This window comes from Physella acuta, unplaced genomic scaffold (genome assembly GCF_028476545.2).
Source record: "Physella acuta isolate Inbredline_101_S28 unplaced genomic scaffold, ASM2847654v3 ptg000240l, whole genome shotgun sequence".
Classification (NCBI taxonomy): Eukaryota; Metazoa; Mollusca; class Gastropoda; family Physidae; genus Physella; species Physella acuta.
Window position 1 is genome coordinate 5,129 of NW_026731759.1, and position 72,089 is coordinate 77,217.

A 72,089-nucleotide genomic window follows, 5' to 3' on the forward strand; every position below is an offset into this window, starting at 1 on the left:
CCTCCCCCTCCCCCCTCCCCGTTGTCCCTCCCCCCTCTTCCACCCGTTAACCCTCCCCCTCTCCCACCCCCGTCGACCCCCCCCCCCTCGACCCTCCCCCTCCCCCTCTCCCACCCGTTAACCCTCCCCCTCTCCCACCCCCGTCGACCCCCCCCCCCCTCGACCCTCCCCCTCCCCCTCTCCCACCCCCTCTCCCACCCCGTTGACCCTAGTCTTTAAAGAGTAAAATGGACAAATCCCGACATGGGTGAGGGGGGGGGGGAGGGTATGACACCATGACGTAAACCTGCTAATGATATAGAAAACATGCAACATCCAGCTTATTTTAGAACCGAATATAGATACAAATCGTTAGTATTATCTGAGTATAATTTAAAGCAATCACCGTGGGGATGACGGGAGGGGGGGGGGGGAGTTACATCAACTCAACGTTGCAATATATCTGCTTGTGGAAAACGTTTTGGTTGAGAATCGTAATATCCTATATGTTACCTATACATTTAAATATTTAAATACTTATACACATGCGTATGCACATACCAACAAGTATATATATATATATATATATATATATATATATACATACGGGGAGTGGGGGGGGGGGGAGTGACACTGTCTACAACACATTTGTAACTTGAAATCTACTCATTACTGTTTACAATATTGTAAAAAAAAGCAAAATACAAAACTAAAAATACAGACTTAAACTATATACTGCAAAGCTTTCATGATGGTTGATTTGAAAATATAAACATATTGTAAAATGAAGTCAAATATATTTTTTTCTTTTCTTTTCCGTTCTTTTTTTCAATTTATATTTTATATTTTATATTTTTTTTTCTTTTTTTTTCTTTTTTCTTTACTGTGCTTTTTTTTTTTTTTTTACTTTTCTCAGTTTTATGTTTTTCTTTCTTCTTTTTTTCTTAAATTTCTTTTTTTTTTCTTTCTGTTTCTTATTTTTTCTTTTTTTTTTACTCAAATAATAATATAATAATCAGCACTAATGGCATCCTATGATATGGCGTTGACTGGGGAAGATCCTCATTACTTCACTATCTGTGTACTACTTTTAGTCTGTAACAAAACAAAACAAAATTAGTTCAACATTTATATAGAGACTTCTTAAAAAAATAACAGATAGCCAGAACAGACAGAACAGACAGAACAGACAGCCAGACAGAGCAGACAACAAGATCAGACAACAAGATCAGACAACAAGATGAGACAGCAAGAACAGATAGCAAGAACAGACAGCAAGAACAGACAGCAAGAACAGACAGCAAGATCAGACAGCAAGAACAGACAGCAAGAACAGACAGCAAGAACAGACAGCAAGAACAGACAGCAAGAACAGATAGCAAGAACAGACAGCAAGAACAGACAGCAAGAACAGACAGCAAGATCAGACAGCAAGAACAGACAGCAAGAACAGACAGCAAGAACAGATAGCAAGATCAGACAGCAAGATCAGACAGCAAGAACAGATAGCAAGATCAGACAGCAAGAACAGATAGCAAGAACAGATAGCAAGAACAGATAGCAAGAACAGACAGCAAGAACAGATAGCAAGAACAGATAGCAAGAACAGATAGCAAGAACAGATAGCAAGAACAGATAGCAAGATCAGACAGCAAGAACAGACAGCAAGAACAGATAGCAAGAACAGATAGCAAGAACAGACAGCAAGAACAGATAGCAAGAACAGATAGCAAGAACAGATAGCAAGAACAGATAGCAAGAACAGATAGCAAGAACAGATAGCAAGAACAGATAGCAAGAACAGATAGCAAGAAGAGACAGAACAGACAGAGAGAACAGACAGCCAGAAAAGACAGACAGAAAAGACAGACAGAGCAGACGGACAGAACAGACAGACAGAACATGAAAAATATGAAAGTAACTTACATGTTATGAAATGATCAGATGTAATATCTACATCAGCCGTTGTAGCATTTCAGGCTAGATGGGATGTGCTGGTTGTTGATGAAAAACGAATGGGAAGGTGTCATCTCGTTGTCTTAAATGTAAGGTCCAGGTGACAGTTGTCATAAAAAAATGACATTGTTCAGAAGTTGTGATATTGTTGACATTGGTGACTATTACAGATGACTTTGGTGACTATTACAGGTGACTTTGGTGACTATTACAGGTGACTTTGGTGACTATTACAGGTGACTTTGGTGACTATTACAGGTGACTTTGGTGACTATTACAGGTGACTTTGGTGACTATTACAGGTGACTTTGGTGACTATTACAGGTGACTTTGGTGACTATTACAGGTGACTTTGGTGACTATTACAGGTGACTTTGGTGACTATTACAGGTGACTTTGGTGACTATTACAGGTGACTTTGGTGACTATTACAGGTGACTTTGGTGACTATTACAGGTGACTTTGGTGACTATTACAGGTGACTTTGGTGACTATTACAGGTGACTTTGGTGACTATTACAGGTGACTTTGGTGACTATTACAGGTGACTTTGGTGACTATTACAGGTGACTTTGGTGACTATTACAGGTGACTTTGGTGACTATTACAGGTGACTTTGGTGACTATTACAGGTGACTTTGGTGACTATTACAGGTGACTTTGGTGACTATTACAGGTGACTTGTGACTATTACAGGTGACTTTGGTGACTATTACAGGTGACTTTGGTGACTATTACAGGTGACTTTGGTGACTATTACAGGTGACTTTGTTGTTGTCGTACAGGTGACTTTGTTGTTGTCGTACAGGTGACTTTGTTGTCGTACAGGTGACTTTGTTGTTGTCGTACAAGGACTTTGTTGTTGTCGTACAGGTGACTTTGTTGTACAGGTGACTTTCTTGTCGTACAGGTGACTTTGTTGTCGTACAGGTGACTTTGTTGTCGTACAGGTGACTTGGTAGTCGTACAGGTGACTTGGTAGTCGTACAGGTGACTTGGTAGTCGTACAAGTGACTGTAGTCGTACAGGTGACTTTGTTGTCGAACAGGTGACTTTGTTGTCGTACAGGTGACTTTGTTGTCGTACAGGTGACTTTGTTGTCGTACAGGTGACTTTGTTGTCGTACAGGTGACTTTTTTGTCGTACAGGTGACTTAGGTGTCGTACAGGTGACTTTGGTGTCGTACAGGCTACGACATGTTGTTGTACAGGTGACTTTGTTTACAGGTGACTTTGTTGTCTTACAAGTGACGGTTGAAGACGTACCTGACAAGGAGAGAGTAAAAATAAATGTAAACTAGATTGTGATAAACAGTAGAAATAAACACTAAATAGAGTTTTAAAGCTTTAAGTATAGCAAACATCTGTGGTAAAACACCAAGAACATAGGAAGAGTTTAGAAGATTTAATCATAACAAACCAATCTGATTTTTAAAAACATCATATTTTAAAGCTTCCTTAACTGTGTACTATGGTTTCATGGAGTAGAAAAATAAAACAAAACTTTTCCACTTACATTCTGTCGTGTCACAGACTTAATTAAACAGTTATAAAAAAAACTTGATCAATTTTTGTTCAAGTGGAGAGACATCCAACATGGACGGTGTTTGTTTGTTGAGTGATGTGAGTGAATGGTCAGACTTCCTGTACAATGGGTGTGTACACAGTGTGTTGTACAATGGGTGTGTACACAGTGTGTTGTACAATGGGTGTGTACACAGTGTGTTGTACAATGGGTGTGTACACAGAGTGTTGTATACAACGGAGTATGTGTATAGATACTGGTGAGAAAATAAACCGTTGAGGCAAACTTATTTCTTGTATTAAATGTTGTACATGGAATTGGTTAAGGTACTGGATGGGTTAGGGCACTGGGTTGGTTAAGGCACTGGATGGGTTAGGGCACTGGGTTGGTTAGGTGGGTAAAGGCATTGGGTTGGTTAGGGCACTGGATGGGTTAGGTGGGTTAGGGCACTGGGTTGGTTAGGGCACTGGGTGGGTTAGGGCACTGGGTTAGTTAGGTGAGTTAGGGCACTGGGTGGGTTAGGGCACTGGGTTAGTTAGGTGAGTTAGGGCACTGGGTGTGTTAGTGCACTGGGTGGGTTAGGGCACTGGGTGGGTTAGGGCACTGGATGGGTTAGGGCACTGGGTGGGTTAGGGCACTGGATGCGTTAGGTGAGTTAGGTAGGTTAGGTGGCTTAGTTGGGTTAGGTGGGTTAGGTGAGTTAGGGCACTGGGTGGGTTAGGGCAAAGGGTGGGTTAGGTGGCTTAGGTGGGTTAGGTGGGTTAGGTGAGTTAGAGCAATGGGTTGGTTAGGTGGGTTAGGGCACAGGGTGGGTTAGGGCACTCTGTGGGTTAGGTGGGTTAAGGCACTGGGGGGTTAGTTGGGTTAGGGCAATGGGTGGGTTAGGCGGGTTAGGGCACTGGGTGGGTAGGTGGGTTAGGTGGGTTAGGTGGGTTAGGTGGGTTAGAGCAATGGGTTGGTTAGGTGGGTAAGTGGGTTAGGTTAGTTAGGTGGGTTAAGGTACTGTGTGGGTTAGGGCACTGGGTGGGTTGGGGCACAGGGTGGGTTAGGTGGGTTAAGGTACTGGGTGGGTTAGGTGGGTTAAGGTACTGGGTGGGTTAAGGTACTGGGTGGGTTAGGTGGGTTAAGGTACTGGGTGGGTTAAGGTACTGGGTGGGTTAGGTGGGTTAGGGTACTGGGTGGGTTAGGGCACTGAGTGGGTTAGGTGGGTTAGGGCACTTGGTGGGTTAGGTGGGTTAGGGTACTGGGTGGGTTAGGGTACTGGGTGGGTTAGGGTACTTGGTGGTTTAGGTGGGTTAGGGCACTGGGTGGGTTAGGTGGGTTAAGGCACTGGCCGGGTTTGGGCACTGGTTGGGTTAGGGCGCTTGTTTCGGCGCCAGCTACTTTAATACATGATGCTGACCGTAATTTGGGGAACTTGTGTGGTGAAGGTGTGTGGGGAAGTTGTGTGAGGAACTTGTGTGGTGAAGGTGTGTGGGGAACTTGTGTGGGGAACTTGTGTGGTGAAGGTGTGTGGGGAAGTTGTGTGGCGAACTTGTGTGGTGAAGGTGTGTGGGGAAGTTGTGTGGGGAACTTGTGTGGTGAAGGTGTGTGGGGAAGTTGTGTGGGGAACTTGTGTGGTGAAGGTGTGTGGGGAAGTTGTGTGGGGAACTTGTGTGGTGAAGGTGTGTGGGAAAGTTGTGTGGTGAAGGTGTGTGGGGAAGTTGTGTGGGGAACTTGTGTGGTGAAGGTGTGTGGGGAAGTTGTGTGGGGAACTTGTGTGGTGAAGGTGTGTGGGGAAGTTGTGTGGGGAACTTGTGTGGTGAAGGTGTGTGGGGAAGTTGTGTGGGGAACTTGTGTGGTGAAGGTGTGTGGGGAAGTTGTGTGGGGAACTTGTGTGGTGAAGGTGTGTGGGAAAGTTGTGTGGTGAAGGTGTGTTGGGAAGTTGTGTGGGGAAGTTGTGTGGGGAAGGTGTGTGGGAAAGTTGTGTGGTGAAGGTGTGGGGAAGTTGTGTGGGGAACTTGTGTGGTGAAGGTGTGTGGGGAAGTTGTGTGGCGAACTTGTGTGGTGAAGGTGTGTGGGGAAGTTGTGTGGGGAACTTGTGTGGTGAAGGTGTGTGGGGAAGTTGTGTGGGGAACTTGTGTGGTGAAGGTGTGTGGGGAAGTTGTGTGGGGAACTTGTGTGGTGAAGGTGTGTGGGGAAGTTGTGTGGGGAACTTGTGTGGTGAAGGTGTGTGGGGAAGTTGTGTGGGGAACTTGTGTGGTGAAGGTGTGTGGGGAAGTTGTGTGGGGAAGTTGTGTGGGGAACTTGTGTGGTGAAGGTGTGTGGGGAAGTTGTGTGGGGAACTTGTGTGGTGAAGGTGTGTGGGGAAGTTGTGTGGGGAACTTGTGTGGTGAAGGTGTGTGGGGAAGTTGTGTGGGGAACTTGTGTGGTGAAGGTGTGTGGGGAAGTTGTGTGGCGAACTTGTGTGGTGAAGGTGTGTGGGGAAGTTGTGTGGGGAACTTGTGTGGTGAAGGTGTGTGGGGAAGTTGTGTGGGGAACTTGTGTGGTGAAGGTGTGTGGGGAAGTTGTGTGGGGAACTTGTGTGGTGAAGGTGTGTGGGAAAGTTGTGTGGTGAAGGTGTGTGGGGAAGTTGTGTGGGGAACTTGTGTGGTGAAGGTGTGTGGGGAAGTTGTGTGGGGAACTTGTGTGGTGAAGGTGTGTGGGGAAGTTGTGTGGGGAACTTGTGTGGTGAAGGTGTGTGGGGAAGTTGTGTGGGGAACTTGTGTGGTGAATTTGTGTGGGGAAGTTGTGTGGGGAACTTGTGTGGTGAAGGTGTGTGGGAAAGTTGTGTGGTGAAGGTGTGTTGGGAAGTTGTGTGGGGAAGTTGTGTGGGGAAGGTGTGTGGGAAAGTTGTGTGGTGAAGGTGTGGGGAAGTTGTGTGGGGAACTTGTGTGGTGAAGGTGTGTGGGGAAGTTGTGTGGGGAACTTGTGTGGTGAAGGTGTGTGGGGAAGTTGTGTGGGGAACTTGTGTGGTGAAGGTGTGTGGGGAAGTTGTGTGGGGAACTTGTGTGGTGAAGGTGTGTGGGGAAGTTGTGTGGGGAACTTGTGTGGTGAAGGTGTGTGGGGAAGTTGTGTGGCGAACTTGTGTGGTGAAGGTGTGTGGGGAAGTTGTGTGGGGAACTTGTGTGGTGAAGGTGTGTGGGGAAGTTGTGTGGGGAACTTGTGTGGTAAAGGTGTGTGGAAAAGTTGTGTGGTGAAGGTGTGTGGGGAAGTTGTGTGGGGAACTTGTGTGGTGAAGGTGTGTGGGAAAGTTGTGTGGTGAAGGTGTGTGGGGAAGTTGTGTGGGGAACTTGTGTGGGGAAGGTGTGTGGGGAAGTTGTGTGGGGAACTTGTGTGGTGAAGGTGTGTGGGGAAGTTGTGTGGGGAACTTGTGTGGTGAAGGTGTGTGGGGAAGTTGTGTGGGGAACTTGTGTGGTGAAGGTGTGTGGGGAAGTTGTGTGGGGAACTTGTGTGGTGAAGGTGTGTGGGAAAGTTGTGTGGTGAAGGTGTGTTGGGAAGTTGTGTGGGGAAGTTGTGTGGGGAAGGTGTGTGGGAAAGTTGTGTGGTGAAGGTGTGTGGGGAAGTTGTGTGGGGAACTTGTGTGGTGAAGGTGTGTGGGGAAGTTGTGTGGGGAACTTGTGTGGTGAAGGTGTGTGGGGAAGTTGTGTGGGAAAGTTGTGTGGGGACTACAGCCGGACACCAGTAGTGTGGATATGGTGGAGCTGAGGTTAGGTGCCATGATCTATTTGAATAGTCTTTAAATATTCTCTACACAATATCTGTATCATATGATCAAATCTAAATGTTTCGTATTAAATTTATAAAACGATCGTACCTAAAAGATCCACAACGCCCCATCTCTCCTAAAATCGTCGTCTTTATGTCGACAATTCGATAGTTTTTCATATCTTTTGTTTGAAGTAATAACAAGTAAATTGTTGTAGCCTACATTCATATTTCGTTATAACATTATAACAAAATATAAAGCCCACAATTGTTTTTTAAACTGCAAAGGGAAATAATAGGAAATTTATTCTGATTACATTCACAAACAAGTAGCGCACCATTTCTGTTGTAGCCTTCATGTCCTGGGTTTGGTGTCTTGGTGTATATGAGAACAAAAAGACGTCTCCTTTACGCGGGGAATATTTTCAATAAAAACTGCGGTTTGACGATTTCATGTATTCAATGCTCATTAAACAAAGATATTTTACTAACTTATGGAAATAAAGCTTTTATTTTATTTGTAACCGTAAGAGAGGTAACTCTGTATTTTATTGTCAGATGTAAACAAAGAAGGACAACTCTGCACAAAGTGATTACAAACTCACTTCATTTTACTGTGGTCTAGCTAGATGGACACAGGCGGCTCCATTTTGTCTACTTCATATACACATTGAAATGGTGATAAAACAAACATATTCGACTTTTGGTAAGTAATGGTTTATTATTCTTTTGTAATTATAACGTCAGCAAACATCGACAAAATCGATCAGTAAATTGCAATTGTCGCAAGCATTATATAGATCTACATAATATTATTCAAAGTAGATTCTAGATCTATCAGCCTTAACACTGCAACTAACAGGTACAAAGACAATTAAACTCCTATGCTTCACACTCCACTCTTATAAGCTACATTTTACTTTTTTGAATTTCTCGCGAGTTCATTGTTTTCATTTTTTTTATAGAATTTATTTTGGAATGAACTTCAAATGGAAAATTATCTCAGCTTGTCTTAAGACAATTATCTCTTTAGCATTTTTTTTCGTAAAGAAGACTTATATTTCGTAGCGCTTGATAATCTGATCGCCACCTCGTCAGTAAAGACATAATCCACCCATTATTGTAAAGAAATCGCAACTGCCATCTACCCTTTGTTATTGGTATTGTTGTCTACCACCTACCCTTTGTAATCGGTATAAGTGTCTACCACCTACCTTTTGTTATCGGTATTAGTGTCTATCACCTAATTTTTGTTAATGATATTAGTGTCTACCACCTACTACCACTTACCCTTTGTTATTGATATTAGTGTCTATCACCTACCTTTTGTTAATGGTATGGGCGGGTATGCAAACGCCCGTGGAGATAAATATGAATATGCAATTCCCATTTTAATAACCACCATGATTAACATTAATATACCTTAAATTTTAAAGCATTTCCATTGACCAACACATTTAATAAGTGTTAATATTTAATGTCATCAACTTGTAGTGTGAGGGCACCACCAACCTACTGTGTGAGGGCACCAACAACCTACTGTGTGAGGGCACCGCCAACCTACTGGCACCACCAACCAACTGTGTGAGGGCACCACCAACCTACTTTGTGAGGGCACCACCAACCTACTGTATGAGGGCACCACCAACCTACTGTGTGAGGGCACCACCAACCTACTGGCACCACCAACCAACTGTGTGAGGGCACCACCAACCTACTTTGTGAGGGCACCACCAACCTACTGTATGAGGGCACCACCAACCTACTGTGTGAGGGCACCACCAACCTACTGTGTGAGGGCACCACCAACCTACTGTGTGAGGGCACCACCAACCTACTGTGATGGCACCACCAACCTACTGTGTGGAGGCACCATCAACCTACTGTGTGAGGGCACCACCAACCTACTGTGTAAAGGCACCACCAACCTACTGTGTGGAGGTACCACCAACCTACTGTGTGGAGGTACCACCAACCTACTGTGTGAGGGCACCACCAACCTACTGTGTGAGGGCACCACCAACCTACTGTGTGAGGGCACCACCAACCTACTGTGTGAGGGCACCACCAACCTACTGTGTGAGGGCACCACCAACCTACTGTGTGGAGGTACCACCAACCTACTGTGTAAAGGCACCACCAACCTACTGTGTGAGGGCACCACCAACCTACTGTGTGGAGGTACCACCAACCTACTGTGTGGAGGTACCACCAACCTACTGTGTGGAGGTACCACCAACCTACTGTGTAAAGGCACCACCAACCTACTGTGTGGAGGTACCACCAACCTACTGTGTAAAGGCACCACCAACCAACTGTGTGAGGGCACCACCAACCTACTGGCACCACCAACCAACTGTGTGAGGGCACCACCAACCTACTGTGTGAGGGCACCACCAACCTACTGTGAGGGCACCACCAACCTACTGTGTGAGGGCACCACCAACCTACTGTGTGAGGGCACCACCAACCTACAGTGTGAGGGCACCACCAACCTACTGTGTGAGGGCACAACCAACCTACTGTGTGTGGACACCACCAACCTACTGTGTGTGGACACCACCAACCTACTGTGTGAGGGCACCACTAACCTACTGTGTGGAGGCACCACCAACCTACTGTGTAAAGGCACCACCAACCTACTGTGTGGAGGTACCACCAACCAACTGTGTGTAAGCACCACCAAGCTACTGTGTGTAAGCACCACCAAGCTACTGTGTGAGGGCACCACCAACCTACTGTGTGGAGGTACCACCAACCAACTGTGTGTAAGCACCACCAACCTACTGTGTGTAAGCACCACCAACCTACTGTGTGAGGGCACCACTAACCTACTGTGTGGAGGCACCACCAACCTACTGTGTAAAGGCACCACCAACCTACTGTGTGGAGGTACCACCAACCAACTGTGTGTAAGCACCACCAAGCTACTGTGTGTAAGCACCACCAAGCTACTGTGTGAGGGCACCACCAACCTACTGTGTGGAGGTACCACCAACCAACTGTGTGTAAGCACCACCAACCTACTGTGTGTAAGCACCACCAAGCTACTGTGTGAGGGCACCACCAACCTACTGTGTGTAAGCACCACCAACCTACTGTGTGTAAGCACCACCAAGCTACTGTGTGAGGGCACCACCACCCGTGTGAAGGCACCACTTTGAGGGCACCACCTACCTACTGTATGGGAGACCACTAATGTGTTGTGTGATAGATATAAACTGTAATGACCTCAAATAAATTTACTGTAATGATGTAAGCTACATTTACTGTAATGACATCAAATAAATTTACTGTAATGATGTAAGCTACATTTACTGTAATAACATCAAATAAATTTACCGTAATGACATAAGCTACATTTACTGAAATGACATCATATAAATTGACTGTAATGTCATCAAATTAATTTACTGTAATGACATCAAATAAATTTACTGTAATGATGTAAGCTACATTTACTGTAATGACATCAAACAAATTTACTGTAATGACATAAAATAAATTGACTGTAATGACATAAGCTACATTTACTGAAATGACATCAAACAAATTTACTGTAATGACATAAAATAAATTGACTGTAATGACATAAGCTACATTTACTGAAATGACATCAAACAAATTTACTGTAATGACATCAAATAAATTTACTGTAATTATGTAAGCTGCATTTACTGAAATGACATCAAATAAATTTACTGTAATGTCATCAAATAAATTGACTGTAATGAAATAAGCTACATTCACTGAAATGACATCAAATAAATTTACTGTAATGACATAAGCTACATTTACTGAAATGACATCAAAAAAATTTACTGTAATGACATCAAATAAATTTACTGTAATTATGTAAGCTGCATTTACTGAAATGACATCAAATAAATTTACTGTAATGTCATCAAATAAACTTACTGTAATGACCTAAGCTACATTTACTGATATGACATCAAATCAATTTACTGTAATGACATCAAATCAATTTACTGTAATGATGTAAGCTACATTTAATGTAATGACATCAAATAAATTTACTGTAATGACATAAGCTACATTTACTGAAATGACATTATATAAATTGACTGTAATGTCATCAAATCAATTTACTGTAATGACATAAAACCAATTTACTGTAATGATGTAAGCTACATTTACTGTAATGACATCAAATAAATTTACTGTAATGATGTAAGCTACATTTACTGAAATGACATAAAATAAATTTACTGTAATGTCATCAAATAAATTTACTGTAATGTCATCAAATAAATTTACTGTAATGTCATCAAATAAATTTACTGTAATGACCTAAGCTACATTTACTGAAATGACATCAAATAAATTTACTGTAATGACATAAGCTACATTTACTGAAATGACATCAAACAAATTTACTGTAATTACATTCAATAAATTTTCTGTAATGACATAAGCTACATTTACTGAAATGACATGAAATCAATTTACTGTAATGACATCAAATCAATTTACTGTAATGACATAAGCTACATTTACTGAAGTGACATCAAATCAATTTACTGTAATTATATTCAATAAATTTTCTGTAATGACATAAGCTACATTTACATGAAATCAATTTACTGTAATGACATTTGCTGAAGCCTCATTAATTCAATTTAACGCAAGCATCTATGTCAATTAACGCAGTATCACATCCTTTGTTGTAAAAAAAATAAAGTGGTATAGGCGAAGAAAAAAATAGTTGCTTCGCCGATGTTTGTGTTTTTTACTCACGTAACGTGCAGTATAATATTATTAAATATAAAAGGGGAGGTTGGGGGTAAGAGAGGGGGAACAAGAGGGTAGGGATGCTAGCGGGAGTGGTGAATTTTGAGGGTGTGGGAACGGAAGGGGGAGGGGTGGATGTAAGGAGGGGTGGGAACGGGAGGGGTAGGACGGTGAGGGGTTCGAATGGTAGGGGAGGGTAGGGAAGGGAAGAGGGGAAGGGGAGGGAGCGGGAAGGGAGGGCTTGAAGGGGGGAGGGGAGGGAGCGGGAAGGGAACAGGGAGGGATCGGGAAGGGGGAGTGGACCGAGCAGGAAGGGAATGGGAGGGAGCGGGAAGGGAAGGAGAGTGAGCGGGGAGGGGCGAGAAAGGGGAGGGGGGGAGCGGGAAGGGGAGGGAGCGGGAAGGGAAGGGAGGGGGAGGGGAGGGAGCGGGAAGGGGAGGGAAGGGGAAGGAGCGGGAAGGGAAGGGGGGGGGGGGACGGGAAGGGGAGGGGAAGGGGATGGGGGAGGGAGCGGGAAGGGGAGGGGAAGGGGGCGGGAAGGGAAGGGGATGGGGGAGGGAGCGGGAAGGGAAGGGTACGGGATGGGGGAGGGAGCGGGAAGGGAAGGGGAGGGGATGGAGGAGGGAGGGGGAGGGGAGGGAGCGGGAAGGAAGGGAAGGGGAGGGAGCGGGAAGGGAAGGGGAGGGGAGGGAGCGGGAAGGGGAGGGAGCGGGAAGGGAAGGGGAGGAAGCGGGAAGGGGAGGGGAGGGAGTTGGAAGGGAAGGGGAGGGAGCGGGACCGGGGAGGGGAGGGACCGGGGAGGGGAGGGACCGGGAAGGGGAGGGGAGGGACCGGGGAGGGGAGGGACCGGGAAGGGGAGGGGAGGGACCGGGAAGGGGAGGGGAGGGACCGGGAAGGGGAGGGGAGGGACCGGGAAGGGGAGGGGAGGGACCGGGAAGGGGAGGGGAGGGACCGGGAAGGGGAGGGGAGGGACCGGGAAGGGGAGGGGAGGGACCGGGAAGGGGAGGGAGCGCGAAGGGTAAGGGGAGGGAGCGGGAGGGGAGGGAGGGGAGGGGAGGGAGGGGAAGGAGGGGGACGGGAGCGGGAGGGGAGGGAGCGGGAGCGGGAGGGGAGGGAGCGGGAGGGAAGGGAAGGGGAGGGAGCGGGAGGGAAGGGAAGGGGAGGGAGCGGGAGGGAAGGGAAGGGGAGGGAGCGGGAAGAGAAGGGGAGGGAGCGGGAGGGAAGGGAAGGGGAGGGAGCGGGAAGAGAAGGGGAGGGAGCGGGGAGGGGAGGGAGCGGGAAGGGAAGGGGAGGGAGCGGGAAGGGAAGGGAAGGGGAGGGAGCGGGAAGGGAAGGGGAGGGAGCGGGAAGGGAAGGGGAGGGAAGGGAAGGGGAGGGAGCGGGAAGGGAAGGGGAGGGAGCGGGAAGGGAAGGGGAGGGAGCGGGAAGGGAAGGGAAGGGGAGGGAGCGGGAAGGGAAGGGGAGGGAGCGGGAAGGGAAGGGGAGGGAGCGGGAAGGGAAGGGGAGGGAGCGGGAAGGGAAGGGGAGGGAGCGGGAAGGGAAGGGGAGGGAGCGGGAAGGGAAGGGGAGGGAGCGGGAAGGGAAGGGGAGGGAGCGGGAAGGGAAAGGGAGGGAGCGGGAAGGGAAAGGGAGGGAGCGGGAAGGGAAGGGGAGGGAGCGGGAAGGGAAGGGGAGGGAGCGGGAAGGGAAGGGGAGGGAGCGGGAAGGGAAGGGGAGGGGAGGGAGCGCGAAGGGAAGGGAAGGGGAGGGGAGGGAGCGCGAAGGGAAGGGGAGGGGAGGGAGCGGGAAGGGAAGGGGAGGGGAGGGAGCGGGAAGGGAAGGGGAGGGGAGGGAGCGGGAAGGGAAGGGGAGGGGAGGGAGCGGGAAGGGAAGGGGAGGGAAGGTAAGGGAAGGGAAGGGGAGGGAAGGTAAGGGAAGGGAAGGGGAGGGAAGGTAAGGGAAGGGAAGGGGAGGGAAGGTAAGGGAAGGGGACGGAGCGGGAGAGGAGGGGAAGGGGAGGGAGCGGGAGAGGAGGGGAAGGGGAGGGAGCGGGAGAGGAGGGGAAGGGGAGGGAGCGGGAGAGGAGGGGAAGGGGAGGGAGCGGGAGAGGAGGGGAAGGGGAGGGAGCGGGAGAGGAGGGGAAGGGGAGGGAGCGGGAGAGGAGGGGAAGGGGAGGGAGCGGGAGAGGAGGGGAAGGGGAGGGAGCGGGAGAGGAGGGGAAGGGGAGGGAGCGGGAAGGGGAGGGGAGGGGAGGGAGCGGGAAGGGAAATGAAGGGGAAGGGAGGGAGCGGGAGGGGAGGGGATGGGGGAGGGAGCGGGAAGGGAAGGGGATGGGGGAGGGAGCGGGAAGGGAAGGGGAGGGGATGGGGGAGGGAGCGGGAAGGGAAGGGGAGGGGAGGGAGCGGGAAGGGGAGGGGAGGGGAGGGGAGGGAGCGGGAAGGGGAGGGGAGGGGAGGGAGCGGGAAGGGAAGGGGAGGGGAGGGAGCGGGAAGGGAAGGGGAGGGGAGGGAGCGGGAAGGGAAGGGGAGGGGAGGGAGCGGGAAGGGAAGGGGAGGGGAGGGAGCGGGAAGGGAAGGGGAGGGAAGGTAAGGGAAGGGAAGGGGAGGGAAGGTAAGGGAAGGGAAGGGGAGGGAAGGTAAGGGAAGGGGACGGAGCGGGAGAGGAGGGGAAGGGGAGGGAGCGGGAGAGGAGGGGAAGGGGAGGGAGCGGGAGAGGAGGGGAAGGGGAGGGAGCGGGAGAGGAGGGGAAGGGGAGGGAGCGGGAGAGGAGGGGAAGGGGAGGGAGCGGGAGAGGAGGGGAAGGGGAGGGAGCGGGAGAGGAGGGGAAGGGGAGGGAGCGGGAGAGGAGGGGAAGGGGAGGGAGCGGGAGAGGAGGGGAAGGGGAGGGAGCGGGAAGGGGAGGGGAGGGGAGGGAGCGGGAAGGGAAATGAAGGGGAAGGGAGGGAGCGGGAGGGGAGGGGATGGGGGAGGGAGCGGGAAGGGAAGGGGATGGGGGAGGGAGCGGGAAGGGAAGGGGAGGGGATGGGGGAGGGAGCGGGAAGGGAAGGGGAGGGGAGGGAGCGGGAAGGGGAGGGGAGGGGAGGGGAGGGAGCGGGAAGGGGAGGGGAGGAGAGGGAGCGGGAAGGGAAGGGGAGGGGAGGGACCGGGAAGGGGAGGGGAGCGACCGGGAAGGGAAGGGGAGGGGAGCGACCGGGAAGGGAAGGGGAGGGGAGGGACCGGGAAGGGGTGGGGAGGGAGGGAAGGGGAGGGGAGGGACCGGGAAGGGAAGGGGAGGGGAGGGACCGGGAAGGGGAGGGACAGGGAAGGGGAGGGACAGGGAAGGGAAGGGGAGGGAGCGGGAAGGGTTAGGAAGAGGGAGGGGTAAATATTTTGGGATACTAAGAGAAAATTTTTTTTTCTCGACTAAACCCTACGTTTATAATGTTTTTTAATTCCCGAACACAGTCCACTACACTCCTGCCCATTCTTAGCGAAAAAAACAAACACATATATATCACACACATACAGAAACACACAGACACACACACAAACACCACATACAACGAAAACACAAATGCACACATACAACACACACAACGAAATCAAACACGCATACACCACACACAACATACACACAAAACCAAAACACGCATACACACCCCACACCCTCACGTATACACAACCTCTAACCAGCAATGAAGGAAGTTAAAACACGAGCGACTAGCCCAGGTACACAAGATTTCGTTTCTCATCCACTCGAGTCACTGCCCCTGCTGTCGGTCAAATTGTTCTCTAGATCTCACAAGGCTTTATCAAAGAATTTGAGTTTTCTAAAAATCTCGCGACCGATTCGAAGAAATGCTTTGAGTGTAAATATTTAATCACAACACGAGTCAGTGTTGGCGGATCATAGAGTAGTTTCCATTTAGTAGCGACCTTAGCTAACAGAAGATGATTATATATATATATATATATATATATATATATATATATATATATATATATATATATATATATATATATATATATATATATATTAATATACACACACACACACATATATATATATATTATATATATATATATATATATATATATATATATATATATATATATATATATATATATATATATATATATATCCATCAATCAATCAACATTCTAATGGCCAGCTTTCTAAAGTCTGCTAAACGCTAATTTGCTATTTAAAGTAAACAAAACAACAAAAGAATGGGTAAAGTGAACTACACATTTCTTGGTCGGACTTTGTGACGGCAAAAACATGGATAATCTCAAACATGGATAATCTCAAACATGGATAATCTCAAAATGTAAAACACGAAATAAAAATAAGACGACTACATCCTTCTTCCCCCTCTCACCCACCCACCCACCCACCCACCACCTGCATTGTCTCTATATAGTGGCAGGTTGAAGGATGTGTGCATTAGATTGTTGGGTACTGGGGGGGGGGGGTTGTTTATAAAATGAGCGTCGCGGCCTAAAGCAGGAACAAGGAAGTTACTGTTCTTGTGCTGATGTTTTTATACCGCTGGCTTGTGGTAAAGGTTTTATACCGCTGGCTAAGGATCAAATACTGCGGGATATATAGCCATACTCGAGTCAATAAAAGCTTCTTTCAGTATCTATCTGTAAGGAGATCGGTAGCAGATCTTCAATAGCTTGCTATGCTCAATGGAGTTACTGAAGCGAAGAAATCATCAAAACTGTGAAATCAAATTACACAAGGTAACCGTAAAACGCAAAAAAAAAAAAAAAAAAAAAAAAAAAAAAAAAAATTAAAAAAAAAATAAAACAAATTATTGACTCGAACGCCGTATCCGGTTGAACTTTTAAACCAACCCATTGCAGTACATAAAGTTGATCATTTGATAACGCAATTCGCACGCGCATGACTGCATCTGAAGAAAAAACTTCGTGTTTTCTTTTCCGTTTGCGCAACAATCCGATAAAAGTGACGTTGCAGTTAACGCCCTTTCAAACAATGCGAGCAACGGCGTAGTTGGGTTCCTGGAGTTGGTGAATAGTTCTTCTTACAAACCCGATAGAAGCATATTTGATGTCACAAGCCCATGTAGCGCCCATTTTGTCTCACATGAGAAGTTAACGCCCATATGATGTCACATGCCCGGGTAACGCCCATATGATGTCACATGCCCGGGTAACGCCCATATGATGTCACATGCCCGGGTAACGCCCATATGATGTCACATGCCCGGGTAACGCCCATATGATGTCACATGCCCGGGTAACGCCCATATGATGTCACATGCCCGGGTAACGCCCATATGATGTCCCATGCCTGGGTAACGCCCATTTGATAACCACCTTGTATACCTTAGCAGTCCTGATGCTGAGTTTGAGAACCTACTTTAGACAGCTTGAGAACCTACTTTAGACAGTTTGAGAACCTACTTTAGACAGTTTGAGAACCTACTTTAGACAGTTTGAGAACCTACTTTAGACAGTTTGAGAACCTACTTTGAGAACCAACTTTAGACAGTTTGAGAACCTACTTTGAGAACCGACTTTGAGAACCTACTTTAGACAGTTTGAGAACCTACTTTAGATAGTTTGAGAATCTACTTTAGACAGTTTGAGAACCTACTTTAGACAGTTTGAGAACCTACTTTAGACAGTTTGAGAACCTACTTTAGACAGTTTGAGAACCTAATTGAGACAGTTTAAGAACCTACTTCAGACAGTTTTGAGAATATGGATATATCATTCAAATACTGTATACAGCTGTTTCACTTCCTGATCGGAGTGGGCTGATAGGTGAGATATCAAAACTTCCTTCTCTGGAGTCTTAACACAGAGCGTGATAGATATAACAGTCAGCACAGAGCGTGGTAGATATAACAGTCAACACAGAGCGTGATAGATATAACAGTCAACACAGTGACAGATATAAAAGTCAACACAGAGCGTGATAGATATAACAGTCAACACAGTGACAGATATAAAAGTCAACACAGAGCGTGATAAATATAACAGTCAACACAGTGACAGATATAAAAGTCAACACAGAGCGTGATAGATATAACAGTCAACACAGTGACAGATATAAAAGTCAACACAGAGCGTGGTAGATATAACAGTCAACACAGTGACAGATACAAAAGTCAACACAGAGCGTGGTAGATATAACAGTCAACACAGTGACAGATATAAAAGTCAACACAGAGCGTGATAAATATAACAGTCAACACAGTGACAGATATAAAAGTCAACACAGAGCGTGATAGATATAACAGTCAACACAGTGACAGATATAAAAGTCAACACAGAGCGTGGTAGATATATTAGTCAACAGTGATAGATATATCAGGCAACACAGAGAGTGATAAATATAACAGTAAACACAGAGAGTGATAGATATATCAGGCAACAAAGAGAGTGATAAATATAACAGTAAACACAGAGCGTGATAGATATATCAGTCAACACAGAGAGTGGTAGATATATCAGTCTATACAAAGAAGGATAGTTTATAATATTACTTTATAGCTAGACAACGCGTATAACTCAGATTATCGCCTATAAAACAAAAGAACAAGATCAAATAAAAATTTATTATTTTTATTTTGAACACAAAGAAATGGATTTAAAAAATTAAATGTAACGATACATAGAAGCTTCGTTAAAAAAACTCATGAACCAACTAGTACTTTGACAGAAAAAATCATGATGATAGGTGTCCATACAACGTTGGCGTCACACTACCTTGTGACCCTATAATGTAGGCGTCACTAAAGTGTTCTTACAATGTTGGCGTCACTATTTCGGTGTCCCTTCAATTTTAGCGTCACTCATGATGTTTTTATTCAAAGTGCCGGCGTTTTCAATAACAAACTTGATCCACCCTTTGTTGCATTTCCTCAGGCTTAAGTTTCCCCACAAGTTTGCTATGTTTTAATGTCTACTTGACACGGCCTGTCCTTGTCTATAGCCCACCCCCCCCCCCCCCAAGTTATCAACAGGACTGCTCTATGTTTTAATGTCTACTGGACACGGCCTGTCCTTGTCTATAGCCCCCCCCCCCCCCCAAGTTATCAACAGGACTGCTCTATGTTTTAATGTCTACTGGACACGGCCTGTCCTTGTCTATAGCCCACCCCGCAAGTTATCAACAGGACTGCTCTATGTTTTAATGTCTACTGGACACGGCCTGTCCTTGTCTATAGCCCCCCCCCCCCAAGTTATCAACAGGACTGCTCTATGTTTTAATGTCTACTGGACACGGCCTGTCCTTGTCTATAGCCCACCCCCCAAGTTATCAACAGGACTGCTCTATGTTTTAATGTCTACTGGACACGGCCTGTCCTTGTCTATAGCCCACCCCGCAAGTTATCAACAGGACTGCTCTATGTTTTAATGTCTACACGGCCTGTCCTTGTCTATAGCCTACCCCCAAGTTATCAACAGGACTGCTCTATGTTTTAATGTCTACACGGCCTGTCCTTGTCTATAGCCTACCCCCAAGTTATCAACAGGACTGCTCTATGTTTTAATGTCTACACGGCCTGTCCTTGTCTATAGCCTACCCCCAAGTTATCAACAGGACTGCTCTATGTTTTAATGTCTACTGGACACGGCCTGTCCTTGTCTATAGCCCACCCCCCAAGTTATCAACAGGACTGCTCTATGTTTTAATGTCCACTGTACTGGTCTACAGCTCCCCCCCCCCCAATTTAATGTCCGTTTGACATTTATCTTATATCGTGTTTGGTAATGCGCTTGTTGGGCGACACACTGGGCTACCTGTAAGGACGTGTCCGTGTGTGTGTTAACAAATGTCCACTACGTGTTGACAAAATGTCCACTACGTGTGTTGACAACAAATGTCCACTGGACACGGACTGGACTGTCCTTCATCTAAGGTCTCCCCACCCACATCGGATCTAAAATGTAATGTTTTTGGTTAAAACGTTTATGGTTTTATTTACCAAATACATTCTAAATCCCACTAAATCTTAAAGCCCAATTTGTCTTGCATTTTTCCTGTAGGGTTTTATAAGAAACCCAATCATGTTAATTATCTTTTGGGAAAGGGATCAAATGTATAATAGTTGGGTTTTTCCCCCACCCAAAAACCTAGTTTGGTTCTGTCGTCAGTCGACTATTGGGTACTTGCTTGATTAATTAGCCGCCATTGATTAAAAAAAGTCTTCAGTTTATCTCATCAAGCAATCCATGTCTCACTGAGCCTGCTTTATATGGCATGGCCTGCCTTATATCGCTAAGCCTGCCGTATATCGCTAAGCCTGTCGTATATCGCTAAGCGTGTCGTATATAGCTAAGCCTGTCGTATATCGCTAAGCGTGTCGTATATCGCTAAGCCTGTCGTATATCGCTAAGCGTGCCGTATATAACTCAGCCTGCTGTATATCATGTATATCACCAGCCCATCCATCTCCATAAGTTACACATCATTCCCCGAATCATCAATAGTGTAAGTACTACATTGAAGTGAACACTGCTCATCCAACATCAGCGGTTGTTTACAACTCAGACCAACACGGTGCCCACCGCCAGCCGCTTCAACCGTTCGTGTGCTACTCCTACTGCAGCTTAGAAACACACCAGAGTTATCGGAACTTGGACGATATTTTCCAGATTTTTGTGAACTTGGCCGAAATATGCCAGATTTGACTGAGCTGGGGCGAAATATGTCAGAGTTATCGGAGCTGAGACGAAAAATTTCAGAGTTATCTGAACTTGAACGAACTTTTTTCTCGCAGAGAAGATTTGATGATGACGCCGAATGGGAGGTAGATGGTAAAGTGCGCGCTGTGGATAAATTTAAAACATTTGAAAATCCCCGTGAATCTGTTTTAAAGTTAACTTGATTACATTTTGATATAGCTTACAAGATGTGCACTACTTCTTTTTAATCTAAACGTTGTTTTTTTTTTAAATTACTGCGAGTAGGGAACTTACGGTTTCTCCTTATCCACCACACTATACCAGCTACGAGAAGAATGAAGACAAGAGTTACAACAAGGGCCGCCACTGTGATGATCAGAAAGAGGCCATCTTGTTGTCTCCCTAGCAACGGCACAGACACACTTGAGTTCTCTGCCCCTGTGGGGGTCGAGGGAAAACACATTTTAATGAGAGGATGCGTATGGGTAGGGGGGGGGGATGAGATTACACATCGTGAATGCAAGAACGAGGACAACACAAAAACAACAACTTAACATTATGACTTAAACATACGGTGGGTAGACGACAGACTGATAGATAGGGCTGATTGTTTTTGCTACTCAGTATAATTGAATGCACTCAACAAGGTGAGGTACTGGCTTGCTGTCTCTGGTAGTGGTTCAGTTAACACACTCTTGTTCATTCTCTCTAGTTAAACCTATGGTGCTAAACCACTTCTATGTTAAACCTCTCTCACTAACCCGTCTTAGTCCATCTCTAACCTTCAACTAAACACTAAACCTACCAGTTATAACCTTCAAATAAACCTACCAGTTTTAACCTTCAATTAAACCTACCAGTTTTAACCTTGAACTAAACAACTAAACCTACCAGTTTTAACCTTCAACTACACTAAACCTACCAGTTTTAACCTTCAGCTAAACACTAAACCTACCAGTTATAATCTTCAACTAAACAACTAAACCTACCAGTTATAACCTTCAACTACACTAAACCTACCAGTTTTAACCTTCAACTAAACACTAAACCTACCAGTTATAATCTTCAACTAAACAACTAAACCTACCAGTTATAACCTTCAACTAAACACTAAACCTACCTCTAACTAAACCTACCAATTTTAACAAGTATGTTGTATCAGAACCTTTAACTAAACCTACCAATGACGATGACGAACTAAACCTACCTGTGATGACGAACTAAACCTACCTGTGATGACGAACTAAACCTACCAGTGATGACGAACTAAACCTACCTGTGATGACAAACTAAACCTACCAGCGATTACGAACTAAACCTACCAGTGATGACGAACTAAACCTACCTGTGATGACGAACTAAACCTACCAGCGATGACGAACTAAACCTACCAGTGATGACGAACTAAACCTACCAGTGATGACGAACTAAACCTACCTGTGATGACGAACTAAACCTACCAGTGATGACGAACTAAACCTACCTGTGATGACGAACTAAACCTACCTGTGATGACGAACAGCTCTGACCGCTGCTGTGATGACGAACATTCAAAGATCGTGCCCTCGATGGACATCAGATGCCCAGGGCAGAGTGCCCAGATCTGTCAGATAGTTAGACACGTGGGTCAGAGATGGTCGTTTGCTGTAGTCAAAATTTTATTTTAGCTGCAGCAGCGGCGTAGCCAGGAATTGGTCATGTGAGGGGTTCAAATATTTTTCCATATGTATAAAATCATATATATATATATATATATATATATATATATATATATATATATATATATATATATATATATATATATATATATATATATATATATATATATTTATTTATATATATATATTATATATATATATATAGGGCCTATATATATATATATATATATATATATAGGGGTGTGAGTCCATGGGAGGGGTTTTAATCCCCCTAACCCCCCCCCCCCCCCCGCCCTTCCGCTTGCCTACGCCACTGAGCTGCAGTCAATCCATTTATTACCTACATCGAACAGTGCTATAAATCTGAGCTACTACAACCACTCTAACCTCAAGCTTTGGTCTCTACCACCTACACCAGCGGTATCTTGCTATTGATCATTTAATGGCTGCTCGTATAAAATATTCTCTCACCTGTATTTTATATTCACCTGGTGTCGTATTTGTAAATGTGGCTTCACATTCAGGCTGAAAAAAAAGGTATTTTTAGATCATATTAATAGTCAGGACACGTTTAAACCCCCCACTCCCACCCTATGTCCTTAACATTTGAACCCTTCGAGTCAATATTTATTTAAACTAGATCACTCTTCATCTAACCAGGATAAGATTCTACACCTTTAGGAAGTTAGTCTAACTTTTTAAATTACAATTAAGTTGTAAATTTAATCAAATTGTAAATTTAATTAAATATAATTAAATTTAAATTAAATTTTGCTTTGGCCGCACTGTCTGTTTGTTAGTTTGTGGTCCATTCTTGTAACTTAATTTGACCCACTCCTAATCAATCAAGTGATTTTCTTTCCACTTTACCCCACACGACACGTTAATAAGTGGCAGACGTTGATCGGGTTTAAAGCAAACAAATGTTGTACTGATTGCTTTTAAAACTTAAATTTCGACATATTATTTTATCTTACAATATCTAAATACCAAATAGTAGAATACAAAACATGTATAATATATTAAAAAATTAAATTATAAAAATAAAAACTTTGATCGAAAACTTCATTGTAAAAGCTTTTAGGCCACAAGCGCTTTTATTTTTCCTTTTAAAAAAGTTAATTTTCTTACTATTAGTGCATCAAAAATATATTTTTTTAATTATAAAAGTTTTACAAATTGTTTTAGCAAACTAATATTCTCAAAGCAAACTAAAAAAGAGATTTTTACTCTTAACATACAGATGAACTGATTTATGAAAACGTAAAAAAATATAATCCAGCTTCATTGCACTACTTTAATATAGGGCCAACTTATCCTTGCACTACTTTAATATAGGGCCAACTTATCATTGCACTACTTTAATATAGGCCCAACTTATCATTGCACTACTTTAATTTAGGGCCAACTTATCATTGCACTACTTCAATATAGGGCTAACTTATCATTGCACTACTTTAATATAGGGCTAACTTATCATTGCACTACTTTAATATAGGGCCAACTTATCATTGCACTACTTTAATATAGGGCCAACTTATTATTGCACCTCTTTAATATAGGGCCAACTTATCATTGCACTTTTTTAATATAGGGCCAAGTTAAAGTGATCTCATCCGTTGCTTTAATTTATACCTATAAAATAAATGATCTAAAAATATTATGATTTAGTTAGAGTGAGGGAAAAATCTACTGAAGTTAGAATAAACAAAATAAAATGGAGTGACGTCAGAACGAGCGATACACCAGCAGACGTGAGAGATAAGACCAATCAAGTGTAATGCCGCACTAACCAGCACTAGGTGGCGCCACACGTGTTTGCCGTTAGCTTCTGCCAAAACAACTTTCAGTTCCCTGATCTCTCGGATACTGACGTCACACACATTCACGTGCACGGTGTTCTCAGCGTCGACCCGGGGGTGGGGGGTTGTTTTCCAACTCTGGCACGGGCAGCCTGGAACAACAGACTTTTACTGGAACAACAGACTTTTACTGGAACATCAGACTTTTAGGGGAGCAACAAACTTTTACTGGAACAACAGACTTTTAGGGGAGCAACAGACTTACTAAAACAACAGACTTTTACCGGAACAACAGACTTTTACTGGAACAACAGACTTTTAGGGGAGCAACAGACTTTTACTGGAACAACAGACTTTTACTGGAACAACAGACTTTTACTGGAACAACAGACTTTTAGGGGAGCAACAGTTACTGGAACAACAGACTTTTAGGGGAGCAACAGACTTTTACTGGAACAACAGACTTTTAGGGGAGCAACAGACTTTTACTGGAACAACAGACTTTTAGGGGAGCAACAGACTTTTACTGGAACAACAGACTTTTAGGGGAGCAACAGACTTTTACTGGAACAACAGACTTTTACTGGAACAACAGACTTTTACTGGAACAACAGACTTTTACTGGAACAACAGACTTTTACTGGAACAACAGACTTTTACTGGAACAACAGACTTTTACTGGAACAACAGACTTTTACTGGAACAACAGACTTTTACTGGCTATCGTTTCTTCTTTCAAATTCTCGTAAAGACAAACACATACTGGCTTTAAACAAAGACGAACGTAGCATAGAGGAATATGGATATACATACATATATATACATACATACATACATACATATATATATATATATATATATATATATATATATATATATATATATATATATATATATATATATATATATATATATATATATATAAAATACGTTATATATATTATATTATATATATTATACATTAGAATATTTAAGATAAATTTAAGTTTGGGGGTCCATAAGGCGGTTCTTCAGACTCTGTGCATAAGTTTCTGTAAACACTAATTAAGACATACTTGACCTAATTGTACTCGAGCCATTGTAAACACTAATTAAGACAGAGGTATTGACGACCTGATCGCACTCTCAGTACATAAAAGATGAACCATTTATTCATTGCTACACAGCCTTGTTTCTTAGACACTTCCTGGTTTGTTGTTTACATTTGAAGTCATTGACCCAGGTAACCAATCAATCAATTCAAACGGACCGGACTCTCAGAGGAGAGTTTTTAGTACCTTAATTTTTTGTGCCATTGTTATTTGATCATAGGAAATATAATGATAAAAAATTGTCAACGTGTTTGAATCACTTTTATACAAATTCGCTTGTATTTGAGAATTATTTTTTTTTTACGGTCTGCATGGTTAGTTGTGCACACAGAAAAGTGATCAAATTACTTCTTCTACTGATGTTTTCTTCACGCACTATGTCAATGAGGATTTGACTAAAACATTAGTTAAAGGATTCGTCAAAGAAATTTTTAAAACTTTATTTTAAAACATTTAGAATCTATCCTATGTACAGAAAGTGTGTAGTGCAAACCAGTGCTGGTCGCCTTCAAACAGCGCGTTAAAATATGGGTTTCTAAACCGAATGTTTATATATTAAACATTGTTTCGAAATAAAATCTACGAAAAGAAAATGTCAGAAGTTACACTATCAGACTTCCAACCAACTCTGTAAGAAGCAGACTATGAACAGACGCCTGGCAGAAGTCTAAAAAAAACTTACTTTCAGTTCTCTTCCTCGTTGGAGTTATGACGTCATCTACCCAGACACCATTTGGAAACAGATCCTCGGAACTTGAACCCATTTCATACCAGTCGTAGTAGTCCTCGGTCTCTGTGCTGTTGTCTTGTGGTAAGTGGTTTGGTGAGCTGAGTTTGATGAAGGCCGCAGTCAGCAACACTAAGACAGGAACACACTGCATTTTGGTGAGTCTATAAGTGATGCAGGGAAAACAACTGATATTTTAACTCGCAGAATAGGGTAAAGTTAGAAGCAATACTTTTGTTAAACCTCGCATTATATGGTTAAGTTAGAAGCAATAAACTTTTATTAAACCTCGCATTAGATGGTTAAGTTAGAAGCAATACACTTTTGTTAAACCTCGCGTTAGATGGTAAAGTTAGAAGCAATAAACTTTTGTTAAAGCTCGCATTAGATGGTTAAGTTAGAAGCTACACATCGTAGAAACGTTTGCTAGCGATACATAGTGCTCTATATCTACGCATCGTTTTGTTTGTTTGTTTGTTTGTTTGCTCTTTACGTGGAGAAAAAGTGAACCCCGCTGTTGCATGAAGTCTGTTACCTGACCTTCAGGTGATACAGCAAGCTAAGCTCCCGTGCAACAAGCTAAGCTCTCGTGCTGTGGTTCAAGTCACATCAAGTGGAATAGTAAGCGTGAACCAATGAAAGCTTTAATACTTGGGGAAAATACGAAACTTCTAAAGATCAAACACTTTCAAGTTTGAAATCAGTCGTCGCGATGACGTGACTCCATTGATCCACGAGAGAGCAACACTTGGTACACAATTTCTTTTCATATTTTGTGGTTATAGATCTAGTTGACTTTCATCGCGAAGTATCGGATTAGCTTTGAACTTTCTTAAATTAAAAAAAAAAACGATTTTAAATCTTTATCAGGTGACGTCAGAGATTTTATAACTCAGAGCGGACGGGGGTGTAAGGTAATTCAGCTCAGCTCAACTAGGTGGAAATATGTATACATGCATGTATGTATATATATATATATATATATATATATATATATATATATATATATATATATATATATATATATATATATATATATATGATTACGAGTAAAATTTTATTTTTTTGGCCAAACTATTCTATTTTAGTTGCACCAGTTTCATCACAACAACTTGTTTATATCACAGTTACATAATAACTCGGTTCAGTTTTGGCCTTGACCTTGTCCTTGTTATCAATTGTGGCGTTGGTACCTTCCACATACATATATATATATATATATATATATATATTTATATAGATACACACACACACACACACATATATATATATATATATATATATATATATATATATATATATATATATATATATATATATATATATATATATATATATATATATATATATATATATATATAAGGATTGAAATAATACCAAATCGTCTCTCGAAATTTTACAGCGGACGCATAATTGGAGAGGGTCTAAGACTGACCGAGAGCTAAGGATTGTTAGCATTGTAAAAGTTTATACAATAAAAAAATATATCTGTACTTCGTAGTTTAATGTTTAAAGTGTTGAGTTTTGGTTTTATACATTGTATTTGAATTTGGTAGTGCAGTAGTTTTAAAAAAATCATTATTGAGTAAATAAATATATTTATTAAGTATTTTTACAAATTTAGGTTATGTAATTACATATTTCGATAAAGTAGATAAAATTAATTATTCATCCTTAAGAGCTACAAAAAGAGAACATCGCATTGAACTCAGACCATCTATTAACTCATCTAATTTTTTATTTTATTTATATATTTATTTATAAATAATTTAGCACTCAATTAAAAAAAAAACCACCAATACATAATTTTAATTATTCTAATTAACCAAATCAACATCGATTGTGTAAGACAACTTACCGTGAACGTGATTAGAGTTGATTACCTCCCCTGTATTACCTCCCCTGTATGTAAAAACAACCAGCCGATGACTCGGTGGGTGAAACACTACTAGAGTGGCGGGAGAGATCTGGGCCCGCTTTATAACACTCGCTGCCAGGATCAGGAAGTCGGGGAGGGGGGGAGGGTATAACAGGATGTGTGGGGGCTAGGGTGTGGTAGGGTAGGATTGGAGTGTGATTGTATGATTGAGTGCTGGATTGGGTAAGGTTTTGACAGTTGAAGTTGGTGATTGTTTTTCTTTTCTTAGAATTGAAATGCGCCACAGGAGCACGAAATGACGCAAACAAGTCTGCAACTGAAAACAAAATAACAAAAAAAGTCTGTAAGAGAAAACAAAATGACACAAAAAATCTGTAACTGAAAACAAAATGACACAAAAAGTGTATAAGTTTAAGCCAGAAAACATAACGATACAAACCTACAACGTGAATATCTATAGAAATGAACGGACAAGTGAAAGTTTTAATTGGACCATGCGATGGCCACGGGACAAATGTGGACACATTTACTCAACGTTTTGATCAACGTGATTTTTTCTTTTTTAACTCAGTTTGTTCCCCTTCTTATCTCGCGCGAGTTACTGATCCTGAAATCTGCGCGCCTAATAAAAATTTTACATGCTTGTTGCCACGCCCCGTATTAAGACCATTGAGACGGCTGCTTGCTTGTACTAATCTCACAACTTAACCCCTGCTGAAATGAACGCTATGCTACCCCCCCCCCCCCCCCCACCCCCCTATTGCCACGGATTGCAGGCTGCAAGGTTTATATTTCTGATTCAAGATAATCTCAACAAAACAAGATTTACTTTAGATATGTGGGTCCTGGTTTACTGAAGCTAGGCTCAAGAGAGGATTATACATTTTCTACGGACTGCGCTTAGTGTTATGTTCTTGTTGTTCTATTCCAACTGTTATATTCTTATTGTTGTGTTCTAGTTGTTATGATCTAATTGTTATATTCCAGAATTTATGTTCTAGTTTTGATGTTGTAGAGGTTATCTACTTTTAAACCTTCTCTTCTGACATCAACACAGGAGGGGGATCTGTATCTTACAAGTAAACAAAGGGCGGCCATCTTGATTTCACAAGTAAACAAAGCAGGTGTGGAGGGGTGGGGCTGAAAGTTAATTGGATAGATGGGGTAGGTGATAGTAGTAGGGTGGGGGGGGGGTGAGATTCTCTGGGGTAGGGGCTAGTAGTTTGTGGACGAGATTCTCTGGGGTGGGTGCAGGGGCGTAGCGACCCTTCCCGGCGCCCGTGGACAAACTTTTCGATTTGCAACCCCCCCCCCCCTCGAGATTTCCATTTGCACCCCCCCCCCTCAAACTTTCGATTTGCACCCCACCCCCCTCGAGATTTCGATTTGCACCCCCCCCCCATACTTTCGATTTGCACCCCTTTCAATTTATTTTTCCTACCCATTTTGGCGCCCCCTAAGTTTGGCGCCCGGGGACATATGTCGCCCCCCCCCCCTCGCTACGCTACTGGGTGGGTGCTAGTAATTTGTGGACGAGATTCTCTGGGGTAGGGGCTAGTAGGGTGGGGGTGAGATTCTCTGGGGTGTATGCTAGTAGTTTGTGGACGAGATTCTCATGTTTTTAGAACCTCTTGTCATCAACACCAAGTTACACGACCCTTACCGGGGCTGAAGCTGCACATTGGGTGGCCATACAAAAACACATATATCTGATGTACACAGATCTAACTTACACATTCATAGATGACTTACATATCACTGATATACACAAACACATGTGTCATCTGTAAATGTGTATATACATATGACTTACACATGTACCTGACTCACGTTAGGGAAAGTAAAGGTAAATGGGCATAATGCTGATCACACGAGTCCTTCATAGGCCGAGGTCACAGAAAGAAGTGAACTCTACTTCACTTGCACCATGGACCATCAGGTTTAGAAGGGTAATCCCTACCACACACAAACATTTGACAGCTTTCTTATTTAAAGATCAATGAAAACAAAACAAGTAGAACATTGATATGTTTTTATTATTAATAAATAGATTACAATTAACATTTTAGCAAATTGAAAACGCGTCATTCCCAATAACATAATTAGTATTAAGCTAATTATGCACAGGAAGAACACGTGCTGACACGGTCTAAAAAAACTGATAATGAGATGAGTAATTAAAGCGTGTGTCATACAATTAAAGGGCATACGTAAGTACATAAAGCATATTTAAAATGTGATGTTGATAGTTGAAACATGACTGATACATTCACCTACCCGCACATATGGCCTTACCACTCAACACTTTCAAGCATATGACCATAAAATACATACTTTCAAGCACATATGGACATAACTTACACACGTTTAAACCATAACATACAACCTTCAAGTACATATGACCATAATAAACACACCTCCCATCATACATGACCATAATAAACACACTTCCCAGCATACATGACCATAATAAACACACCTCCCAACATAAATGACCATAATAAACACACCTCCCAACATAAATGACCATAATAAAACAAAAAAGACCGTACTTTGCACCTTATCCTTGACATAACAATTAAGCCACAATTTACTATGATCCCTGCTAGATTACTAAGGGAAGTAACCCATTACAAGGGAGATAACCAAGTTATTTAAAAAAATGTAAAAATTACTAATACAGGCCTTATACTTTGTAAAGGTCAGACAACGAGCTACGTTGTCTAGGGAAATAACTAGTTTCTAGCTGAGTTATAAATAACATTTTATGAAGCACGCAAGGGTTGTCTAAGCTTACATTTCTAAACAACAACAACAACAAACTTAAGAGCAAAGTTTACATTGATCAAGTCAACACAATCATTGTATTCATGGTAAGTTTATATACACTGGGTAAAACATTCTCTGTTGTTTGCATTTAGCATACGTAGATCCACGCATTCAATGAAAGATTGAATCACCACATTCGTGAACACAAAGGAAAGTTTTCAATTACAACCAGCACATACATGTTATGAGGAATATTTCAAAGATGTCACATATCATGCTAGACAATAGCGACATAAACTCACACATTTAAAAAAAAAAAAACTTTTTTTCACGCGGGTAAATCGTATTTTACATTAGCTAAGTGATCTTAATGTAATTGTAGATATTAACCAATTGGGTATTTGAACCAGCAAATCCCAGAATATACACATTATACAAACGGAGCAGACAGATTCTGAAAGTGGGTAGTAAAGAAATGTTGGTGTAAGATAAATTTGGGCAAAAAAATTTATTACAATTCATGTCTATCTTCATTCTCAGAAACTGGATCATGTGACGTCACAAATTAGTCTCTTCTTCTTCTTCGTTCTTAATTATTAGTGTTGAAGGGGATCGAGATTTATCTGCCAGTGGGTTTGAACTCGAGACTTTGTTCGAATTTATCAACCATGAGCTTTTTGCCGACTCGACCACGCCTCCAACACAATTAAGCGTTACGTGTCAACTGGTTATGCGCCATTGAGGCCATTGACTCCGATTTCAGCCTGCTTTTCTTTTTGGATTTGCTTCCATAGCCTTTGTCCAACCAAGAACAAACTACAAGGCAGCAGTTGTTTAATTTTGGAGTTGTCTCTCCTAGAAGAGTGGCTGTCCCCAGCTAGCGAGCCTCATCTGCCCGAGGGTTCGAACTCGAGACTTTTCGGTTTAGCAACCATGAGCTTTACCGACTCGACCACGTCAAGTTTCAACAACTGTACGCCAAGACATTCTTTAAATGACAACTAATAACAACTCAAACGTATAGAACCACTACATAATAATATACAGCCAACTGACCACTACTTATTCGGCCAACTGACCACTACTTACTCGGCCAACTGACCACTACTTACTCAGCCAACTGACCACTACTTACTCAGCCAACTGACCACTACTTACTCAGCCAACTGACCACTACTTACTCAGCCAACTGACCACTACTTACTCAGCCAACTGACCACTACTTACTCAGCCAACTGACCACTACTTACTCAGCCAACTGACCACTACTTACTCAGCCAACTGACCACTACTTACTCAGCCAACTGACCACTACTTACTCAGCCAACTGACCACTACTTACTCAGCCAACTGACCACTACTTACTCAGCCAACTGACCACTACTTATTCGACCAACTGACCACTACTTACTCAGCCAACTGACCACTACTTACTCAGCCAACTGACCACTACTTACTCAGCCAACTGACCACTACTTATTCGACCAACTGACCACTACTTACTCAGCCAACTGACCACTACTTACTCAGCCAACTGACCACTACTTACTCAGCCAACTGACCACTACTTACTCAGCCAACTGACCACTACTTACTCAGCCAACTGACCACTACTTATTCGACCAACTGACCACTACTTACTCAACCAACTGACCACTACTTACTCAGCCAACTGACCACTACTTATTCGACCAACTGACCACTACTTATTCGGCCAACTGACCACTACTTATTCGGCCAACTGACCACTACTTATTCGGCCAATCGACCAAACGCGTTTTAGATAAGTCAGGGCATCCAGTCTAATTACACTTCCAATATTTATCGAACTGGTTTAATCCAAACAGTTTGTATCGAACTGACTTCATCCCAGCAGAATGAATCAAACGGATTTAATCCAAAGAGTTTCCATCGAACTGGTTTAACCCTAACAGTTTGTATCGAACTGGTTTAATCCCAACAGTCTGTATGGTAACGATACAGAAAATGTGTTTTTCACTTGGGCATTCGGCTGTCTCAATATCCCGAACTTGGGTTGGTTCATGTCATTCGGCTGTCTCAATATCCCGAACTTGGGTTGGTTCATGTCATTCGGCTGTCTCAATATCCCGAACTTGGGTTGGTTCATGTCACGTATGATATAGTCCTCAAACCGCTCACCTAACATACTGTCATTTTCACCGTAGCTGCTGCTGCGTGGTGCATCATTCGTGCACCTTCCTGGTGCATTGTACTTGCTACTTTCATGTGCATCGTACATGCGTCTGCCTGGTGCATTGTACGTGCTACTGCCTGGTGCGTAGTACGTGCTACTGCCTGGTGCATCGTACATGCGGCTGCCTGGTGCATAGTACGTGCTACTGCCGGGTGCATCGTACATGCGGCTTCCTGGTGCATTGTACGTACTACTGCTCTGTGTGAGACTTTGGTTTTTATCTGAGGTACCATCAGGGCTACAGCCAGATGTGGAGTTACCACACAGATCCGCCACATTCAGTGTAATACAACTGCCGTTCAACGAAGGGTCAGTGCAGCGAAAAACCTTTAGTTCCTGTTCAACCGGAACTTTGCCATCCAAACTTTGATCGTGTGTCGTTGTCCTTGGTAACTGCATCAGGTTGTGTACAGCTAAACCTGAAAAATAAATTAAAAACATTTTTTTATAATCGTAAATAAAAAATAAATAAATAAATAAATAAACAAAGATGTTTATGTTCTTGAGTTATTGTTGAAGAGATATTTTTTAAAACGAAAGATAACTCGTTTAAAACTCAGATGCTATTAAATTTCATGCATTCCCTCCCTTAGCTTTTCTTTCACGTTCGTCAGCGATTTCAATATAGGAAACTTGATGAGAGAGTAGAGCGAACATTTTGACCGCTACATAAAATGTGAGAGAGAACACCGTGGTTAGATGGTAGAGCCCTCGACAGCTGACCCGAAAGTTTCGCGTTCGGATCCCTGGGTCCACCCAGCTCTGATGGGTACCTGACTGACGTTAGAGAAACTAAATCGGCGGGGCTTAGTGCTGTCCGCACTATCCCCTTGTATTGAAACAGATTAACTCTGATTTATCTGCCCCTTGTATCTTACGGGAAAAGATAATGATTAATCTAGGCCTCTAACTTAGGAAGTATACCGGTATAAATAAGTCAGTCCTTAGATCATGATAAGTACATGCCGTTTCCGTAAACACAGTAAAAATGTATTTTGTGCTAGATCGCCACGTCAATCCCAGTTCATTGCTGGAAACACAACATGTTTGGAAACCTCTGGTCGCTGCCGTACTTTATTTAAAACCACAGACATCAAGAGACTTCTGTGTGAGTTAGAGACCTTATAACGTGACGTGTTGGAGACTGCCTTACCTGTGTCGGTTAGAGACCTTTGACCTGTCTCAATGCCATGTGCGACATGGCGGCTACTGACAGGTGTGACAGTGTGGTCTGCTTGTCGGCTGTCCGCATGGTCACGTTCACACATGATGTCACAGCTGTCACACTGAGCCAGGCTGTCAGCACTGTCATTCTGCACGTTCAGTCCACGACTGTCATCCGGCACATTCGGTGTACAACAGTCAGAAACCTCCGCATGTCCCATCAGTGACTCGGTGAAACTCTGCTCATCTGGTGACCTTGTACCTGAAGAACTGGTTGATTCCTTCCTCTTACATAATTTATAAGCCAAAACTGCAAAAAGAAAGTTATAACATTAGTTGTTGTCGTAAATGGTTTGTTTTGGAGAGATCTTTCTTAAATAGGAGAGGAGTGTAACGTATAATAACTACTCATTAAGACGTTAATCTTTATTGAATTATCTCCCCTCTACAATACTACTATTACTACTATCAATAAAAATATTAATAATATAAATCCAAAAGTAAAGAGGACTAAGTGAAGAAAAAAAAACACGACTCACGTCAACAAAACGGGAACAAAACGGGAACAAAACGGGAACAAAACGGGAACAAAACGTGAACAAAAACGTGAACAAAACGGGAACAAAACGTGAACAAAACGGGAACAAAACGGGAACAAAACGGGAACAAAACGTGAACAAAAACGTGAACAAAACGGGAACAAAACGGGAACAAAACGTGAACAAAACGTGAACAAAACGTGAACAAAACGGGAACAAAACGTGAACAAAACGGGAACAAAACGGGAACAAAACGTGAACAAAACGGGAACAAAACGGGAACAAAACGGGAACAAAACGGGAACAAAACGTGAACAAAACGGGAACAAAACGGGAACAAAACGGGAACAAAACGGGAACAAAACGTGAACAACACGGGAACAAAACGGGAACAAAACGGGAACAAAACGGGAACAAAACGGGAACAAAACGGGAACAAAACGTGAACAAAACGGGAACAAAACGGGAACAAAACGGGAACAAAACGTCAACAAAACGTCAACAAAACGTCAACAAAACTCCATTAAAACGTCAATAAAACGTCGACAAAACGTCAACAAAACGTCAACAAAACGTCAACAAAACGTCAACAAAACTTCATTAAAACGTCAACAAAACTTCATTAAAACGTCAACGAAACGTCAACAAAACTTCATTAAAACGTCAACAAAACGTCAACAAAACGTCAACAAAACGTGAACAAAACGTCAACAAAACGTCAACAAAACGTCAACGAAACGTCAACAAAACGTCAACAAAACTTCATTAAAACGTCAACAAAACCTCAACAAAACTTCATTAAAACGTCAACAAAACGTCAACAAAACGTCAACAAAACTTCATTAAAACGTCAACAAAACGTCAACAAAACGTCAACAAAACTTCAACAAAACGTCAACAAAACGTCAACAAAACTTCATTAAAACGTCAACAAAACGTCAACAAAACGTCAATAAAACGTCAACAAAACGTTAACAAAACGTTAACAAACCGTCCACAAAACGTTAACAAAACGTTAACAAACCGTCCACAAAACTTCACTAAAACGTTAACAAAACGTCAACAAAACGTCAACAAAACGTCAATAAAACGTCAACAAAACGTTAACAAAACGTTAACAAACCGTCCACAAAACGTTAACAAAACGTTAACAAACCGTCCACAAAACTTCACTAAAACGTTAACAAAACGTCAACAAAACGTCAACAAAACGTCAGGCTACCAACCTGTGATAACAATGACAACAACAGCGAGGACAGCACCCAAAACGCCGACCAAGATGGTGGAACTTATGCCATCTTTTTCTTCCAACACAGGCAGTGGACGTAAAATTGTTTGATCCTCTGTTTCTGAAATATTACACACAAGCTGCGGTTAGTTAAATAACAACAACAAAACAGAACATAAATAAAGCACCTAGTTGTAAATTTGAAGCTAAACTAGACGGACATACACTAAATTCCAATGAATTTTATTTCAACAAGACCTTGAGTTAAATAATATATAAGAGGCAAATTGTAATTGTCCATGTTCATCTATAGTCGGTTTTAAATGCACTGGATGTAGTATTGTTTTGTTTTCTATATCCTTAGCCACCCCCCCCCCCCCTCCCGATGGGATTTGTCAATTTGCTCTCAAAAGTCTAGTTAACTGTAATAAATCATGTATTTAACTGAAATGATCATTTTATTCTGCATATATTTTGCTATTTTTTGTCTAGGCGTCACCCCTCTCAATGGTGTTATCCCAATGCGGTCCGCCCCCCCCCCCCCACCCCCGCCACGCCTCTGGTTGTGATAATTGTTAATTATTACTCTAATTTTCTCACCTAAACTTTACATCCAGTGTATACTGTCAAGATGGGAACTTACCGTTGACTGTGAATTTACCAAACTGCATCAAAGGAGTGGCGTGTTGGTAACCGTTTACTAACTCGCAGCCAAGACATTCACCTCTCAGCTGTTGGGAGAAAAAAAAACAGCTGTGGTGATACACCGGATTTAAATCACGTTAATTCAGGCAAGGTAATACCAGAATAGCATGTAAGAACTTGCAACGGTAGAGCGACTTACCTCTATAACGTAGTCACCTTTCTGTAAACCAGTGAAATTGATCTGGCATGATGGAGTCTCCTAGAAAATACACACATTTAGACATCACTAAAGCGTTCAGTATAAATTGTATATAAATAGGAAATGGAAAAACATTTTACACGCCCCCGCCCTGTAAATACGTATACATACACACGCACATATCACTCTAGCTTAACCACACGCACATAGTATCCTAACTTAACCACACGCACATAGTATCCTACCTTAACCACACGCACATAGTATCCTAACTTAACCACACGCACATAGTATCCTACCTTAACCACACGCACATAGTAACCTAACTTAAAAACACGCACATAGTATCCTAACATAACCACACGCACATAGTAAACTAACTAAAACACACGCACATAGTATCCTAACTTAACCACACGCACATAGTATCCTACCTTAAACACACGCACATAGTATCCAAACCAAACCACACGCACATAGTATCCTACCTTAACCACACGCACATAATATCCTAACCAAACCACTCGCACATAATATCCTAACCTAACCACACGCACAAAGTATCCTAACCAAACCACACGCACATCCGTTCCCACCTTCCCTCACTCCAGTACCGGCATATCCGTACTAAACATGTAGGTGTACCTACCAGTATAGTAACATTTAACATAGATCGCGTATTCTCATTCCGTCGATAGAGCCTGACTATCACGCCATCGATTGCTTTCCTCTTTTCGTCACAGAAATCCACGCTGACCATTTGACCTGAGGTGTCAAGGGTCCAATTGATGTGAGGCTTCCAGTCGTCGCATGGACATTCTACAGAGAACACATTAAATAAAAGGACAATTTTACAGAACACATTTGATAAAAGAACAATTTTACAGAACACATTTAATAAAAGAACAATTTTATAGAACACATTTGATAAAAGAACAATTTTACAGAACACATTTGATAAAAGAACAATTTTACAGAACACATTTGATAAAAGAACAATTTTACAGAACACATTTGATAAAAGAACAATTTTACAGAACACATTTGATAAAAGAACAATTTTACAGAACACATTTGATAAAAGAACATATTTGCAGAACACATTTGATAATAAACCGGGAGTGATCTCCCCTAAACTTTCTCGAATATTCTAATATAACAGTACTTGGGATGGCAACTCGGAATATAGACATGATTTTTGTTTACTTAAACATTCAATTTCTTTAACAAGTTAAAAAATAATTTAGGAGACCAACGTTTAACAACATTAAGACACCTCCCTTTTTGTTTTCTGTGACGACAAGGCACAATACACTTTTGTATTTTATGTCTCAAGTAGAGGGGTGGGATATTTTTTCTTTGTAAGCGTGTTGTAAACAAAGGGTAGACGAGGCGATTACTAAGTAAGAGGAGAGAGAACCTGGTTTGCATCGCGATATTTGAAATTATGGCGATGTTTAACTTTGCTTACAGACCTCAGCCAAAAAAAGGCAATGAAACTAGAAGGAAGAGGAATGTATATCTTAGTCTTGCAGCAGATTACCTTCCCATGTTCGTTACCACTCATTGTATTTTGTTTTTCTATATCCCTCATTGTCATCTTAATTTTTGATCACCTTAGTAAAACATTTCTTTATTATAAACTTCAAGTTTTAAAAAAAATTCATAAAAAAACGTTTTAATAACAAGCTTTTATGTACTAATGCACTAAAAAGTAGAAAATAAATTATACACTACTATTTAAATTACTATTAAGAAAAGCGTGGGTCACTTTAGTATCTATTGGATACCTTTACTAATGTTAAGGAAGACACCCACGCTTTTCTTTATAGTTATTTAAATAGTAGTGTATAATTTATTTTCTACTTTTTAGTGCATTAGTACATAAAAGCTTGTTATTAAAACGTTTTTTTATGACTTTTTTTCAGTACTTTACATGTTTTATTTACAATAGTGTTACATGACTAAAAACCACTGCGCGTCTATTGAACGTGTTGGCGCAGCTATTGAACCCGATGGCGTAGCTATTGAACGTGATGACGCGTGTGGTGTGGTTGGATAGACATGGGCTGTGTGAGTTATTTTTTATCACTATTCGCCATATCCCCTGGAAAATTTTGTCCGCAACCCTCGCCCCCATCCCTAAACACAGTAATAACCGCTAGATAAACAGCCCGTACCTCTACCCACACTATTCCCTTGGACAGACAAAGGACGTATGACAAAGTAACAGACAAACATTTATCTGTATTCATTTACTGTCACAAGTGACAACGTTCCCATCCAACTTTTAAATCTTTCCATATACAAATAAAAACATCCACACCCAACTTTGAAACCCGTCTTGTTGAAAACAAAGACCGTCCCACTCTAGTATAAATTCTACACCCAACCAACTCCAAACCATGCATGGACCAAAACATGGATGGACCGAGTTTGAAACCTGCCTAGGAGAAAACAAAAACCGTCCCACGGTAGTATAAACTCTCCCCTCACCAATTCCAAAACATCCATGTACCAACTTCGAAACCTGCCTCGGTGAAAACTCCTCCGACTCTAGTATAAACTCTACCCCAACCAACTCCAAAACATGGATGGACCGAGTTTGAAACCTGTCTAGGTTAAAACAAAAAACGTCCAACGGTAGTATAAAATCTACCCTCAACAATTCCCAGAACATGCATGTACCAATTTTGAAACATGCATCGATGAAACCAAAACACCTCCGACTCTAGTATAAACTCTACGCCATCCAATTCCTAAACATGCATGTACCAACTTTGAAACATGCATCGGTGAAAACTTCACCGACCCTAGTATAAACTCTACCCCAACCAATTCCAAAACATGCATGTACCAACTTTGAAACCTGCCTCGGTGAAAACTTCACCGACCCTAGTATAAACTCTCCCCCTATAAATTCCAAAACATGCATGTACCAACTTCGAAACCAGCCTCGGTGAAAACTTCTCCGACCCTAGTATAAACTCTCCCCCTATAAATTCCAAAACATGCATGTACCAACTTCGAAACCAGCCTCGGTGAAACCAAAACTCCTCCGACTCTAGTATACATTCTGTCCCAACCAAATCCTAAACCTTCCCTGGGCACCCGAATAAAAATAACTCACCCAGCCCCTTAATCAATCAAAATTATTGATTTGTACTTTAGAGTCATATCATACTTAGTTTTTACGTCATTATTTTGGTGAAATTTAAATGTAGACATTTTAAACGGTGTGTCATTTGACACGACGTACTATAACGTTGTTGTTTTTTAAAACTTGAAGTTTATAATCTAAAGCAATTTTTTACTAAGGTGATCAAAAATTAAGATGACAATGAGGGATATAGAAAAACAAAATACAATGAGTGGATAACGAACATGGGAAGGTAATCTGCTGCAAGACTAAGATATACATTCCTCTTCCTTCTAGTTTCATTGCCTTTTTTTGGTTGAGGTCTGTAAGCATAGTTAAACATCGCCATAATTTCAAATATCGCGATGCAAACCAGGTTATCTCCCCTCTTACTTAGTAATCGCCTCGTCTACCCTTTGTTTACAACCAGCTTACAAAGAAAAAATATCCCACCCCTCTACTTGAGACATAAAATACAAAAGTGTATTGTGCCTTGTCGTCACAGAAAACAATAAACCGGGAGTGATCTCCCCTAAACTTTCTCGAATATTCTAATATAACACTACGGGGGATGGCAACTCGGGATATAGACTTCTAGACATGATTTTTAATCCATTTTAAATACTCAATTTTTTTAAAAATAAAATATAATCTCGTAGAAAAAAGAAATGCACAGCAAGTGAACGCTAAATAAAGGTACATAATAGTGCGCAATATTATTAGTACTTTATAAATTTACATGCGTTTTTTGAGAAATCGGAAATAGCGTAAATAAGTACTTCCGGTCAACGGAAATTACTCAAAATTTGATAGAACGTAGAGAATTAGATTTTTTACTTACATGTGAAATTTCATTTATCTATCTGAAATAGTACTCAAGTTACAGGCTTTTGAAAAATTCAAAGTAGAAAAAGTACCACTTCCGGTTATCAGAAATCGCTCAAAAGTTGATACGGATCTACGATTTTGATAAAATACTTATATATGAAATTTCATCAACCTAGCTGTAACGGTACTCAAGTTATCGTGTTTACACACGGACACACACACACACACACAGACACACAGACAGACACACAGACATACGGACAAGATTGCAAAATTATGTTTTTCCGTATCAGTGAGATGTAAAACGTCGAGATTTGCAAAAATCTCGATTTTTTTTTTTGCACGATTACAAGACTTTCTCTATACTTCGTATATACGAGAAAGTAAAAAGGGAGGTGTCTTAATGTTGTTAACCGTTGGTCTCCAAAATTATTTTTTAACTTGTTAAAGAAATTTAATGTTTAGTTAAGCATTCTGACGAGAATTTTTTTCAACAAGGGACGTTACTCGTGGCTGTAAACAAGACTGTTCTAATTTTAGAACAGTTGTCTTTCCTCTCGTGTCTTTATTAGGGAAGACACGTGAACACGATACGCGACACGCATTTTTAAATGTAAACAAGAGCGCACGGGGTGCAGTTAAAATAAACCCAGCTGCGAAAATGACAACGGAATGGTGACACTTTTTGGAAAACACTGTTTCATGTAAATCAAATAAGGGTCGCTTTTGTTGTCATCATGATAATGTATACCTATGAGTTCTCTCCGCCTTTACCGACCTAGTATGAATTTCGTGTGTGTGTGTGAATGTGTGTGTGTGTGTGTGTATGTGTGTGTGTGTGTGTGTGTGTCCGTGTACCTCAAAAAAAATGTCAACGTCTGGACAAGTCATAGTCAAAAAGGCCTAATTCATTACAGATCTATAGAAAAAACCCCTTTACATGTACTTACGTTAGGGAAAGTAAACTCGGTTGAATAAAAAAATGTATTTAAATATATAGAGTTATAGAACCTTAAAGTTAACAGATGATGAAAAATTTAAAAAATTAAAATTAAAATTAACATCCACCTCCTCACCCACCTCACACAGTTGGTGGAGTCTTTTACTATATATCCTTTACTCCTACTCCTGCTCAACCTTTACCTGCCTGCTCCCCCTTTACACACCTGCTCTCCCTTCACCCACCTGCTCACCCTTCACCCACCTCCTCACCCACCTCACTCAGGTGGTGGAGTCTTTTACTATATATCCTTTACTCTTACTCGTGTTCCCCCTTCACCCACCTTCCCCACCTTCACCCACCTTTCACCCTTCACCCACCTGCTCACCCTTCAACCACCTGTTCACCCTTCACCCGCCTACTCACCGCTCTCACCCATATTACTATAATCGAATATGTATTGAACACTTGTTAAGTTTACACCGTGATATTTTAAAAGCCTATGATGACTTGGAAAAACGTTAATAAACAAATAAAATATAAGAAGACTTTTGTTCTAATTTAGTGTGTGTGTGTGTGTGAATGTGTATACGTTTAACATACTCGTACCAGGAAACTTAAAAACCCATGAGACTGTACGTTAGTGGAAAGTGTGGTACCAGCTGTTGCACAACTCATGCACAGCTGTCGCCTGATGGTTAATGGCTACACGGTGTCGAGGCGAGTCGATCAATACATTACCATTAGAAAACGGGCAGCGCCGAGTAAACCGCTGTAAATCGCTGATGCGTGACCAACTTTAATTAGGTGGACCATCATACTGATGGTCAGTGGGTGCGATCAATACATTCCCATTAAAAAACGCGCAGCGCCGGGGAGGTTCACGGGCGGATCGATAAGTAACAGGTGTGGCTGATCGTTATCTTTAATGAATGTTCTATTTTCGGTACACGTTCGTTGTGTTGGAGAATGGTCCCTATACAAAGTACACGCTAGTGTTAGTCTTTTATTTTAAACACCATACAACAAAGAAATAAAAGGAATTTCAAACAAATAATCAAATTACGTAACTAGTTAATAAAAATTAGAAATAATAATTTAAAAATGTAATAATTTAAAAAAATTAAACTCCAATTACGTAACTCGTTAATAATAATTAAACTAATTAAAAATAAACAAACAAAATACAAACAAAGTAATTAAAATCAATTAAAATTTAAAATTAAAATTTAAAATTTAAAAATTTAAAAAATTAAAATCCAATCACGTAACTACTCAATAAAAATTTAAAATTTAAAAAATTTAAAAATTTAAAAATTTAAAAATTAAAAAAAATTAAAAAAATTAAAATAAAATTACGTAACTAGTTAATAAAAAATTATACAATATAAACAAAGTAATTAAATTAAACAACAAGTAAACAAACAAATTAAACAATTAAAAAAGTAAACAAACAATCAAATTACGTAACTCGTTAATTAAAAAAAAAATTAATTACAATTTTAAAAACTCATTAAAACTAATTAAAAACACATTCAAATTACGTAACTAGGTCAAAAATTAATTAAAATTTTAAAAAGTCATTAAAACTAATTAAAAACTTATTAAAATTACGTAACTAGGTCACAGATTACGTCACAAGGTCACCGGTGGTGACCTACTGACCTACTGACCTAATCCCCATCCGCATCACTGCGCATCCTCCCCATCCCCATCCGCATCCCCATCCCCTTCCCCATCTGCATCCCCATCCCGAGTATTTTACTATATCTCATTGCGCCAGGCTGCGGCAGGCTGCGCCTGCGCATCCGAGTATATTGCTATATATCCTTTGCGCATCCGCCTGCGCCTGCGGATACTAACCAAAAGTGACCTAATATACTACTTACAAACAAGTGCCAAACAGTACGTTAATCACAATGAAACCGCACCCACATTAATAAAAACGCTATCACTACTTAGTCGAGATAGGACATTGGCCAGGACATCCCGGCCAGTGTGCGCATGGGCCGGCCAATGTACAAAATACGCTGTCATGTTTAAGCGCTTCGGACTTTGGCCAGTACGTCCCGGCCAGTGCGGGCTTTGGCTGCACTTCGGGCTTTGACCGTAACATATATATATATATATATATATATATATATATATATATATATATATATATATATATATATATATATATATATATATATATATATGTAGTAAATTTTTAAATTTTGCATAACTGCCCTCACCCCTGACCCCTCCCCCACCCCCGGATTGTTAATTATACTTCTAATTTTCTCACCTAAACTTTACATCCAGTGTATACTGTCAAGATGGGAACTTACCGTTGACTGTGAATTTACCAAACTCCATCAAAGGAGTGGGGTGTTGGTAACCGTTTACTAACTCGCAGCCAAGACATTCACCTCTTAACTGTTGGGAGAAAACAAACAGCTGTGGTGATACACCGGATTTAAATCACGTTAATTCAGGCAAGGTAATGCCAGGATTGCATGTAAGAACTTGCAACGGTAGAGCGACTTACCTCTATAACGTAGTCACCTTTTTCCAAACCAGTGAAATTGATCTGGCATGATGGAGTCTCCTAGAAAATACACACGTTTAGACATCACTAAAGCGTTCAGTGTGAATTGTATATAAATAGGAAATGGAAAAACATTTTACACGCCCCCGCCCTGTAAATAGGTATACATACACACGCACATATCACCCTACCTTAACCACACGCACATATCACCCTAGCTTAACCACACGCACATAGTATCCTAACTTAACCACATGCACATAATATCCTACCTTAACCACACGCACATAGTAACCTAACTTAAAAACACGCACATAGTAACCTAACTTAAAAACACGCACATAGTATCCTAACCTAACCACACGCACAAAGTATCCTAACTTAACCACTAGTACATAGTATCCAAACCTAACCACTCGCACATAGTATCCAAACCTAACCACTCGCACATAATATACTAACCTAACCACACGCACATAGTATCCTAACTTAAACACACGCACATAGTATCCTACCTTAACCACACGCACATCCGTTCCCACCTTCCCTCCCCCCAGTACCGACATATCCGTACTAAACATGTAGGTGTACCTACCAGTAAAGTATCATTTAATATAGATCGCGTATTCTCATTCTGTCGATAGAGCCTGACTTTCACGTCATCGATTGCTTTTCTCTTTTCGTCACAGAAATCCACGCTGACCATTTGACGTGAGGGGTCAGAGGTCCATTTGATGCGAGGATCCCAGTCGTCGCATGGACATTCTACTGAGAACACATTTGATAAAAGAACAATTTTACAGAACACATTTGATAAAAGAACAATTTTACAGAAAGAACACAGTTGATAAAAGAACAATTTTACAGAACACATTTGATAAAAGAACAATTTTACAGAACACATTTGATAAAAGAACAATTTTACAGAACACATTCGAAAAAAGAACAGTTTTATAGAACACATTTGATAAAAGAACAATTTTAAAGAACACATTTGATAAAAGGACAATTTTACTGAACCCATTTGATAAAAGAACAATTTCAAATATTCAGATTAATAATCTTTTTAACCAAATTATTTTATATTTATTTTGAGCCCGCACTGAACTTAATTAATTTATATTTTATATATTTTTTTTAATTATATTATTAATATATATATATATATATATATATATATATATATATATATATATATATATATATATATATATATATATATATATATATATATATATATATATATATATATATATATATGGCGACAGGAAGAATGATCAAAATATCCCATACAAAATATATCATGAACAAATTATCTCAGGACAAATGATCTCAAGGACAAATAATCTCAGGACAAATGATCTCAGATATTTTGTCTGATATTTTGTGTCTGATATCATTTGTCCTGAGATCATTTGTCATGGAACAAGGTAAACTATTACAATTATTTATTTGTATTACATACTTTTTTTTGGTTTAGTATACAACGATCTTAGTCTCCTTGTGATCTGAAACGAAAAAGAACAAACTTAAAATCGATATTACGGTTGATGAGGTGTACTTATATCTTTAATTGAACTAGTCAGACCAATAACACAATCAGAATCACCCCAAAAACAAGTAAGTCTGTCTTTCTGTCTTTCTGTCTTTCTGTTTTTCTGTCTTTCTGTCTTTCTGTCTTTCTGTCTTTCTGTCTTTCTGTCTTTCTGTCTTTCTGTCTTTCTGTCTTTCTGTCTTTCTTTCTGTCTGTCTGTCTGTCTGTCTGTCTGTCTGTCTGTTTGTCTGTCTGTCTGTCTGTCTGTCTGTCTGTCTGTCTGTCTGTCTGTCTGTCTGTCTGTCTGTCTGACTGTCTGTCTGCCTGTCTGCCTGTCTGTATGTCTGTCTGTCTGACTGTCTGTCTGTCTGTCTGTCTGTAAACGATTACTTCGGTTCTGTTTTAATTAGGTTGGCTTTTTTTCATGCATAAGTGTCATATCAAACTTTTAGTTGTTTTTTTTTTAACTTTTTATACTAACCCCACTCCTGGTTTCTGAAAACCCGCTAACGAGTGCCTTAAGGTACCTTAAACTCTGGTTTCTGTCATCTAATTTACAGTAGGGATACTTTACTCTATTATTGATTTCTCAAAAAACCTCTTGAATTTTACATCATATTCTCAGAAACTATGTTCAAATAACTTTTCTCATTTATGAGTTTTTTTTAATTAAAACAAGCGATTTTGTCACAAACTTCTGTCTTTCGATATTTCTATAGTTCGGTAGCACTGGAAGTTAACCCCCCCCCCCCCCCCCCCCCATCCTTACTATTAAATTAGAATATACTAGAAAGTTTACAGGAGCTCTCTAAAAAATATACCCATGGTGACACATAGTTAAAAAAAAACTTCCCGATTGTGGATTATAAAGTGTGTAGTTTTGGTGGACTACCTGTGATTAGGCCCGGGATTTAGCTCAAGAATATTTTCTTTAAACTTACATCCGTGATCTCCTTCCTTTCTTCCACTGGTTCTTTCGGCGGTTTCTTTTTATCTCGATTTTTTACATTTTTGCCCGTAGTTGTTGTTGCATTTTTGCGCTTGGGCTTAACATTTTTGTCCGTGGTTTGTTTTATATTTTGACCCTTAACTTTTTTCCTTGGTTTTTCCTTCTGTGTCACAGCAATGGAGTCATTGCCGTCTTCCGAGAGGTTCGCGCTGACATTGGTGACTCGGTCAGGAGTCAGAGTCGAGTTCAAGGAGTCCAGTGACTCCGAGTGCTCGCGTCCTAAATCGTGAAAGACCCCACTGTCTCCTCGGTCGTTGCTGAGATTGTTCTTGCCTCGTTTTCGATCTTCGTCTGCTACACCGCCGTCTGCTAGAGCAGAGTTGACGCATGCGCAGTGGTACACCGTCACCAGTATGAAGATGACCGGAAACAGATGTGCAGCCATAGGGAACACATGCAACTTCAGGGGTACTGAAAACAGAAATATGTTGATACTTATGGCCGATGTTATAGTATAGCGCTATTTAGACAACAAATGTGTCGTCAATATAATTTTTGTTGTGTTGATAGGAAAGACTATGTCGTACTACAGCTCATCAGTCTGACAGATAAGAAGATAAGCCACGTTACGGTTTAAATTACTACCATGTGTATTCAAGTCGCGGTCCAAAAAAATCATCAAATAATGCTGTGTGACGCATTTTCCGTAATGTTTTTGACACACCTGCCCACCCCACCACACACAATGCCCGACAACCACACACAATCAATATCAAATAGATAATACGAGCCGACCCGCGGCGTATCATACGCCGCTATTTAGTTGTTTTATTTTCTACTTTTCAGTAATTCATAATTTGTGAATTCGACAGTACCAATGCTGCCACTGAAAATATTTGCTTTAAAACACTACCCCCCCCTTTCCCTTAACCCCGACCCTACCCCCCCCCCCCCCCCCCCCCGTGTAAGCAGCCTCCTCTTAGTTACCTCCTGTAAGTTTAAAATCGTTTTAAACTAAATTATCTGCCCCTTATAGCCGTCACTAAACCCGGCTCTACGATTTGTAAACATTTAGCGTGACCACAGCTCACCAGACCATGTGGGGTGGGGGTGGTAGTGATAGTGATAGGGAGAAAGAGAAAGAGAGGGGACTGCAAGGAGGCGCTTGCAGCTTGTTTTCTAGCGTCTCCCAGAAGAGAATTATATATATAGATAGTGGCCCACGCTTTTCTTTAAAGTTATTTAATTTTTTAATAATAGTGTATGATTATATATTTAAACAAAAACATTTATTTTCTCCTTTTTTAGTGCATTATTACATTAAAAAATTGTTATTAAATTTAAAAAAAAACTCCATGTATTGGAAGGAGGTGTGTCCTGTACTTTGATCCAGCCCACATGTTGTCAAACAAAACCTTTTGAGAACACAACAGGCCCCTGTCAGTATGAACAAAATAAAACTTCTAAAAAGTTCTAAATCGAAACTAGACCCTCTTGATAATTCCCAGTGACAACGCCGAGTCCTATCAATTTGAATAGAAGTGTGCTTAGTGCGTTTCTATACCAATTTAGTTTCAATACATTTGCGTCTCGGTTTAAGTAATAATAACTTCTGAGGGATACAGAAGTATTTTATACAATAAATTGCACACAGCTATTTTATATAGTATATTAAAAGTATATTTTGTTATAAATTTTTTTAAATATGTAATGGGTACAACCAAGAACAGCCTCAAAATTATTCTAAAGGCCCATTTAATATTTAAAATCAAATACTATGTTTTTATAATAAATATGTTTATAAAACTCTGACTGATTTTTTTGTTGGACCTTACTAAGGATTTGATGTATTTTATGTTTTGAGTATTTGGTAACTAAACAAAATTTAAAAGAAATAAAAAAAAAAATTAAATTAAACAAAATTTCTGTTGACACTTTAATCACAAAAATGGCAGAACTATGTCATGTGGTTTAAAAAAATTGTTTAAAAATTCAGTCGGCAAAGTTTTGAGAACAAATTACTATGAAGTGGGGTTTTCAGAAAATTGATCACTGAGTTCCTGTAGGCCTACAGCCAATCAATGTTTGTCTTAAGCAAAGTGAAACCTCAGTTTATAACTTAGGTTTGATGAAAATGAGAAGAAATGTAGCCTGAAGCTAAAAAATTATTTACAACTTTTCTAAATTTCATTCTAAAAACAAAAAAATTCAAAATTATTATCAGGCTTAAGTTATTTTTTCAAAAAATATTTTTAAGGCCGCTTTGATTACAAAATCTAAATAAAAACCCCGATTGTTATCCATGTCAACAATAATGATGGAAGGATTCTCAACTCTCGATGTTATTTAATATATATATATATATATATATATATATATATATATATATATATATATATATATATATATATATATATATATATATATATATATATATACCCAAAAAAGTTGCGTACTTTCCTGGGATAAGGACCCCAAGTCTTATAAAGACCACGGGCCATCGGCTGATCTGATACACCACAGATGTTATGGTGATGATTTAGGCTTTCATGAATAGACAGTCACTAGAGAATGTGGTGAATGGATTAAGCCACTGATTGATTGTGATCAATTTATAATTCTTTATGTCAATAAAATAACACAGTGGTAGTGCGGGGCAAAAAAATATTTGGTAGCAGGTTTTCGGTGAATTGACGTAAATATTTAAAAGTGAGAATAGAGATTTTACAGTGGGATTTGAATGGGAAGAGATAGATTTGAGTGGAAATTTAAGTAAAACGCGATTTGGGCGAGTAGGAGTATAGTGGGATTTGAGTGAGACTAGAGTGGAGTGAGTGATGTCTGAGTGGAGTGAGTGATGTTTGAGTGGAGTGAGTGATATTTGAGTGGAGTGAGTGATATCTGAGTGGAGTGAGTGATGTTTGAGTGGAGTGAGTGATGTTTGAGTGGAGTGAGTGATGTCTGAGTGGAGTGAGTGATGTCTGAGTGGAGTGAGTGATGTTTGAGTGGAGTGAGTGATGTTTGAGTGGAGTGAGTGATGTTTGAGTGGAGTGAGTGATATTTGAGTGGAGTGAGTGATGTTTGAGTGGAGTGAGTGATGTCTGAGTGGAGTGAGTGATGTTTGAGTGGAGTGAGTGATGTTTGAGTGGAGTGAGTGATATTTGAGTGGAGTAAGTGATGTTTGGGTGGAGTGAGTGATGTCTGAGTGGAGTGAGTGATGTTTGAGTGGAGTGAGTGATATTTGAGTGGAGTGAGTGATATTTGAGTGGAGTGAGTGATGTTTGAGTGGAGTGAGTGATGTTTGAGTGGAGTGAGTGATGTTTGAGTGGAGTGAGTGATGTCTGAGTGGAGTGAGTGATGTTTGAGTGGAGTGAGTGATGTTTGAGTGGAGTGAGTGATATTTGAGTGGAGTGAGTGATATTTGAGTGGAGTGAGTGATGTTTGAGTGGAGTGAGTGATGTTTGAGTGGAGTGAGTGATGTCTGAGTGGAGTGAGTGATGTTTGAGTGGAGTGAGTGATGTTTGAGTGGAGTGAGTGATATTTGAGTGGAGTGAGTGATATTTGAGTGGAGTGAGTGATGTTTGAGTGGAGTGAGTGATGTTTGAGTGGAGTGAGTGATGTTTGAGTGGAGTGAGTGATGTTTGAGTGGAGTGAGTGATGTTTGAGGAGTGAGTGATGTTTGAGTGGAGTGAGTGATGTTTGAGTGGAGTGAGTGATGTCTGAGTGGAGTGAGTGATGTTTGAGGAGTGAGTGATGTTTGAGTGGAGTGAGTGATGTTTGAGTGGAGTGAGTGATGTTTGAGTGGAGTGAGTGATGTCTGAGTGGAGTGAGTGATGTTTGAGTGGAGTGAGTGATGTTTGAGTGGAGTGAGTGATGTTTGAGTGGAGTGAGTGATATTTGAGTGAAGTAAGTGATGTTTGGGTGGAGTGAGTGATGTCTGAGTGGAGTGAGTGATGTTTGAGTGGAGTGAGTGATATTTGAGTGGAGTGAGTGATATTTGAGTGGAGTGAGTGATGTTTGGGTGGAGTGAGTGATGTTTGAGTGGAGTGAGTGATGTTTGAGTGGAGTGAGTGATGTTTGAGTGGAGTGAGTGATATTTGAGTGGAGTGAGTGATGTTTGAGTGGAGTGAGTGATGTTTGAGTGGAGTGAGTGATGTTTGAGTGGAGTGAGTGATGTCTGAGTGGAGTGAGTGATGTTTGAGTGGAGTGAGTGATGTTTGAGTGGAGTGAGTGATATTTGAGTGGAGTGAGTGATATTTGAGTGGAGTGAGTGATGTTTGAATGGGTTGAGTGAGACTTGAGCGAGAGATCTTGATGTTGATACTCATGTGAGACTGAACTCGCGTGGCACTCTTAATAAAGTTAAACGCCAGGCTTCAGTTAAACTCTAACTTATACTAGGTTAAGCTTTAAGAGACTTTAATATAAGCTTTAGACTTTTAACATTCGGGTCAGGCATCAGTTACCCTAACTTTCAGGGTAAGCTTCAGTCAAAAAATATTTCAGTACAAAGTCACCACGTTGGCCCTACAACCTATAAAGTCACCACTTAGGCCCTAGAACCCAATACAAAGTCACCACTTAGGCCCTACAAGCCAATACAAAGTCACCACTTAGGCCCTACAAGCCAATACAAAGTAACCACTTAGGCCCTAGAACCCAATAAAATTCACCACTTAGGCCCTAGAACCCAATACAAAGTCACTACTTATGCCCTACAAGCCAATACAAAGTCACCACTTAGGCCCTACGACCCAATATATAGTCACCACAGGCCCTACAATCCATAAAGTCACCACTTAGGTCCTACAATCCATAAAGTCACCACTTAGGTCCTACAACCCATAAAGTCACCACTTAGACCCAACATAAGTCACCACTTAGCCCCTACAACCCATAAAGTCACCACTTAGACCCAACATAAGTCACAACGTAGCCCCTACAACCCATAAAGTCACCACTTAGACCCAACATAAGTCACCACATATCCCCTACAACCCATAAAGTCACCACTTAGACCCAACATAAGTCACCACTTAGCCCCTACAACCCATAAAGTCACCACTTAGACCCAACATAAGTCACAACGTAGCCCCTACAACCCATAAAGTCACCACTTAGACCCAACATAAGTCACCACATATCCCCTACAACCCATAAAGTCACCACTTAGACCCAACATAAGTCACAACGTAGCCCCTACAACCCATAAAGTCACCACTTAGACCCAACATAAGTCACCACATAGCCCCTACAACCCATAAAGTCACCACTTAGACCCAACATAAGTCACCACTTAGCCCCTACAACCCATAAAGTCACCACATAGCCCTTACAACCCATAAAGTCACCACATAGCCCCTACAACCCATAAAGTCACCACATAGCCCCTACAACCCATAAAGTCACCACATAGCCCCTACAACCCATAAAGTCACCACATAGCCCCTACAACCCATAAAGTCACCACATAGCCCCTACAACCCATAAAGTCACCACATAGCCCCTACAACCCATAAAGTCACCACATCGCCCCTACAACCCATAAAGTCACCACATAGCCCCTACAACCCATAAAGTCACCACGTAGGCCGTACAACACATAAAGTCACCACATAGCCCCTACAACCCATAAAGTCACCACATAGCCCCTACAACCCATAAAGTCACCACATAGCCCCTACAACCCATAAAGTCACCACATAGCCCCTACAACCCATAAAGTCACCACATAGCCCCTACAACCCATAAAGTCATCACATCGCCCCTACAACCCATAAAGTCACCACTTCGCCCCTACAACCCATAAAGTCACCACGTCGCCCCTACAACCCATAAAGTCACCACATCGCCCCTACCACATCGCCCCTACAACCCATAAAATCACCACATAGCCCCTACAACCCATAAAGTCACCACGTCGCCCCTACAACCCATAAAGTCACCACATCGCCCCTACCACATCGCCCCTACAACCCATAAAATCACCACATAGCCCCTACAACCCATAAAGTCACCACGTCGCCCCTACAACCCATAAAATCACCACATATCCCCTACAACCCATAAAGTCACCACATAGCCCCTACAACCCATAAAGTCACCACATAGCCCCTACAACCCATAAAGTCACCACATAGCCCCTACAACCCATAAAGTCACCACATCGCCCCTACAACCCATAAAATCACCACATATCCCCTACAACCCATAAAGTCACATTTGTTTTAAAAAGATGTCCCAGCTAGTTACCCCCCCCCCCCCCCCCACGAGTCAAAACGTCACGAAGCTAAATCTGATTTCACGGACATGTCAAGACATTCTAGAATATTCTAGATGTCACGGTGTTTCATATTAAGTGGTGGATTGACATCGTGTGTTACGTGGTGTAATATTACATCGTGTAATGTTACATCAAGTGATGGTGCATCAGTTAATGTTCGTATCTAGTAATGTAAAATCATGTGATGGTACCTCGATATCTAAAATTAAGAACTGTACAATTGATTAGAGAACATTGCCGTGTGACAAATGTGACAGATAGATATGACAGACCTGACAGATGTGACAGACCTGACAGATGTTATAGATATGACAGACCTGACAGATATGACAGACCTGACAGATATGACAGACCTGACAGATATGACAGACCTGACAGACCGGACAGATGTTATAGATATGACAGACCTGACAGATATGACAGACCTGACAGATATGACAAATGTGACAAATGTGACAAATGTGACAGATGTTATAGATATGACAGACCTGACAGATATGACAGATGTGACAGATGTGACACATGTGACAGATGTTATAGATATGACAGACCTGACAGATATGACAGATGTGACAGATGTGACAGATGTTATAGATATGACAGACCTGACAGATGAGACAGACCTGACAAATGTGACAGATGTTATAGATATGACAGACCTGACAGATATGACAAATGTGACAAATGTGACAGATGTTATAGATATGACAGACCTGACAGATGAGACAGACCTGACAAATGTGACAGATGTTATAGATATGACAGACCTGACAGATGTGACAGACCTGACAGATATGACAGACCTGACAGATGTTACAGATATGACAGACCTGACAGATGTTATAAATATGACGGACCTGACAAATGTGACAGATGTTATAGATGTGACAGACCTGACAGACCTGACAGACCTGACAGATGTGACAGATGTGACAGATATGACAGGTCTATATTATAAAGCAAACATCCCAATAACCGCCCCACTTTATAACGACCTGGATATTTCAAAATCTCGATACTCACGTTCAGGCATCTCTTCAGAGGCAGAGGGGGGGGGGCAGTCTACCCCCCCCCCCGAACGAAATATAATTTATATAGAAAATATATACTTTTACCATTTTCCGCCCCCACCCCTCCCCCACAAAATAATTTTATGTGCCCTCCCCCCCTGTATAAAAAAGTCTGAAAGAAACACTGCTCATGCCCCCCTCCCCTCTTAATTTGCCTCATAAAGTGGCGCCTGTATCACATAATAAACACATCCAGTAGATTGTGATAGCAACACGAAGTACAGTACCGAACATCGCTACTGTCTTCGCAGAAGTCCGCATGTTTTTGTTGCCCTATTTTAAACAATTCCAAACGGACAAAAACTGTCGCCGTCCCATAGCAATAGATACGGCACTCCCTTCATGGTCTCTAGTCACTAGTCTTAACGTGCTGTACACGATCTAATCTTATGTAGGACAACGTAGGTTTTTACCCAAACCTAGTAATGCTAAATTTAGAACCTAAAGATATTTCAAAAGAAGTCGTTTAAAACTAAACAACTAGTGTGTAAGACAATGTTTTGTTTAGTGGTTTTATAGATAGCATAATGTTAATCTCCCCTTACAAGACATGAATACATGTGTATGGAAATAAATACTAGTCTCCCCTTAAATTCTGTGAATGAGATAAGAAATGTAAATTCAGTAATTGAAATACTGACCTCGCTTTACATGATAAAGTGACTGTAGAATATCCTTGCTGCTATTCCTTTACGGAATTCTTGAATGGTAACCAATCCTGATGAAAATACACATTAAACACATGTTGTGAACTAACACATTAAACACATGTTGAACTAACACATTAAACACATGTTGAACTAACACATTAAACACATGTTGAACTAACACATTAAACACATGTTGAACTTACACATTAAACACATGTTGAACTTACACATTAAAGATTTACTTCTTTGTTTTGGTTGTTGAATCAGACATATGTGCCGTGCTAATAGCTAAGAAATCATTTGAAATTTTTTTTTTATGTTAATGATATTTAAAACCTTGATGATAAATCGTCACGATAGTAAGTTATAAAATCCTGACTATAAATTGTCACATTAGTGATTTATTATAAAATCCTGACTATGAATTGTCAAATTAGTGATTCGTTAAAATCCTGACTGTGAATTGTCACATTAGTGATTTACAAAATCCTCACTATGAATTGTCTAATTAGTGATTTACAAAATCCTGACTAAAAATTGTCACATTAGTGATTTACAAAATCCTGACTATGAATTGTCACATTAGTGATTTATCAAATCCTGACTATGAATTGTCACATTAGTGATTTATCAAATCCTGACTATGAATTGTCACATTAGTGATTTATAAAATCCTAACTATGAATTGTCACATTAGTGATTTACAAAATCCTGTCTGTGAATTGTCACATTAGTGATTTATCAAATCCTGACTATGAATTGTCACATTAGTGATTGATCAAATCCTGCGACGATCAGCCCGACCGGGTAGCTTTACAGCGCGGTACACCTGGTCTGTGAAGTCCCCGACTGACTGACTGACAGGCTCTAGAGGCGACCACGTGATGTCACAGCTAACAGGTCGAGCCTGTCCTGGTTATGGTAGCCCCCGCCCCCGCCCCCCTCTCCACACCCACCCAACGCAGCCGTTCATGTCGATCTCTGATAAGAACTGCTAGAGATAGTAGCGGGGATAAGGTTTGTTTTTTTAGGGAGGGGTGGGGGGGGGGGGGGGTTGGACAAATCTATTCCAGCAAGGTTAGATCTAATCGATCAATCGATTATATGGTCGATTGATTTTCTATCGATAGGGGTCCGAAAGCCAAAATGTAGAGGGCTAGGGTCAGTTGAAAGGGAGGGGGGGGAGAGAGGTTGTAATCAGTGAAGGAATGTGGACATTGAATAAATGTGGTATATGAATGATTGTGGTCAATAATTGAATGTGGTCAGTGAATGAATGTGGTCAGTGAATGAATGTGGTCAGTGAATGATTGTGGTCAATAATTGAATGTGGTCAGTGAATGAATGTGGTCAGTGAATGAATGTGGTCAGTGAATGAATGTAGTCAGTGAATGATTGTGGTCAATAATTGAATGTGGTCAGTGAATTATTGTGGTCAGTGAATGAATGTGGTCAGTGAATGAATGTAGTCAGTGAATGATTGTGGTCAATAATTGAATGTGGTCAGTGAATTATTGTGGTCAGTGAATGAATGTGGTCAGTGAATGATTGTGGTCAATAATTGAATGTGGTCAGTGAATGATTGTAGTCAGTGAATGAATGTGGTCAGTGAATGATTGTGGTCAGTGAATAAATGTGGTCAGTGAATGAATGTGGTCAGTGAATGATTGTGGTCAATAATTAAATGTGGTCAGTAAATGATTGTGGTCAGTGAATGAATGTGGTCAGTGAATGAACGTGGTTAGTGAATGAATGTGGTTAGTGAATGAATGTGGTCAGTGAATGATTGTGGTCAATAATTGAATGTGGTCAGTGAATGAATGTGGTCAGTGAATGAATGTGGTCAGTGAATGAATGTGGTTAGTGAATGAATGTGGTTAGTGAATGAATGTGGTCAGTGAATAAATGTGGTCAGTGAATGAATGTGGTCAGTGAATGAATGTGGTCAATAATTGAATGTGATCAGTGAATGAATGTGGTCAGTGAATGAATGTGGTTAGTGAATGAATGTGGTTAGTGAATGAATGTGGTCAGTGAATGAATGTGGTCAGTGAATGAATGTAGTTAGTGAATGAATGTGGTCAGTGAATGAATGTGGTCAGTGAATGATTGTGGTCAATAATTCAATGTGGTCAGTGAATGATTGTGGTCAGTGAATGAATGTGGTCAGTGAATGATTGTGGTCAGTGAATAAATGTGGTCAGTGAATGAATGTGGTCAGTGAATGATTGTGGTCAATAATTAAATGTGGTCAGTAAATGATTGTGGTCAGTGAATGAATGTGGTCAGTGAATGAATGTGGTTAGTGAATGAATGTGGTTAGTGAATGAATGTGGTCAATGAATGAATGTGGTCAGTGAATGAATGTGGTTAGTGAATGAATGTGGTCAGTGAATGAATGTGGTCAGTGAATGAATGTGGTCAGTGAATGAATGTGGTCACTAATTGAATGTGGTCAGTGAATGAATGTGGTCAATAATTGAATGTGGTCAGTGAATGAATGTGGTTAATAATTGAATGTGGTCAGTGAATGAATGTGGTAAGTGAATGAATGTGGTCAGTGAATGAATGTGGTCAGTGAATGAATGTGGTCAGTAAATGGCTGTGGTCAGTGAATGAATGTGGTCAGTGAATGAATGTGGTCAGTGAATGAATGTGGTTAGTGAATGAATGTGGTTAGTGAATGAATGTGGTCAGTGAATGAATGTGGTCAGTGAATATATGTGGTCAGTGAATGAATGTGGTTAGTGAATGAATGTGGTTAATAATTGAATGTGGTCAGTGAATGAATGTGGTCAGTGAATGAATGTGGTCAGTGAATGAATGTGGTCAGTGAATGAATGTGGTCAGTGAATGAATGTGGTCAGTGAATGAATGTGGTCAGTGAATGATTGTGATCAATAAATGAATGTGGTCAATAAATGAATGTGGTCAGTGAATGAATGTGGTCAGTGAATGATTGTGATCAATAAATGAATGTGGTCAGTAAATGAATGTGGTCAGTGAATGAATGTGGTCAGTAAATGAATGTGGTCAGTAAATGAATGTGGTCAGTGAATGAATGTGATCAGTGTGTGGTCAGTGAATGAATGTGGTCAGTGAATGAATGTGGTTAGTGAATGAATGTGGTCAGTGAATGAATGTGGTCAGTGAATGAATGTGGTCAGTGAATGAATGTGGTCAGTGAATGAATGTGGTCAGTGAATGATTGTGATCAATAAATGAATGTGGTCAATAAATGAATGTGGTCAGTGAATGAATGTGGTCAGTGAATGATTGTGGTCAATAATTAAATGTGGTCAGTAAATGAATGTGGTCAGTGGATGAATGTGGTCAGTGAATGAATGTGGTCAGTGAATGATTGTGATCAATAAATGAATGTGGTCAATAAATGAATGTGGTCAGTGAATGAATGTGGTCAGTGAATGATTGTGATCAATAAATGAATGTGGTCAGTAAATGAATGTGGTCAGTGAATGAATGTGGTCAGTGAATGATTGTGATCAATAAATGAATGTGGTCAGTAAATGAATGTGGTCAGTAAATGAATGTGGTCAGTGAATGAATGTGATCAGTGTGTGGTCAGTGAATGAATGTGGTCAGTGAATGAATGTGGTTAGTGAATGAATGTGGTCAGTGAATGAATGTGGTCAGTGAATGAATGTGGTCAGTGAATGAATGTGGTCAGTGAATGAATGTGGTCAGTGAATGATTGTGATCAATAAATGAATGTGGTCAATAAATGAATGTGGTCAGTGAATGAATGTGGTCAGTGAATGATTGTGGTCAATAATTAAATGTGGTCAGTAAATGAATGTGGTCAGTGGATGAATGTGGCCAGTGAATGAATGTGGTTATTGAATGAATGTGGTCAGTGAATGATTGTGGTCAGTGAATGATTGTGATCAAAGTGTAAGTTTTAATATATTTGTTAAATCTAAAATGAAGAGGAAATTGTCTATCGTATTCCTATATCTTTATAAATTGTGAACAACTGTTCAACTTCAAGTGATTGCTATGTTCATGTTCAGCTAGTTTCACTTAGATTATCATAGCACCCAAAACTAACTCCAAAAATAAGTGTGTAGGCTTACCATTTATGAAAGGTTTGAATACGCAGCTCCCAAACAAAGGGAAGTAATAGAGTTGGCTCCAAAGATTTCTCTCTATAAATTGAATCAGTGAATAGCCGAGCTGTTCCGTGCCGTGTTTTATTTTTTGTTAGCCAACGATCGTGTTACATGACATACGGCTGGAGGTTTTCTATAGGGGCGTAGTGTCGTCACGGGCTACAGAAATCGGCAGAGGGCGGTGCTAGAGAAATGAAAGAAAATATTTTTACCTAGAGGTTGTCAAGCCAAGTGTGAAAGACATGTTTTTGGTCGTGCTGGTATTTGCTTATACTTTGGTCTCCTATTTGTACAACACCGTTACTGATTACATACACAGGCTTGAGAAATTGGAACTCTGTGCTGAAATCTTGTGGCACTAGTTAAAGTGCTAGATTTAACTAGATTTAGCTAGATTTAAATATTTTTTGGTATCAAAAACTCAAAGACTGATTTAGAAAATGTAGACGTTTATATATTTAAACCGAATCAGATGGTTTAAAAACGTGGGCGACGGAATTGAACATTCTGGGTTAAAATCAAATACCATCTCATGTCAGTACTAGATAGCAGGACTGGGGGGGGGGGGGGTATGAGGTTTAAACAATCTCTACAGAGTAGCTGGCTGAGAAACATTTTAAATAGGTTTCGCTGGTTCTTCTTTCGCTGAAGTGCTTTGTGAAGCCGTTTTACTGAGATAATTATTTAAAGACAGAACTGGATGGCTTTAACCCCATCACAACGGCTGGGACTGTATGACCCACTCAAATCTTCTATCAACAACCATGATCTCGACTCTAGCCCCAAAAACACATCACTCAGAGAACGCATATATGGTGAACATGTTCATTAGGAGACTACCGTTGTATATGATGTTGTTCTTGTGATTCCTCCAATCCAGGCATATTAAAAAAACCTCTCAACTTTTCTGTCCAACAGCAGGTCAAGTCTAAAGTTCAGTCAACCATGTCGTAGCCAGTTTTTTTTTTTGTCAAACGTCATTGACCTCAAAACGGACGCCTTCATTAACCTTCATTACCAACTTCTAATAGCTGATTGTAATTATTGTTTCGTTGTTTACATTTCCAAGAAAAGGTGTCCATGTCCTGAAATGGTCTCAGAGGCCCGGTCCCCTCCCCCCCCCCCCAACCTACGCCTCTTCTCACCTGTCTTGCACGTGCACCCAAACACCGAGTGAGCAGCGACAGATCCCACGTGACATGCCGCGCCCTAATCAAACATCACGACACGATAACGGTCCTAATTACTCTCCTTTAATTAACCAATCCGGGTGTACTCCGCTTGCCAATCACCAACCACGTGACATGCGTGACCTAGTTCACGCAAACGACAACGCCACCTAGATAAAAACAACAACTCGAGTATTTTTTCAATTAGAAAACCCCATCAAAAATTGAGTCCCCTCTATGGAGTGTCGAGTTACAGTAAACAAAATGCAATCACAAGGTGCCACGGCTGTGTAACTCTAAGCTTAACCCGCGACAGCTGGTACGGTTATTGATTTGTACTGGATGTGAACTAGATTTGAACCAGATTTGAACCAGATATGAACCACATTTAAAATAGATTTCAACAATGTTTAAACTACATAGCCGTTTATCAGTCTTGTTTTTTCCCCTGTGATTGTTTCAAACATTACAACTTCATTACCACTCCTATGTGTTTATGACTTCAGTTTTGTTCTAAGAAAAAAAAAGTAAGTTCTAAATTTAGACTTCCCACGATAAGAATCAGGCGTAAGAACCTTAGTTTGGACGAAAGAAAAAAAATAAAATATTGATCTGATAACGTCCATAGCGAACAATACACGATCAAAAAGTGATACGGAGACAATGTAAATAAATTCTGGTATGTTTCATATGTCAATAAACTGACGTCACGCTTTATTTGTTGCTATACACGAGGCGACACCAGGGCAACACGTGACGTGACGTAGCTCCCACAGGTAATCTGTTGACAGCTGTTTCACCTGCCTGTCGCGGTCTCTCGGAAAATGGAGATTCCTGGAAATGTCGGCCCGGCCAGAACTTGATACTGAAACTTTTCTCAACACACTTAAATTTGTACTGGGCCATTGGTTACATAGCACACTGGAGCTCTTAACTAGAACACAGGTTCAACAACACGTGCCACATATCGTACAGTAATCTACACCACACCCTCAACCTGACATAGGACATCTACACCACACACCCTCAACCTGACATAGAACATCTACACCACACCCTCAACCTGACATAGAACATCTACACCACACACCCTCAACCTGACATAGAACATCTACACCACACCCTCAACCTGACATAGAACATCTACACCACACACCCTCAACCTGACATAGAACATCTACACCACACACCATCAACCTGACATAGAACATCTACACCACACCCTCAACCTGACATAGAACATCTACACCACACACCATCAACCTGACATAGAACATCTACACCACAAGCTCAACCTGACATAGAACATCTACACCACACACCATAAACCTGACATAGAACATCTACACCACACCCTCAACCTGACATAGAACATCTACACCACACACCCTCAACCTCACATAGAACATCTACACCACACACCATCAACCTGACATAGAACATCTACACCACACACCATCAACCTGACATAGAACATCTACACCACACACCATCAACCTGACATAGAACATCTACTCCACACACCATCAACCTGACATAGAACATCTACACCACACACCTCAACCTGACATAGAACATCTACTCCACACACCATCAACCTGACATAGAACATCTACACCACACAACCTCAACCTGACATAGAACATCTACTCCACACACCATCAACCTGACATAGAACATCTACACCACAAGCTCAACCTGACATAGAACATCTACACCACAAGCTCAACCTGACATAGAACATCTACACCACACACCATCAACCTGACATAGAACATCTACACCACACCCTCAACCTGACATAGAACATCTACACCACACCATCAACCTGACATAGAACATCTACACCACACACCCTCAACCTGACATAGAACATCTACACCACACAACCTCAACCTGACATAGAACATCTACTCCACACACCATCAACCTGACATAGAACATCTACACCACAAGCTCAACCTGACATAGAACATCTACACCACACACCATCAACCTGACATAGAACATCTACACCACACAACCTCAACCTGACATAGAACATCTACTCCACACACCATCAACCTGACATAGAACATCTACACCACAAGCTCAACCTGACATAGAACATCTACACCACAAGCTCAACCTGACATAGAACATCTACACCACACACCCTCAACCTGACATAGAACATCTACACCACACAACCTCAACCTGACATAGAACATCTACACCACACAACCTCAACCTGACATAGAACATCTACACCACACACCATCAACCTGACATAGAACATCTACACCACACAACCTCAACCTGACATAGAACATCTACACCACACACCATCAACCTGACATAGAACATCTACACCACACACCCTCAACCTGACATAGAACATCTACACCACACACCATCAACCTGACATAGAACATCTACACCACACACCATCAACCTGACATAGAACATCTACACCACACCCTCAACCTGACATAGAACATCTACACCACACACCATCAACCTGACATAGAACATCTACACCACACACCATCAACCTGACATAGAACATCTACACCACACACCATCAACCTGACATAGAACATCTTCACCACACAACCTCAACCTGACATAGAACATCTACACCACACCCTCAACCTGACATAGAACATCTACTCCACAACCTCAACCTGACATAGAACATCTACACCACAAGCTCAACTTGACATAGAACATCTACACCACACACCATCAACCTGACATAGAACATCTACACCACACCCTCAACCTGACATAGAACATCTACACCACACACCATCAACCTGACATAGAACATCTACACCACAAGCTCAACCTGACATAGAACATCTACACCACACACCATCAACCTGACATAGAACATCTACACCACACCCTCAACCTGACATAGAACATCTACACCACACACCATCAACCTGACATAGAACATCTACACCACACACCATAAACCTGACATAGAACATCTACACCACACTCTCAACCTGACATAGAACATCTACACCACACACCATCAACCTGAAATAGAACATCTACTCCACACACCATCAACCTGACATAGAACATCTACACCACACACCCTCAACCTGACATAGGACATCTACACCACACACCCTCAACCTGACATAGAACATCTACACCACACCATCAACCTGACATAGAACATCTACACCACACCCTCAACCTGACATAGAACATCTACACCACACCCTCAACCTGACATAGAACATCTACACCACAAGCTCAACCTGACATAGAACATCTACACCACACCATCAACCTGACATAGAACAACTACACCACACCCTCAACCTGACATAGAACATTTCAAACATAATTCTCGAGTGAACAGTGCACACAATCATGCCTTGTATTTGAGGAAATTCAAAGCTGGTTCATGAGAAGCGAGGATAGGGGAAGGGGGGTGGGAGGGAATTAATATTTTAAGTAACACGTATTTTTTTTCTTTCAAATCTGTTTTGACAGAGTAAGGCGTAAGACCGTAAGTTATATAACATATCAAGTTTTTTTTTTTAAATAAATATAACGAAGTCACAGCAACTCCAATACCTATTTTAATTTCTTATTTAAAAACTTTTAAAAATAGTTGAAGTATTAACAGTCATTTTGACAGACTTAAAGGACGACTACAACAAGACAGCCCTGCAATTGTGGTACAGTCGACACCACCCTCTCACCAACCTCTCACCACCCTCTCACCACCCTCTCACCACCCTCTCACCACCCTCTCACCCCCCTCTCACCACCATCTCACCACCCTCTCACCCCCCCTCTCACCACCCACCCTCTCACCACCCTCTCACCACACACCCTCTCACCACCCTCTCACCCCCCTCTCACCCCCCCTCTCACCACCCACCCTCTCACCCCCTCTCACCACCCTCTCACCACCCACCCTCTCACCCCCTCTCACCACCCTCTCACCACCCACCCTCTCACCCCCCTCTCACTACCCTCTCACCACCCTCTCACCCCCCCCCTCACCACCCTCTCACCACCCTCTCACCACCCTCTCACCACCCTCTCACCCCCCTCTCACCACCCTCTCACCACCCTCTCACCACACTCTCACCCCCCTCTCACCACCCTCTCACCACCCTCTCACCACCCTCTCATCCCCCTCTCACCACCCTCTCACCACCCTCTCACCACCCTCTCACCCACCCTACCCACACGTCGTCTTGTAAAAACCAACTCTCGAGACGCACGAGATATCACGACATAACGTGTTATCTCAGCCAACTATTTACTGTAGGATTTATCTCCCCGCCAAGCCTGTATCAGTCCTATTTTTAACACGTTTTTATTAACTCAGCTTCGCGTGTGTTTGTTGTTAAAATTGACATCGAAAATTAGCCCACTTCTGATTGCTCTATAGACCTGAAATTTGGCATGCATGCTACTTTCGCCTAACAATTTCAGATGCAATCATAAAAACTAGCAATTAGAGACCGTAATTAGCTTAATTTAATTACGCCCCAAGGACCATAAAATTGAGGACATGATTTCTAAAGATACCGACAAGACTGGAGGCTTATCGACACAGTTACTTCGGCCCCAATCGATGTGAGCGCGCTGGCCGTGATCGTATAGTGGTTAGTACTTCTCGTTGTGGCCGCGACAACCCAGGTTCGAATCCTGGTCGCTCAAGATTTTTTTAGTCCGTGTATTTATAAACACTTAGTCAATTCATACTTAATCAAGTCATTAGATAAAGTAGAAAATAAACTATATAAAAAACTTTTTTAAAAACCACGTTTTTCATGTGTAGCAACGGACTAAAAAGGAGAAAATAAAATACTTAAAAAAAACTTTTTAAAAAACCACGTTTTTCTTGTGGACTAAAAAGTAGAAAATAACTATTTACATACATTTGATGACAAAAAACGTGGGTCGGGCAGATGGGTCGGGAAATTTGATGGTGAACGTACCCACGTTTTTTGTCATCAAATGTATGTAAATAGTTATTTTCTACTTTTTAGTCCACAAGAAAAACGTGGTTTTTTAAAAAGTTTTTTTTAAGTATTTTATTGTCATGAATCGAACACGACAAACCGATACAAACCATCATAGATCATATTTAACCAAAACAAACAATATAGAACATATTTAACCAACATAAACCAACATAGAACATATTTAACCAACACAAACCAACATAGATCATATTTAAGCAACACAAACCAACATAGAACATATTTAACCAACACAAACCAACATAGAAAATATTTAACCAACACAAACCAACATAGAACATATTTAACCAACACAAACCAACATAGAACATATTTAACCAACACAAACCAACATAGAAAATATTTAACCAACACAAATCAACATAGAACATATTTAACCAACACAAACCAACATAGAACATATTTAACCAACACAAACCAACATAGAAAATATTTAACCAACACAAACCAACATAGAACATATTTAACCAACACAAACCAACATAGAACATATTTAACCAAAACAAACCAACATATGACATATTTAACCAAAATAAACCAACTAGTACATATTTAAACAACATAATAAAAGTTTACATGTCCAGTTCTAAAAGTTTACATGTCCAGTTCTAAAAGTCTACATGTCCAGTCTTAAAAGTTTACATGTCCAGTTCTAAAAGTCTACATGTCCAGTTCTAAAAGTCTACATGTCCAGTTCTAAAAGTCTACATGTCCAGTTCTAAAAGTCTACATGTCCAGTTCTAAAAGTCTACATGTCCAGTTCTAAAAGTTTACATGTCCAGTTCTAAAAGTCTACATGTCCAGTCTTAAAAGTTTACATGTCCAGTTCTAAAAGTCTACATGTCCAGTTCTAAAAGTCTACATGTCCAGTTCTAAAAGTCTACATGTCCAGTTCTAAAAGTCTACATGTCCAGTTCTAAAAGTTTACATGTCCAGTTCTGAAAGTCTACATGTCTAGTTCAAACAACTTCATTACCCATCATATTTTCTCTGACGCACTTTCTGCTTTATTGCAGACTATTTTTATGTATCGGCAGTTACTATGGTTACTGAGCTTACTGTGCTTATTGTGGTTACTGTGGTTACTACTTGAAGAGTTTGTAAACAACTAAGCCGCCTTTTGTATCTTTTTTCTTTGGTAGCCTACAGGTATTTGTATTGGTCGCCTACAGGTATTTGTATTGGTCGCCTACAGGTATATTTATTGGTCGCCTACAGGTATTTGTATTGGTCGCCTACAGGTATATTTATTGGTAGCCTACAGGTATTTGTATTGGTCGCCTACAGGTATTTGTATTGGTAGCCTACAGGTATATGTATTGGTCGCCTACAGGTATATTTATTGGTAGCCTACAGGTATTTGTATTGGTCGCCTACAGGTATTTGTATTGGTCGCCTACAGGTATTTGTATTGGTCGCCTACAGGTATATTTATTGGTAGCCTACAGGTATATTTATTGGTAGCCTACAGGTATATGTATTGGTAGCCTACAGGTATGTGTATTGGTAGCCTACAGGTATTTGTATTGGTCGCCTACAGGTATTTGTATTGGTCGCCTACAGATATTTATTGGTAGCCTACAGGTATTTGTATTGGTCGCCTACAGGTATTTGTATTGGTCGCCTACAGGTATATTTATTGGTAGCCTACAGGTATTTGTATTAGTAGCCTACAGGTATATTTATTGGTAGCCTACAGGTATATTTATTGGTAGCCTACAGGTATATTTATTGGTAGCCTACAGGTATATGTATTGGTAGCCTACAGGTATGTGTATTGGTAGCCTAGAGGTATATGTATTGGTAGCCTACAGGTATATGTATTGGTAGCCTACAGGTATATGTATTGGTAGCCTAGAGGTATATGTATTGGTAGCCTACAGGTATATGCATTGGTAGCCTACAGGTATATGTATTGGTAGCCTACAGGTATGTGTATTGATAGCCAACAGATATATGTATTTGTCGCCCACATGTATGTGTATTGGTAGCCTACAGGTATATATAGTGGTCGCCCAAAGGTATGTGTATTGGTAGCCTACAGGTATATATAGTGGTCGCCCAAAGGTATGTTTATTGGTAGCCTACACGTATATATAGTGGTCGCCCAAAGGTATGTTTATTGGTAGCCTACAGGTATATGTATTGGTAGCCTACATATATATGTATTTGTCGCCCACATGTATGTGTATTGGTAGCCTACAGGTATATGTACTGGTCGCTCACAGGTACGTTTATTTGTAGCCTACTGGTATATGTATTGGTAGCCTAGAGGTATGTGTATTGGTAGCCTACAGGTATATGTATTGGTCGCCCACATGTATATGTATTGGTGTGTATATGTATCTCACAAGTATGTGTATTGATAGCCCACAGGTAGGTTACCGTTATGTAAATGAACTTTTACCTATGTGTATGTGTATGTGCTTTAAGATTTCTGTGTCTACATTTATTTGTATGTACATCAGCCCCAACATAACAGCATACCTACACATGTATTTGCTTATTGTCTAGAAAAACCCACCGGGGAATTCCCCTTACCTTTCAATAGTATCTAACACAGTGTATTCATCTGTGGATTAAAGACCCGCCCCCTCCCCACCACCTCCGATCACATCTTAGGATAAATATCTGCGCAGCATTCACGTCATTCAGCCGTTCCGGGTATGACTAGGATGCAGATAATCTAATGTTAACGGACCACTCAATGATACAGATATTCCAATGTTAACGGATCACTTAAAGCTACAGATAAAGAACTATAAATATCGATGACACGGTTTATTTTGTCATGCGGCGTATTTTTGTTTTCATTCCTCCAACATTTTTTCCCCTCCCCTCTAACATGTCCTCCCCTCCCAACTCTAAGATTGTCTCACACACGAGTTCCAATGTAGCCTTAGGTGCCCTCACTCTGAGGGCACCTTATGTCTAAGGCCACTGTGACGGGCAGTGGTGGAGCTTACACTGGCCACTGTGACGTGTAGAGCTTACACTGGTCACTGTGACGGGCAGTGGTAGAGCTTACACTGGCCACTGTGACGGGCAGTGGTGGAGCTTACACTGGCCACTGTGACGTGTAGAGCTTACACTGGTCACTGTGACGGGCAGTGGTAGAGCTTACACTGGCCACTGTGACGGGCAGTAGTAGAGCTTACACTGGCCACTTTGACGGGTAGAGCTTACACTGGCCACTGTGACGGGCAGTGGTAGAGCTTACACTGGCCACTGTGACGGGTAGAGCTTACACTGGCCACTGTGACGGGTAGAGCTTACACTGGCCACTGTGACGGGTAGAGCTTACACTGGCCACTGTGACGGGTAGAGCTTACACTGGCCACTTTGACGGGTAGAGCTTACACTGGCCACTGTGACGGGTAGAGCTTACATTGGCCCCTGTGACGGGCAGTGGTAGAGCTTACATTGGCCCCTGTGACGGGTAGTGGTAGAGCTTACACTGGCCACTGTGACGGGTAGAGCTTACACTGGCCACTGTGACGGGCAGTGGTACAGCTTACACAGGCCACTGTGACGGGTAGTGGTAGAGCTTACACTGGCCACTGTGACGGGTAGAGCTTACACTGGCCACTGTGACGGGTAGAGCTTACACTGGCCACTGTGACGGGTAGAGCTTACACTGGCCACTGTGACGGGTACAGCTTACACTGGCCACTGTGACGGGTAGAGCTTACACTGGCCACTGTGACGGGTAGAGCTTACACTGGCCACTGTGACGGGCAGTGGTAGAGCTTACACTGGCCACTGTGACGGGCAGTGGTAGAGCTTACACTGGCCACTGTGACGGGTAGTGGTAGAGCTTACACTGGCCACTGTGACGGGTAGAGCTTACACTGGCCACTGTGACGGGTAGAGCTTACACTGGTCACTGTGACGGGTAGAGCTTACACTGGCCACTGTGACGGGTAGAGCTTACACTGGCCACTGTGACGGGTAGAGCTTACACTGGCCACTGTGACGGGTAGAGCTTACACTGGCCACTGTGACGGGTAGAGCTTACACTGGCCACTGTGGCGGGTAGTGGTAGAGCTTACACTGGCCACTGTGACGGGTAGAGCTTACACTGGCCACTGTGACGGGTAGTGGTAGAGCTTACACTGGCCACTGTGACGGGTAGAGCTTACACTGGCCACTGTGACGGGTAGTGGTAGAGCTTACACTGGCCACTGTGACGGGTAGAGCTTACACTGGCCACTGTGACGGGTAGAGCTTACACTGGCCACTGTGACGGGTAGTGGTAGAGCTTACACTGGCCACTGTGACGGGCAGTGGTAGAGCTTACACTGGCCACTGTGACGGGTAGAGCTTACACTGGCCACTGTGACGGGTAGAGCTTACACTGGCCACTGTGACGGGTAGTGGTAGAGCTTACACTGGCCACTGTGATGGGTAGAGCTTACACTGGCCACTGTGACGGGTAGAGCTTACACTGGCCACTGTGACGGGTAGTGGTAGAGCTTACACTGGCCACTGTGACGGGTAGTGGTAGAGCTTACACTGGCCACTGTGACGGGTAGAGCTTACACTGGCCACTGTGACGGGTAGTGGTAGAGCTTACACTGGCCACTGTGACGGGTAGAGCTTACACTGGCCACTGTGACGGGTAGTGGTAGAGCTTACACTGGCCACTGTGACGGGTAGAGCTTACACTGGCCACTGTGACGGGTAGAGCTTACACTGGCCACTGTGACGGGTAGAGCTTACACTGGCCACTGTGACGGGTAGAGCTTACACTGGCCACTGTGACGGGCAGTGGCAGAGCTTACACTGGCCACTGTGACGGGTAGTGGTAGAGCTTACACTGGCCACTGTGACGGGTAGAGCTTACACTGGCCACTGTGACGGGTAGAGCTTACACTGGTCACTGTGACGGGCAGTGGTAGAGCTTACACTGGCCACTGTGACGGGTAGTGGTAGAGCTTACATTGGCCACTGTGACGGGTAGAGCTTACACTGGCCACTGTGACGGGTAGAGCTTACACTGGCCACTGTGACGGGCAGTGGTAGAGCTTACACTGGCCAATGTGACGGGTAGTGGTAGAGCTTACACTGGCCACTGTGACGGGTAGAGCTTACACTGGCCACTGTGACGGGTAGAGCTTACACTGGCCACTGTGACGGGTAGTGGTAGAGCTTACACTGGCCACTGTGACGGGCAGTGGTAGAGCTTACACTGGTCACTGTGACGGGTAGAGCTTACACTGGCCACTGTGACGGGTAGAGCTTACACTGGCCACTGTGACGGGTAGAGCTTACACTGGCCACTGTGACGGGTAGAGCTTACACTGGCCACTGTGACGGGTAGAGCTTACACTGGCCACTGTGACGGGCAGTGGTAGAGCTTACACTGGCCACTGTGACGGGCAGTGGTAGAGCTTACACTGGCCACTGTGACGGGTAGAGCTTACACTGGCCACTGTGACGGGTAGAGCTTACACTGGCCACTGTGACGGGTAGAGCTTACACTGGCCACTGTGACGGGTAGAGCTTACACTGGCCACTGTGACGGGTAGAGCTTACACTGGCCACTGTGACGGGTAGTGGTAGAGCTTACACTGGCCACTGTGACGGGTAGAGCTTACACTGGCCACTGTGACGGGTAGAGCTTACATTGGCCACTGTGACGGGTAGAGCTTACACTGGTCACTGTGACGGGTAGTGGTAGAGCTTACACTGGCCACTGTGACGGGTAGAGCTTACACTGGCCACTGTGACGGGTAGAGCTTACACTGGCCACTGTGACGGGTAGAGCTTACATTGGCCACTGTGACGGGTAGAGCTTACACTGGCCACTGTGACGGGTAGAGCTTACACTGGCCACTGTGACGGGTAGAGCTTACACTGGCCACTGTGACGGGTAGAGCTTACACTGGCCACTGTGACGGGTAGAGCTTACACTGGCCACTGTGACGGGTAGAGCTTACACTGGCCACTGTGACGGGTAGAGCTTACACTGGCCACTGTGACGGGTAGTGGTAGAGCTTACACTGGCCACTGTGACGGGTAGAGCTTACACTGGCCACTGTGACGGGTAGAGCTTACACTGGCCACTGTGACGGGTAGTGGTAGAGCTTACACTGGCCACTGTGACGGGTAGAGCTTACACTGGCCACTGTGACGGGTAGAGCTTACATTGGCCACTGTGACGGGTAGAGCTTACACTGGCCACTGTGACGGGTAGAGCTTACACTGGCCACTGTGACGGGTAGAGCTTACACTGGCCACTGTGACGGGTAGAGCTTACACTGGCCACTGTGACGGGTAGAGCTTACACTGGCCACTGTGACGGGTAGAGCTTACACTGGCCACTGTGACGGGTAGAGCTTACACTGGCCACTGTGACGGGTAGTGGTAGAGCTTACACTGGCCACTGTGACGGGTAGAGCTTACACTGGCCACTGTGACGGGTAGAGCTTACACTGGCCACTGTGACGGGTAGTGGTAGAGCTTACACTGGCCACTGTGACGGGTAGAGCTTACACTGGCCACTGTGACGGGTAGAGCTTACACTGGCCACTGTGACGGGCAGTGGTAGAGCTTACACTGGCCACTGTGACGGGCAGTGGTAGAGCTTACACTGGCCACTGTGACGGGCAGTGGTAGAGCTTACACTGGCCACTGTGACGGGTAGTGGTAGAGCTTACACTGGCCACTGTGACGGGTAGAGCTTACACTGGCCACTGTGACGGGTAGAGCTTACACTGGCCACTGTGACGGGTAGAGCTTACACTGGCCACTGTGACGGGCAGTGGTAGAGCTTACACTGGCCACTGTGACGGGCAGAGCTTACACTGGCCACTGTGACGGGTAGAGCTTACACTGGCCACTGTGACGGGTAGAGCTTACACTGGCCACTGTGACGGGTAGAGCTTACACTGGCCACTGTGACGGGTAGAGCTTACACTGGCCACTGTGACGGGTAGAGCTTACACTGGCCACTGTGACGGGTAGAGCTTACACTGGCCACTGTGACGGGCAGTGGCAGAGCTTACACTGGCCACTGTGACGGGTAGTGGTAGAGCTTACACTGGCCACTGTGACGGGTAGAGCTTACACTGGCCACTGTGACGGATAGAGCTTACACTGGTCACTGTGACGGGCAGTGGTAGAGCTTACACTGGCCACTGTGACGGGTAGTGGTAGAGCTTACATTGGCCACTGTGACGGGTAGAGCTTACACTGGCCACTGTGACGGGTAGAGCTTACACTGGCCACTGTGACGGGCAGTGGTAGAGCTTACACTGGCCAATGTGACGGGTAGTGGTAGAGCTTACACTGGCCACTGTGACGGGTAGAGCTTACACTGGCCACTTTGACGGGTAGAGCTTACACTGGCCACTGTGACGGGTAGTGGTAGAGC

General features: G+C 42.1%; 2 protein-coding genes across 10 annotated transcripts; both read right to left on the bottom strand.

Annotated features, from left to right (window-relative positions):
• Positions 1-19,303: 19,303 nt before the first annotated feature.
• On the bottom strand, positions 19,304-27,788 carry LOC131938292 (uncharacterized). Of its 2 annotated transcripts, none has more exons than XM_059296283.1 (7): positions 27,701-27,788; positions 25,798-26,006; positions 24,016-24,176; positions 22,694-22,747; positions 22,071-22,167; positions 20,859-20,966; positions 19,304-20,708 (listed from the first exon to the last, which is right to left on the bottom strand). In XM_059296283.1, exons 2-7 carry the CDS (start codon positions 25,994-25,996, stop codon positions 20,341-20,343), a joined length of 987 nt encoding a protein of 328 aa, XP_059152266.1. In that variant the 5' UTR covers positions 25,997-26,006; positions 27,701-27,788; the 3' UTR covers positions 19,304-20,340. The 2 variants fall into 2 exon arrangements, with proteins under 2 accessions (XP_059152266.1, XP_059152264.1); XM_059296281.1 differs by having other exon boundaries at positions 20,859-21,002.
• A 3,966-nt stretch (positions 27,789-31,754) lies between these two features.
• LOC131938270 (uncharacterized) lies at positions 31,755-58,628 on the bottom strand. 8 transcript variants are annotated; one of them, XM_059296227.1, is made up of 13 exons: positions 58,498-58,628; positions 54,395-54,471; positions 46,393-46,871; positions 45,383-45,425; positions 44,513-44,685; positions 43,918-43,977; positions 43,718-43,805; positions 37,130-37,302; positions 36,481-36,540; positions 36,280-36,367; positions 35,635-35,757; positions 33,859-34,179; positions 31,755-33,124 (listed from the first exon to the last, which is right to left on the bottom strand). In XM_059296227.1, the coding sequence occupies exons 3-13, from the start codon at positions 46,843-46,845 to the stop codon at positions 32,418-32,420; spliced, it is 2,289 nt and encodes a 762-aa protein (XP_059152210.1). In that variant the 5' UTR covers positions 46,846-46,871; positions 54,395-54,471; positions 58,498-58,628; the 3' UTR covers positions 31,755-32,417. The 8 variants fall into 8 exon arrangements, with proteins under 8 accessions (XP_059152210.1, XP_059152212.1, XP_059152209.1 ...); XM_059296229.1 differs by lacking the exon at positions 58,498-58,628 and adding an exon at positions 54,646-55,256; XM_059296226.1 differs by lacking the exon at positions 58,498-58,628 and adding an exon at positions 54,631-55,256.
• Between the last annotated feature and the right edge of the window lie 13,461 nt (positions 58,629-72,089).

Coding starts and splice junctions, on each gene's coding strand:
- LOC131938270 (XM_059296227.1), bottom strand. CDS start 46,845: ATGGCTGCACATCTGTTTCCGGTCATCTTCATACTGGTGACGGTGTAC. Junction 36,368..36,480: donor AAGGTGACTACGTTATAGAG/GTAAGTCGCTCT, acceptor TTCTCCCAACAG/CTGAGAGGTGAATGTCTTGG. Junction 35,758..36,279: donor TGGTAAATTCACAGTCAACG/GTAAGTTCCCAT, acceptor GTAATATTTCAG/AAACAGAGGATCAAACAATT.
- LOC131938292 (XM_059296281.1), bottom strand. CDS start 25,996: ATGCAGTGTGTTCCTGTCTTAGTGTTGCTGACTGCGGCCTTCATCAAA. Junction 22,748..24,015: donor TGTGGCGCCACCTAGTGCTG/GTTAGTGCGGCA, acceptor CTTTTTTTTCAG/CCTGAATGTGAAGCCACATT. Junction 21,003..22,070: donor AGAGCTGTTCGTCATCACAG/GTAGGTTTAGTT, acceptor CGACCCCCACAG/GGGCAGAGAACTCAAGTGTG.